This window comes from Narcine bancroftii, chromosome 6 (assembly GCF_036971445.1).
Source record: "Narcine bancroftii isolate sNarBan1 chromosome 6, sNarBan1.hap1, whole genome shotgun sequence".
NCBI lineage: Eukaryota > Metazoa > Chordata > Chondrichthyes > Torpediniformes > Narcinidae > Narcine > Narcine bancroftii.
This window is the reverse complement of record NC_091474.1, coordinates 8,347,613-8,419,701: the sequence shown is the minus strand read 5'-3', so window position 1 is coordinate 8,419,701 and position 72,089 is coordinate 8,347,613. Positions and strand designations below refer to the sequence as shown.

Below are 72,089 nucleotides of genomic sequence, written 5' to 3'. Positions count from 1 at the left end.
TATCTCCGTGCAGGAAATAGAGAAACTATTAGAGTTCTCAGTTGGAAAAATCAGAATTCCCTGTTAGCTCAGCACTTGCTGGCATTACCTGATTCATTTAACCGTTGCAGCAATGGATAAATAAATAATTCATAAGAAAAAAATAAGATTGTAAAGAAATTATGCATTTTCCATTATTTTGGTTTTAAAATTTTGAATGAATATATTTACGAAAGCATAATCAATCTTCGTAAATTCGACTAAGACACATTTAGACCTTCTTTATATTGTTTTGTGTATTTTAGTTTTATGAATGCAGTATTAAAAAATAAGAAATTAATATCATTGTTACATTTCTCAGAGGTTTAAGGAATCTTTTAAGCCTTGGGAAAAGTTATTGAATGTTATTTAGTAGCAAAATATAGATTGCTTCATTTCAGACAGTAATCCAAATTTAAATAAATTATTCCATCATTTGATAGTTTTGATTAAACTTTTGAATGTTGGTTATCCTGTACAACATCCATAATATGTCTAATTCCACATGTGCAATTGTCGCATTCTGGCTCTTGGTTCTCTAGAATTAATAACCACAGACTCTTTTTTTTTTCCCCCACAAAATTATGTTTCCATCCTCATCCCATAATGTAACTTTATTTACAATTGCCAAATGTCATCGTGCAAAAGAGATAGTCCGTGTCGAAGGAGCAATGGGATTTATGTTGCTAGAAGCAGTTTTACTTTTAGGAATACGTAAACAGAATGAAATAAAATTAGATTGGCCATGGTGCCAGGTGGACTGGCCTTCCCTCACTTTCCATGGGCTCATTGTAAGACAGAGGTCAGAGAGTGTCAGGATGAGTTAAACAGCCGTGATGTTCAAAATGGGATAAGAAGCTTATGTCACCTTTCACTGGAAAGATTAAAACAATACAAATGGTGACATAAGCTCTTATTCTTCAAGACCATTCAATTGAGAAAGCATGCAGATTAAGACTGAAAAATAATGCTAATTTCCAGTGTCTGCTTAAAAATCTTTAAAATCTAGATTTTTTAAAAGTCATAATTGGATATTTTGTATAAATATTTATATTAATGGATAATCTCTTAATTTGATGTAGTTTGTTTCATCACAAATATCTATATGTTCTTACATGAACAGGCACTCAAAGGTAACAAATATTAAATATTCAAAATAACATAAATATTACCAGATATCATAAAGGAAAAAAATGATAAGACTTTGGAGAGAAATTGTTCCCTCAAACAGATACAGCATGGATACTAGAAAGGCAGGTTATGTTCAACTAAATTACTCGAGTGGATAGAGGAGAACAGATGGATGTGGTATCCTTAAATTTCCAGAGGTATTCAATAACTTGCCACACAAAAAAAATCTTCTGCATAAACAAGAATGCAGAGTATTGAGCATAATGTTGTGGGATGGATATTTGTTCACTAAATAGAAGACAGAGATTTGGGATAAATGGGCATTTCCCTGGTTGGCCATCAATGCGAAGTGGAGAGCATTGCAATTTATTGCTGGGCCCACAATTGTACCCAATATGCATAAATGATGAGTAGGCAACAAGGGTAGCATATCTACATTTGCAGATGGCATTAAACTGTCACACAAGTCTAGAGATATAGGTAAGTTGAGTGGACAAGGGTCTGGCAGATGATGTACAATGGTAATACATGTGATGTCATTTATTTCAGAAAGAAATTTCGTAGAACAGACTAATATTTGAATGATGAAAAGGTCCAGCAAGATGTTGTGCAGGTGCTTCAGGCCATGAAGAAGTTACATGGAATGTTGAACTACATTGCTAAAGGGATTGAATTTAAGAGTGGAAGGTCCTTCTCCAACTATAAAGGGGACTGGTGAGACCATCCCCGTGTGCAGCTCTAGACTCCTTATTTGAGAAGAGATATATTTGCTTTGGAAGCAAATACAGAGGAGATTCACCAGGTTGATTCAGGAAATGAAGGGATTAGTGCAAGATGATAGATTGAGTAGCCTGGGTCTTTACTCATTGGAGTTGAAGAGGATGAGGGGGATCTCATTGAGATATACAACATATATGAAAGGAATAATAATTTAGAAGCAGAGAGGTAGTTTCCACTGGCAGGAGAGACTAGATCTAGTGAACCTTGCCTCAGGAGTTGATTTAAGTCAGAGAAAAGTTACTTCTTCTCTCAGGGGAGGTGAATCTGTAGTATTCTCTACCTAAGGAACAGTAGATGTTTAAAGAATAGGGAATTTAAGGGTTATGGGGGGAAAAGGCAGGTAAATAGATCGGAGTCCACAGCCAGATCAGCCATAATCTTATTAAATGGTAGAGCAAGGAACAGATAGGACTCCTGCTCCTATTTCTAATATTCTTAAATAACTTACCTTAAATTTAAAATAGAATCACTATAAACAGTTTTGAAAAGGCTTCAAAAGTAACAAATTAAGGTGACATTAGTTAACGGCAAATCCGTTTTGCATAGTTTAAATTGAATCCAAATTCTCAAAGTATGCTTAATAACAAAATTATCAATTAATTTGGAGGCAGAAAAAGGTAATGGTGCTCCAAGTATCAAAATAAGAGAGTATTTTTAGTTGAGTTGTTTTAAATTAATCCAATTTGAAGTGTCCATACTGTCCTTATCTTTTCTTTCTTCTTCTTTGGCCTCTGTTGGTCATGGTTGACCATGGGTTCTGCACCTCTGGTAGTAACTGTGGAGTGGCCTCTCCAGGGTGCAAGCCAGGGCAGAGTTAATATGGAGATCCATCTGTTGCTCATGCAGTAGGACCCCCACCCACCCCCTCCATGCTAATGACAGGTCCAAAGGAACAACAAAAGTTGATACAGTTTGGTGCCAGCAGCATCTCAGGAATTGCCGTGGCTGGTGCTGGGTATAGCAGTCAGCCACCTTCAGGCTTTACTCCCAAAATCTTTCCCATGAGCGGGTATAGCCACAAGGCAGTGGAGGTTTGAAACTGGAGTTTTCCATTTCCTAGATAAGTTAGCATCCATGGTTAACAAGCCCCATCTGCCCAGAGCAATTGGTTTCACGGCACCAGTGGCCTGTCTTTGCCTCTTCTCCTGTCAGTGAGAACAAGTCCACTGGGCATAAGAACTATGCTACACGTGATGGCCAGGAGTTAGACTTGGTTGTCACAGGCTGTTTGAGACACACACCACGAAGAGCATTTATGCAGCAGTGGGAGCTCATCCCAATTACCACCCTTTGGCTAAGACAACCTATAGAGCTCTGTCCTCATAATGAACCCAAATTAAAAGGTACATCTAATATTAGTTGCCCACTAATAAAATCTAAAATTAGGTAAAGCCAAACCACCTTTCTTTTTAAAATTTTGAAGGAAGATGAGAAAATAATTGAATCAAGTGAATCAAAAAAGGTTTTGGGAACAAAATGGGAACAGCTTCAATTTGGTTTCAATTTTTTGGGGAAATTTTTATTTTTGAAGTTTTTAAAGTCATACATTCATCCATATTTGGAATCTATGATTTATATGATTATTCTGTACAATGAATTTTAAATATGAATTTGGTTTTAATTTAGAAAATCTTTTGGATAACAGATTTTTACTTGCTAGCTCTATACTATTTAATTCTTTTTTCCCCACCTTCAGTGCAAGATTCTGCTTTTTGTGAATGGCTTAAATTGGCTATCCAATCTTTTCAAGATTTATTTATTGATAATAATTTAGCTACATTTGAACAACTATCTCTTAAATTTAAATTACTCAAATATAATTTTTCTTAGATACCTACAAATTAGGAGGTTCTTTTTTACATCTGTAGTGTTGACACTTCCTCAGGATCTTGTTATGTATAATTGAGATGATCTATAATTTTAAACTGAATCAAAATAAACTGATATCAGCTAAATATGATTTATTATTAAAGTCTAGGGATAATTCCCTAGATAAGATTAAAAAATTATGGGAGCAAGATCTTCAACTTCCAGTTTGGATACTACATAGGATTCAATCTTATATTCAGTAAATTCATCTTCTTTATGTGCCCGATATTTGCTTTTACAATTTAAGGTAATACATCAAGCTTACTTTTCTAAAGTTCAATTGACTAAATTTTGCTCTATCATTTCCTCAAAATGTGACAGGTGTAAGACTGAAGAAGGTACTGTGTTACATGTTTTAGTCTTGTTCCTTTCTTTCCATTTTTTGGGAGGAAATCTTTTGTACTTTATCTTTAGTTCTCAGTGTGAATCTGATACCTAATCCTATAATTGCCCTTTTTGGTTCAGCAAAGACAATTGATTTGAATTTAACTCTGTCTCAATCCCATATAGTCTCTTTTGCCTCCATAATTGTTAGATGTTCAATACTGATGAGATGGAAAGAAGCTGTCCCTCCTACTCATACTCAATAACTATCTGATATGATGGCATGCCTACTTTAGAAAAAAAAATCAGATGTCTTCTACTATAATGGATTTACATTTTTTAAGTTTATGGGGTCCTTTTATTCACTATTTTCCTAAATTTAGAAGATAATTTGGATCTTGCTTTGTGAGTTTTTGGTTTCTTTTAATGGCAGTGAAATTATGTGTACTGACCAGATAACTTCAGATGGGAAGGGGGTAGAATTTGTAGTATAGTCTAATATCTATTTTTTTTAAATCTTTTTCAATTAGCCATAGGTTGTCACTGTTTAAGTGTTTACCACTTTTTTTCTGTTTGACTGTTATATTATTTATGTAGTTTTATTTTCCTTGTATAATAGTTCCTTTTTTCTTATTTTTTTAGATATTACTGTTGATTAATGGCTTTTACTTGTGTACTATTTCTGTAAAATTCAATAAAAAATTGAAAAAGCTTTGCACAGTTTAGAACTTTTTCTTCAAAAACCAAATGTTTGAATACCAAAAAAGATTAATTACTTTGATTCACTTTATTCTGCTTGTATCACATGTGAAAAGATTTATTCAAACCAAGATGATTTACTTTCTTTTGTTAAAAATTTGATTGAGCTACAATGTAGGAACCTTCTCTCCATAAATAAACCTTGCAGAAGAGAAGTTCTCCATGTTACTAGCAACTTGAGGTGCCAAAGCATACAAGACAAAAATAAGACTTGCTGGATCCAACCAGTAAGAGCAGGGATTTAATTTTGAGACTCTATAAAGCACCGGTGAGACCTCACTGTGAGCACTGTGTACAGTTTTGTGTGCTTTATTTGAGAAATGATGCTGGCATTGAAGAGGGTTCAAAGATTTATTGGAATGATATGAGGAATGAAGGGGTTGTAAGGAATGATTGTTGGCTCTTGGACTGTACTTGAAGTACAAAAGGATGAGGGGGGAACCTCTTAGAGGCATTTTGAATGCTGAAAGCCCTGGACAGATTAGATATGGCAAGGATGTATCCCATGGTAGGGGATTCTAGGACAAGGGGGCATAACTTCAGTGTAAAAAGATATCAATTTAAAACAGAGACACAAAAATTTCTTTCATGGAATTTGTTGTCACAGGCTGCTGTGGAAGCAAGGTCATTGGGTGTATTTAAGGCAGAGTTTGAGAGGTAATTGATTAGTCAGGGCAGCAAGGGTTATGGGGAGAAAGCCAGGGAGTGGGGCTGAGTGGGAGGATGGATCAGCCCATGATCAGAATGGAAGGGTAGACTCGATGGGCCAATAGACCTACTTCTGCTCCTATATCTTGTGAAACCAGATCACAGGACGCTTGAAGTGTTAAACAAATTAAATATTATGACACCCTTGACCCCAGTTCCATCAATCAGCAGTAAAAAATTAAGTTGGATTTAGCACCCAGATGAAACCACTGAGCAATATGTGGCAAATTTAAGATCAATTGCTGAACACTGAAATGGTTTCAAATCAAATTGCTGGATCACATTACTGATGAATCAAAAATTCATGCTCAAAAGAGGCTTCTTGATGAGTAGAAACTGAATTTCAAGCAAGCATTTGGTATTGAAACAGAGACAGCAGAGTCAAGCAAGCAGAGGATTTACAAGCTTCACCCAGCAAGTACTCGTGGTGAGAATATGTTAACACATAGCTCCTTCAGTAAAGAGAGCACAACTACCTGAAGGAGATTTTGCAGAACATGGCATTAAGATATATCTCAAAGAAAGACTTATGCCCAAAACATCAGTTGTATATCTTTACCTCCTATGGATGTTGCCAGCCCTGCTGAATTCCTCCAGGATTTTTGTGATTTGATTAAGTTAATGAGGACAGTCAACTAGTTCTGCCAGGTCCGATCTTCAGCCAGCTACTGGCAAGATTTACTTGCTCCACAGATGATGCCTGATCTTCTAGGATTTCCAATTTCCAGAAAAATGCATCTCAGAGTTCCAATGTGATCTTTTCCTTAGTTTCTCATGCATTGACTGGGACTTCCATACTGTAAAAGAGCTGGATGGCTTGAACTTTGTCAAATGTGTTCAGGAAAGTTACTAAATCTATATATATGTGTATATATATATATATATATATATATATATATATACACACACACCACACACACGTATTCTCTCTTTGGCTTGGCTTCGCAGACGAAGATTTATGGAGGGGTAAATGTCCACGTCAGCTGCAGGCTCGTTTGTGGCTGACAAGTCCAATGCGGGACAGGCAGACACGTTGCAGCGGAAAATTGGTTGGTTGGGGTTGGGTGTTGGGTTTTTCCTCCTTTGCCTTTTGTCAGTGAGGTGGGCTCTGCGGTCTTCTTCAAAGGAGGTTACTGCCCACCGAACTGTGAGGCCCCAAGATGCACGGTTTGAGGCGATATCAGCCCACTGGTAGTGGTCAATGTGGCAGGCACCAAGAGATTTCTTTAGGCAGTCCTTGTACTTCTTTGGTGCAACTCTGTCACGGTGGCCAGTGGAGAACTCGCCATATAACACGATCTTGGGAAGGTGATGGTCTTCCATTCTGGAGACGTGACCTACCCAGCGCAGTTGGATCTTCAGCAGCATGGATTCGATGCTGTCGGCCTCTGCCATCTCGAGTACTTCGATGTTAGGGATGAAGTCGCTCCAATGAATGTTGAGGATGGAGCGGAGACAACGCTGGTGGAAGCGTTCTAGGAGCCGTAGGTGATGCCGGTAGAGGACCAATGATTTGGAGCTGAACAGGAGTGTGGGTATGACAACGGCTCTGTATACGCTTATCTTTGTGAGGTTTTTCAGTTGGTTGTTTTTCCAGACTCTTTTGTGTAGTCTTCCAAAGGCGCTATTTGCCTTGGCGAATCTGTTGTCTATCTCGTTGTTGATCCTTGCATCCGATGAAATGGTCCAGCCGAGATAGGTAAACTGGTTGACCGTTTTGAGTTTTGTGTGCCCGATGGAGATGTGGGGGGGCTGGTAGTCATGGTGGGGAGCTGGCTGATGGAGGACCTCAGTTTTCTTCAGGCTGACTTCCAGGCCAAACATTTTGGCAGTTTCCGCAAAACAGGTCGTCAAGCGCTGAAGAGCTGGCTCTGAATGGGCAACTAAAGCGGCATCATCTGCAAAGAGTAGTTCACGGACAAGTTGCTCTTGTGTCTTTTTGTGAGCTTGCAGGCGCCTCAGATTGAAGAGACTGCCATCCGTGGGGTACCGGATGTAAACAGCGTCTTCATTGTTGAGTTCTTTCATGGCTTGGTTCAGCATCATGCTGAAGAAGATTGAAAAGAGGGTTGGTGCGAGAATGCAGCCTTGCTTCACGCCATTGTTAATGGAGAAGGGTTCAGAGAGCTCATTGCTGTATCTGACCTGACCTTGTTGATTTTTGTGCAGTTGGATAACCATGTATTTGCCAAAGCCCTTTCCTGCTCACGGTGTCGAAGGCTTTGGTGAGGTCAACAAAGGTGATGTAGAGTCCTTTGTTTTGTTCTCTGCACTTTTCTTGGAGCTGTCTGAGGGCAAAGACCATGTCAGTAGTTCCTCTGTTTGCGCGAAAGCCGTACTGTGATTCTGGGAGAACATTCTTGGCGACACTAGGTATTATTCTATTTAGGAAAATCCGAGCGAAGATTTTGCCTGCAATGGAGAGCAGCGTGATTCCCCTGTAGTTTGAGCAGTCTGATTTCTCGCCTTTGTTTTTGTACAGGGTGATGATGATGGCATCACGAAGGTCCTGAGGCAGCTTTCCTTGGTCCCAGCAGAGCTTGAAAAACTCATGCAGTTTGGCATGCAGAGTTTTGCCGCCAGCCTTCCAGACCTCTGGGGAGATTCCATCCATACCTGCTGCTTTGCCACTTTTCAGTTGTTCAATTGCCTTATATGTCTCTTCCCGGGTGAGGACCTCATCCAGCTCTAGCCTTAGGGGCTGTTGAGGGAGCTGGAGCAGGGCGGATTCTTGGACTGAGCGGTTGGCACTGAAAAGAGATTGGAAGTGTTCTGACCATCGTTTGAGGATGGAGGTCTTGTCGCTGAGGAGGACTTTGCCATCTGAGCTGCGCAGCGGGCTTTGGACTTGGGCTGAGGGGCCGTACACAGCCTTTAGAGCCTCGTAAAAACCCCTGAAGTCACCAATGTCCGCGCTGAGATGGGTTCGTTTGGCGAGGCTAGTCCACCACTCATTTTGGATCTCCCGGAGTTTGTGCTGAAGATGGACAGCTTTGTAAGGTGAGTCTGGTGGGCAGCTCGCTTCTTTGCCAGCAGCTCCTGGATTTCCTGGTTGTTTTTGTCGAACCAGTCCTTGTTTTTCCTGGAGGAGAAGCCCAGTACCTCTTCAGTGGATTGCAGTATGGTAGTCTTCAGCTGATCCCAGAGGGTTTCAGGGGACGAGTCTCTAGCTGGTACACATATATATATGTGTGCATATATATATATGTACCAGCTAGAGAGGATGCCATACAGGATCTCCCTTAGGGAAAAAGGCAGGACAGCTGATTGAAGTATGTGTGGGGGAATATTTTGTGTCCAATGCATTAGTTTTAAGTTAATTATGGAGAAGGATAGGTCTGGGGCCTTAGGTTGAGATTCTAAATTGGAGAAAGCTCAATTTTGAACAAATGAAAAAGGATCTCGAATTCGTGGATTGGGTTAAGTTGTTTTCAGGCGACACTGCAATGTAAGTTCTCTTCATGTGTTTTGCCATTTAACTTGAATTTAAAATTCAAGTGTACATTCTAACTAAACTAATAAAATATAAGCAAAGAAAACAGTGACCTCTGCTGCTCTGTTCTCTGACCAGGCAACAACAGTTCCGCATGTTCTCCAATTCCAAGAAATTAATTAGGCAGTAAAATGCCAGAAGTAGTTCAGGGCTTGTTTCAAGGCTAATTCTTTGTCTCAGCATTTAGAGTTTCGCAGAAAGTCTGAAAAGACCTGTCATTTTCACCCTGAAAACCTCAGAGTTCTGGGGGAAAAAAAAGGCATCACCCAAGAATAAGGAAGATTTGAACTGAATGGTTGAGACAAATCAAGCCAGAAAGAGTAATAGACTGAAAAAAAATTGTATTAAGAGAGGAAAAAAAATAAGCAAATTTGTTTTTAAAATAAGTTTACTCTATGCATAAATAAGGCCCAATACTTTTGATTGTTCCAGAGAAACTAAATGGCTTTGCATCACACCATTAAATAGTTAGTTATGACACCTAACTCTGTGGCCTGATTAATATCCAAATATGCAAATGATTACAATTATCTGAGGAGAAGATGTGCAGGCTTATTAACTGTGCAGAAATAAAACTTTTAGCTCCAGGAGCAGAATCGGATCACACAATTAAAATGCAAGGTTGAAAACAGGAAATTCTTTGTACAGGGATTTTTCAGTCAGCTTCCAAGAATAAATCATTTTAGGGATAATAATATTCCATAAAGCAGGAATCAACTCAATGGATTCTCATCCAAAGTTATTTTGTGATCTATCTTGGAGATTAATATCTTGTCCCGCTTTCCTGACTTTGGGTTCAGAGGATCAAGCGCCCTCTAGTGACGTCAGCTAAGTAAAGCTTAGCTTTATTATGTTTTCAGGTAATAATATCACAGTAATTTCCAAATTAATATCAACATTCACTTCAAGTACAATTTAATTTGAAAATGTTGGACAATAGATTTTTGGGAAAGAGCACAAGGAAAATGAGGAGTAGAATGCCAATCAACTCTTTGAACCTGCCATGCTGTATAATAAAATCTAATGTTTCCTCAGCAAAACATTTTTGGCTTTTGCCTGTAACAATTAACTTACTTGTTGTTGTTGTTGTTCGTCCTTCGTAGTCAAAGGTGACCATGGCTTCAAAATCAAATTGGTGATTGGTGGCTGTGGGTCCGAAGGTGACTGGTGAGGCCAATTGGGGCCCTGAAGCCTCGCCCACATGTGGGTGGGTGCTGTCATGGCAGTGAATGCTGCTCTGGCCTTGTGCACGCTTTTGTTGTGCCTTGATGATGCTCCTGACTTCAGCTGCACGGGCTCCTGTGGTGATCTTGCTGCGTCAAGCTGGACAGTCAAGGGCCTCCTATGTGTTGATGTCGACACCCAAGGCTTTGAGGGATGCTTTGAGGCAGTCTTTGTAACATTTCTTCTGTCCTCCAACTGAACGCTTGCCCTGACACAGTTCTCCATACAGCAGCTACTTAGGCAATCGGTCGTCTGGCATTCTGACCACACGTCCAGCCCACCTGGCTTGGGCTTTCAGCAGGTGGATGCAGATGCTGCAGACCTCACCTTGTTCCAGGATTTCCGTGTCGGGGACTTTGTCCTGCCACCTGATGTGGAGGAATCTGCGGAGACAGCTCAGGTGAAAGTAGTTGAGCTGTTTGGTGTGTCTGCTATAGACAGATGACTTTTCCATTAGGCAGCTTCATCTACAAACAAGTAACCTACAATTTACACTGGACAACAGTTTTTTTCAAAAGGTCGATTTCCAGAAAATAAAATGGGGATTATGATAGATAACTTCAAGATGAATACAAATATAATTTCATATTTTCTGTACCACAAAGGAAGTTGGAGAAACATTAAATGAACTTTTATTGAATTTAGCATGTTTAATCACATAATGACGCTGTCACATTGCATTAGTTCAACTGACCTAAAAATGTTTTGCCACTGACTTTCATTTGTACCCTTTATCTGATGCCTCTCATGCCAGTGCCCAATGATAGTCGGCCAGTATTGATGGATTCCAGTTGCCCTGATACCGCTTTTCCATGGTTGCAATGTCCTGGTGAAACTTTCACCATGTTCATCACTGACTGTAGCAAGATCAGCAGGAAGACGTCCAAGTGCGAATGCAGAAAATGAATTTTCAATGACATGAGGCACTTAATGCTTTTTTTTTTTTTTTTAAACGCTTGAAGTAGACAAAATATGACTGGAAATCACCAAAATATAAAACACAGTACATGATAGGAACATTTTAAGTTGATTTTTGTGATCAAACTACATAAAATACACCAAAAGGTTTTCAGGAAGCAAAATCTTAGTTGTCCAGTGTAATCAAGTATTGGTTGAAATTTGATCACTGCCTTTCTATATTGATATTAATGATTCCTGTTTTGTCAATGACATAAATGTTTCAGATACAAAATATGGAAGAACTAAAATGCATGAGAGTGTCACTTAACACCACTCAGAACTGGAATGCCAAGCATTGAAGTTTACTTTTACTCTGTCCACACAAGACTGAAGCAAGTGTCCAAGTTGATTGTCTAATGAGTGCAGGGCCGGTGCTACCATTGGCCAACTAGACATTGGTCACAGACCTCATAGGGGTGCTGTTGAAGAGACCAAATTGTGCCCCACCGTTCAGGTAGGCCGAGGGGAGGGTTTAGAGTCGGCGTTGGGAGCTCCAGTGTGTGCCTTTAGGCTGACTGCCGAGGGAAGGGTTCAGAGTTGGCTTCAGGAGCCCCAGTGTGCGCTGGAGGCCAACTGCCGAGGGGAGGGTTTGGAGTCGGGAGCTCCGGAGATCTGGTGTCCACCTAAAGGCCGACTGCCAAGGGGAGTCTTATGTAAGACTGAATGTGTATTTGGTTGTTTGAATAAGTGAGTTATTTACATTTATCAAGAAAAGTTGGTTGTCCATGACCAGCCCTTTTTTTTTTAGAGGATCATAATTCATGAGAAGAGGTACCAAGCAGATTTGAGACCAAGATGGCCCAGGGTAATTTGTTATGGATAGCTCAGGACTTTTTGACCCCCTTCATCCAAGTCCTGGGTGATGCTCTATTCTTCAGCAAATCTATCATGAATTGAGGACTCAGACACTTTAATCTTCCCAGTACTCATTTATTACACACAAGCACGATGGGATGTCCATCAACCCTCTTTGGGGATCCAGGAGCTCCCCAAACAATACAAATGCATAGGTTTACATTTTACGATCTCAAAACAGTGACCTCCTTGGCAGAAAGCATGATCCCATCAGCATTAAGTTATGCAAAGTCCATCTGTGATGTGCCATATAATGGACCAATCACACAGACCTGTCCCCCTAATTCTTGTAAATCACATGACTCTAGAGAAACACGAAACTGTTAGATTGCTGCTTCTAGGCAACCCATATTCTGGAGTCTCTGTTGTCCTTGGTCAGGGTGAATGGAATTTCAATTTCAGCTGTTGTTGCCAAGCAACACCCATCCTAGGCTCCCTCCTTAGTTATTTGCAACTGTCCCAACATGAGGTTTAACTAAGTTGTATTTATGTATTAATATTTTGGTTAATTAATGTGTTTATGTATTTGAAGTATCAATTAACACCAATGTAAACTAGAAAGATCCTTACCTCTACATGAGCTTTTAGCACCAGCCAAATGAGATTGGGTTGGAAAATATTGAATGGCCTAGATGATGTACTGACCCATAGATGCATCTGTGAATTTTCCCCATAGGTCTTCAGTTTTTATATCGCAGACCAGCAGTGATAGAATTTCACTGAGACAGTGTTATTTATAAAACAATATATTTATTAATAATTATTAATAATAGGATCCTACCCAAACACAGTAGTTATATGATGTAATGTCCTATTATGCTTGGATAAAATTAGATGCAACATTAAAGATATAAAATTTCAATTTGTAAAGATGTTGGGCTCACTCATAGAATATTATCATGATTGGAAGATTTAAGAATTTTGAATGTTCTGGAGATTCTCTGTCCAATGTCTAAAGGTTGCTGTCCAATCCACAATTTCCCTTTTATTATATACATAAATGCAACCTTGATTAGACGGAGGGGGTAGATTAGATTTAGTTTTTAAGTTTTTTATTGTTTGTGTTTTTTTCTTTTTATCAATTTTTTATTTGGATTAACTTGGTAAATATGGATTTAACATGGTTATCTTAGATTAATTCAATAACTTATTTCTCATGTGACTCAATGAACTGTCTAATGGAGTTCCATCCATTTTTTTGTACTTGTATGTATGTGAGATGACTTGTTATGTGTTTTCCTTAATTTTATATGCAAGTTTACACGTTAACCTCAATATTTAAAAAAGATAAGAAAGGATCTATGAACATTTGGAGTACAGTCTACTCAAGGATAGTCAGCATGGCTTTGTAAAGGGAAGGTCGTGCCTCATGGATATAATTGAGTTTATTCGTGAAGGTAACAAAAGAAATTGATAAGGGTAAGGCAGTAGATCTGGTCTACACGTATTTTAGCAAGTCATTTGACAAGGTCCCCCATGAGAGACTCATCCAGAAAGTCATGAGGCATGGGATAAGTGGAACTTTGGCTGTGTGGATATAAAATTGGCTTGTAGGAAGAAAGCAGAGAGTAGTAGTAGAAGGAAAGTATTCTGCCTGGACATTGGTGACTAGTGGAGTGCCAAAGGGATCTGTTTTGTGACTCCCCTGCTCTTTGTGATTTTTATAAATGATCTGGACGAAGAGGCGGAAGGATGGGTCATTAAGTTTGCAGATGACACGAAGTTGGAGAAATTGTGGATGGAGCTGAAAGATACTGAAAATTACAAGATGATATAGACAGGATGCAGAGTTGAGCAGAAAAGTAGCAGATGGATTTCAATCTGGATAAGTGTGAGGAGATGCATTTTGGAAGGACTAACTAGAAGGCTGATTAATGGTGTTAATGGTAGGTTGCTTAAGAGTGCAGATGAACAAAGGGACCTTGAGACGCAAATCCATACATCCCTCAAGGTCGCCACACAGGTTGATACGATAGTTAAGAAGGACTATGGGAAGCTGGGAATCATTATTAGAAGGATTTAGTTCAGGAGTAGAGAGGTCATATTAAAACACTACAAATCTTTAAGACAACACTTAGAGTATTGTGTTCAGTTCTGGTCTCCTCACTATAGCAAGGATGTGGAAGCTATGGAGAAGGTGCAGAGGAGATTTACCAGGATGTTGTCTGGATTGGGGAACAAATCTTATGAGGCAAGGTTAGCATGGAGTGTAGAAGGATGAGATGATAGAGGTCTGCAAAATTATGAGAGCCATAGATAGGGTGGACACCTGTTTCCCAGGGCAGGATCAGCAAACACCAGAGGAGATGTGTACAAAGGTAAAGGAGGGAAGTTTAGGAGCGATATCAGGGGTAAGTTTTTTTTTTGTTTTTTTTTATACACAGAGAGTTGTGGTACCCTGGAATGCCTTGCTGGGGATGGTGGTAGAAGCTGAAACATTGGGGGCATTTAAGAGACTCTTAGTCAGACACATGGATGAAAGAAAAATAGAGGGTTATGGGATAGGGAGGGTTCAACACATTTTTAGCAAGGAATATACATGTCAACATAACATCAAGGGCTGAAGGGCCTGTACTGTGTTATATTGTTCTACGTTCTAAAACTGTGAAATTTCACAATCTTATATTTATATTACTGGTGTCTCTAGAAAACGTTTTAATTGATTTTTTTTTTAAAGTTTTATCTACCACAGAATGCTTTTGTAGGAACCAGAAATGAAAAACCAAATGTGTATGATCCAGTGATCATTGGGAGATCAGAGGTGGAGAGGATGAGCAAATTTAAGTTCTTGGGAGTCACTATCTCGGAGGATCTTTCCTGGACCCAACACACCAATAGTAGCGTGAAGAAAGCACATCAACACCTCTACTTTCTCAGGATTTTGTTGGGGTTTGGTGTGACATCGGAAACCCTGGCAAATTTCTACAGATGTGTTGTGGAAAGTGTGCTGAGTGGCTGCATCATGGACTGATATGGGATCACAAAAACCCCTGAGCATAAAGCCTTGCAAAAAGTAGTGGACACAGGCAAACCACCTCCCACTATCGAGAATATCTATGGGGAACGTTGCCGTCAGAGAGCAGCAGCAATCATCAAAAATCTACACCACCCAGTTCATACCAACTCACCGACAGAAGATCTGATCCCGGGGGGGCGTGGCAAGATGGCGTAAAAATCAGACATGTAATTCCTGCCCTCTCTGGTCAGATTTTTAAATGCCCATTTTTTAACCCTTTATTTTTAATTTTAAAACTTTAATTTTTAGTTTGATATTTTGGTGAGCTATTATGGCTACTAATGTTAAAAAAAACTAAGTCTTAGTTACAAAAGAAAATACAGTTTCGAAGTGCAGAAGAATTGGGGCCTAAACAACCTGGAACAGCCTCGGATCCGTTTTCAGCGATCCCCAAGCTTCAACAATCGCCGGTGGGGACAAAACCTAAGGTAACAGTCTCAAGATGGCACTGGTTCGACCTGTTCTGCGGAGGAAGGAGCGCGCTCCCAAGAAATCGGGCACGACTCTGGAGGCCTGCTACAAAGAACTTTCCCGTTGGAAGAGACGGGAGCGCAGAGGAAGAAGATCCTGACGGCAGACACGCAGTCTGCAGCCACTATGCGCTTGGGTGGCGCTGTCAACTACGGAGAATTTAATAATTTTATTAAAAAATGGTCTGCGGGGGGACGACAACGACGACCCCCTGAGGAAGTCGGGGAGTCGTCGTTGGGTGTCCAAACCCGCAGCAAAACAATCAGAATGCTACCTTTTGAAGAGCAACAAGAAGAGGACTTACCTTATTCTGCCATTGTACAGGAAATGGAAGAAGAGCTGGAAGAAAGTGAGTTACAAATCATGGAACCGGATCCTGCATTCCAAACTGCACTTCAGCCTGTTTATATGATGCTTGAAGGTATTGCTTCTTATCTGAATGTTATTACTGGTCAATTGAATCAGGTGGTTCAAATGAATACTGATATAATTTCAGACTTAAATGTGGTTAAGGCAGAAGTTAAAGAAAATCGGGAAAACTTCAAAAAATTTGAAGCTTCTTTTTCTGAATGTAAACAACAGGTACAATCCAATACAGAAACAATAGTGAAGGTGGAAAAATCAGTTAAAGATTTAGGAGCTCGGGAAAAAGAGTTAACAAGAAAAATGGACTATTTGGAAAATCAAAGCAGAAGGAATAATGTGAAAATTGTGGGTTTGCCAGAAGGTATAGAAGGTCAAGATCCCGTTAAATATTTTACAAATTGGTTCCCCAAATGTTGGGGGAAGAGTCCTTTCCTGATGGATTGGTATTGGAAAGAGCACATAGGGCTTTAAGAAGACCACCTTTATCCGGTCAGCCACCAAGAGCTGTGATAGTTCGTTGTTTGAATTGTTTGGACAGAGACAATCCTTCGACTTGCAGTTCAAAATGCAAGACAAAGGCAAGCTCCAATGATGGTTCAGAATAGTAGAGTTTTCTTCTATCCTGATTTGAGTCAAGATATCATCAGATGCCGACGTGAATTTAATCCAGTTAAAGATGTTTTATGGCGTAAAGGTTACAAATTTGCTTTTTGTTACCCTAATGTGTTGAAAGTGTTTTATGGAAACTATCAGTTTCAATTCTTTGAGAGTGAGCATGAGGCAATGGTTTTTGCTAATTCGTTACTAGATGTCAGAGGACAAAGAAAGAGTCCACCATTATCTCCTAAAAGAAAACCTGATGGACTTGGAAATGGGCAAAATGGCAGAAATGGAAAGGATGGGAATGGGAAGAATCGGAATGGAAAGGGTTCATCTACTCTTGAAATTAGTTTACCATCTGGACTGGAATCTTAATGCAGATTTTTTTTTGAAATTTTTTTGTAATATGTTAATATTTCTGACTGGCTGGCTGGGGAGGAGGGGATTGCACTAACTTCTTTGTTAGCCATCAGTCACTAGTGGGTTATCCACACCCAGTTTTTTTAGGGAGTTACTACCTTTTGGTAGTTGTTGTTTTTTTTTATTAACGAATACTATTTCTATTTGGAGGGCCTATATATTTTATTTGAGAAAAATTTTTCTTTTTTTTCTTTGTTATTATTAATTTGTGACTATTTTTGGTATTTAGTAATTGTATTAGATATGTCAAATTTGAAATTTGCCACCTTTAATGTTCAAGGATTAAATAATCTGATGAAGTGTAAGCGAGTTTTGGCTTACATTAAGAAGATGAAGATTGATATTGCTTTTTTACAGGAGATGCATTTGAATGAAAAAGAAAGTGTAAAATTGAAGAGGGATTGGGTTGGATGTTTTTTTTTCTTCATTTAATTCTAAAGCTAAGGGAGTAGCAATTTTGATACATAAAAACTTATCTTTTGAATTACAATCAATGGAAATGAATGCAGGACGTATTCTTAAGTTGAATTGTAAGATTTTTAATGAATTTTGGACTTTACTTAATATTTATGCACCGCATGTGGATGATGAATTATTTATTTCGGATGCATTTCTGCTTTTGGACAAGCTAATGAAAATGTTTTGGTTGGAGGAGATTTTAATTGTGTTTTGGAACCTTTACTAGATAAATTTCCAAAAAAAATGTTAAAAAATCTAAAATGGCAATTCAAATTCAAGCTTTGATGAAAGATTTTAATTTAGTGGACATCTGGCGACGTCTTAACCCAACAGAGAAGGATTTTTCTTTTTATTCATTTAGACATGAATCTTTTTCTAGAATTGATTTTTTTTTAGTATCGGCACATTTACAGGGGAAAATACTGCAAGCAGAATATAAAAATCGTGTAATTTCAGATCATTCTTTGTTGTATTTTACTTATGAAAGTTCTGAAAAAGTTCGTGCAGCTTCTCGTTGGAGATTTAATACGATGTTAAAAAAAGCGGAATTTATTGAATTTGTTAAGAAACAAATTAATCTTTTTTGGAAGAAAATGTTAATTCTGTTCAGAGTAAATTTATATTGTGGGATGCTATGAAAGCTTACTTGAGAGGTCAAATAATTAGTTATACTTCTAAGGTTAAAAAGAACTATTTGACCAAGAGTGTTGAATTAGAGAAACAGATTGATCAATTAGAAAAGGAATTTCAGAGAGATGTGACAGAAAATCAGAAGATAGAGTTGTCTAGATTGAAATTGAAATATAATACATTGCAATCTTATCAATTTGAATGTTTGATTAATAGATCTAAACAACAGTATTACAAATGGGGTGAGAAAGCACATAAGGTACTTGCATGGCAGTTAAAGAAAGAACAGGTATCAAGGGTTATTAATGCAGTTAGACGGAATTTGACTATTACTTACAAACCTCATGAGATTAATGATGAGTTTTATTCATTTTATAGGAAATTATATACTTCTGAGGACAAACAGGAGGATGGTTCGATTGACTCTTTTTTATCGGTGTTGAAATTACCAGTATTAGGAGAAGAAGACATATTGCAGTGGATGTTGATTATCAATCTTTATATAAATTAAATTATGTACCATTAACGAATAAGATTAAAGCAGATTTGATTAAGCGGAAGGATCTTCCTATAAATTTAATTGGAAGAGTAAATATAATTAAAATGAATATTTTTCCATGTATACAATATTTGTTTCAATCAATTCCGTGCTTACTTAATAAGATTTTTTTAGAGATTTAAATAAAATGGTTAGGGAATTTTTATGGAAGGGTAAATTTCCGAGAGTATCTTTGAATAAGCTAACCTGGAAATATGCATTGGGGGATTATGCTTACCACATTTTCAAAATTATTATGAGGCAGCTCAATTTAAATTTATTAGTTTATTAATGGACTTGGAACGCCCCCCTAGTTGGGCTAAAATTGAGATGGCAAATATTTCTGAATTTGAAACACATCAATTTTTGTTTCGGTGGAATTTAAATTTATTACAACAATATAATGTGCCTATATTAAAACATTTAATGAAGTTATGGATGAGGAAAAATAGAATGATAGGTTCTAAGGGTAAATTACTGACTTTAACACCATTATATAATAACCAACTTATTCTTTTTTCAATATATAATCAATGCTTATTACATTGGAAATCTAAAGGTATAAAAAACTTGTGGGATTGTTTGAAAGAAGGTCAATTTTTATCTTTTAATCAAATGAGGGAAGATTTTTGTATTAATGAGAATTCTTTATTTGTTTATTATCAACCGATGCCTGGAAAAACAAATATTTGGTAGAAACATGATTTTACCTGATTTGACTAAATTTGAATATTTTCTTGTGACTGCACCAAAGAAGGGATACATTTCATTGATGTACCAAATATTACAGGGAAGTATGGAAAAAAAGGGATGGAATAGATCTAAGATTAAATGGGAAAAGCTTATTAACTTTACTTTTTCTGAGGATGACTGGTTAGATATTTGTCATGATTGTGTTACTAGATTGATAAATGTTCGTTATGCATTGGTTAATTATAATTTTTTTACATCAATTGTATTTAACACCGGAAAAGTTAAAGAAATATGGTTTTAGTGAATCAGATTCTTGTTTTAGGTGCGGTAATTCGATTGGAACTTTTTTTTCATGCTTTTTGGTTATGTGTACATATACAATCTTTTTGGAAAGCAATTCAATTGTTTTTGGAACATTTGTATAAGATTAAAATACTTTTAGATCCAACAATATTTTTGTTGGGTAAGTTGAAGCCTTTGAAAGATTTGGGATTAAATAGATTTCAGATTGCTTTTGTATATTTAGCTTTATCTGTAGCGAAAAAATGTATAGCAAGTACATGGAAAAATGCTAATGTGATTGATATTAATAGATGGCTTAATGAGATGAAAACTTGTTTGGTCATGGAAAAAAATTACATATGTTTTACATGATAATTTTTTTTCTTAATAAGTGGTCTTTATATTTAGAATATTTACATTTAGATTTATCTTGATTAGATTTTAGTAAATATATTTTGGTTTTCTTTTTTCTTTCCTGGCTGAGAGAGGGGAGGGGGGGGGGTTCTTTTCTTTTTTTTCTCTTTTTTTTATTTACAAAGGAAAAAAAATGATCATTCACAATATGTATTTTTCTTATTGTATGTAATAACTTTGATGAACGAATAAATAAAGTTATAAAAAAAAGATGATCAGATCCCACAATCAGAATGCATATTTCCCATTCCAATCATTTTTGTCATTCAAAGTTGTATCTTTGATCAATAAACTGTGACAGAAATGTTTGTATTCTATATAGATATGATTTGGGGAGATAAAGTGTGGCTTTTTTTAGTGTAGGTCACATACAAACATTTAAACGGATCTCATTTAAAATACTCAAGCTAGATATGCTGTCTCTGAGAGCCTTTCCAAAAACTTTAAGGACTTCACTAACGGATTGCGGTTTTGAAAAGGAACAGATGAAAGAACTTGTCGGACCAGCAGGCTATCTAAGTGCTGCTTGCTGTTCTAAGAGGATCATGTGGTTTTGCAAGCAGAGAGAGAAAAAGAGGCTTTTCTCAGAGAGACAGAGAGAATTTATTTCTGCAGTTCTACAGTCAGCAGCAACAGCTGGGACTGGAACAGGACAAGCTGGCAAGCTTGTGGAAACCCCATTTGGAAGACGGGTTGTGAGTGCTTAGTTCAGCCTAGTCAAAGCCCTTGTGTTTCATGCAAGAGGAGAGGACTGGCTGCCCAATGTTTCATTTGAAATAAGGGAAACAAAAAGGAACTCTGTGGTGACCTGAAAGAAAGAGGTTATCATCTGGAAAACCTTGATGGGGCAAGTTTCTTCAGCAAGACACTGACGTGGCTGATCAAAAGGGATTACAAATGGGGTCCAGGAACAACAAATCTCTCTGAAAACCAAGAACTTTCCTGAGCGGTAACTATTTACCTTTCAAGCACCAAAGGCTGATGAACTTCATAAATGTTAAATTCTGTGTCCAATATAAGAATTGTCTGGAACCAGTGAACCTGGAGGAATGAGATGTGAGATTGTACTGTGAATCAAAGAACTTTTCTAAACTTACACACACATTACATACACATGCTCTTAGAATTAGAAGGGGGTTAAGTTAGGTTTAAGTTAATAGTGATAAGTTAAAGTGTTTTCATGTTTAAAGATAATTAAAAGCAACTTCTGTTTAAGTAACCATTAGTCTTGTTGAATATCTATTGCTGCTGGGTTTTGGGGCCCTCAGGGCTCGTAACAAAACTGCAACATTGGTTTATTTTTTAATTTTGTTACTCTCTGTAATGTTATCAAATGCTCGATTATAAATATTAATTTTTGCTCCAAATTGCAATCATTAGAGAAGAGAAATGCAGGTCTTTAAAATAATCACTGAAAGACATGCTTTTCCATAATTATTATTGAGTTAATTTCAAGATGATTATAGCTAGGGGAACATTGAAGTGTAATGATTTAATTGGAAGTGTGGCAGTCTGGATTCTCTGTGTGGAGCACAATATTAATGTCTGGATTTATTATGTTAGAGGGCAAACATAATTCCCTCCTGACAATAGAACTGATTTAATTAGTAACCTGATCTGGTTTATTAGAGAAGACGATTACCTTGATTCTCTCCCCTAAAATTGTACCAAATGAAGCTGGAAACATTTTTAGAACTTTTTACAAGTGTTCACCAAACAAAGTTGTGGTAATCCACTGTATGCATATATTTATCTGTTTGGGCACACCCATTGGCTCCTCCCACAGACTCCTGAATAAAGGTGACTGTTCCACAGCCCTCTCCAACATTCAGGACAGTTGAGCAGCATGGACGTGCCTTCATTCTATAGCGAATAAAAGCCTATCAGTTTGTTCAACTTCAGTCTATTGGAGTCAGTGATGGTGCATTGCAAGTCATTACTGGTGCTGGGAAGAACAGTATTCTAATTAAATGATCTACAATTGTTTGGAAGCCATCGGCTTCCACTACCTTGTTTAGGCCAGGAAAGGATGGTAGATTTCCCTCACTAATGAGTGTTAATAAGCCAAATGGTCCTTTCAAGGATATTTGATGTTACCATTCACTAATATGCCTTTCTCTTGTCCTGATTTAAATTCTCCAGCCGTTATGCTGGGATTTGAACTGACCAGTGGAGTCAATTGACCAGTCCAGTAACTGAACAACTCTTGCAACTGTGTTTTACAAAGTCCTATGGCTTTTTGGTTACTTTAATTAACACAACCTTTATTTTTCATAACTTAAATCTGATTGTATGAGCTTCTATATTTTTAGTCTCGCAGCAATACCTTCAGGAAAGCAGCTGATTGTCCCTGCATTATGGGGGCTGAAGTTTATGTTGGGATGGCACATTACGGAGCATAATAAGAATTGGCTGAAAAAAAATATAATTCCCTGCATTTGCACTTGGACGTCTTCCCTGGTGATCTTGGTGCAGTCAGTGATGAACATGGTGAAAGGTTTCACCAGGGCACTGCGACCATGGAAAAGCAATATCAGGGCAACTGGAATCTATCAATGCTGGCCAACTATTGTTGGACACCGACATGAGGGGCATCGAATCCTGAGTACAAATGAAAATCAGCGGCAAAATACTTTGAGGTCAGCTGAACTAATGCAATGTGTCAGCATCATTATGCAATTAATTATCTTTGTGTTCAGCTTGAAGTTGTCTGTCATAATGCCCATTTTTTTTTTAAAACCCAGGAAGCAAACCTTTGAAAAAAAATTATTGTTCAGTGTATGTTGTTCAACATCAATGTTAACAATTCTTTTCACCTTGATGTCACAAGGTAGTTGGTTGTCTAACATTTAGATAGATAAATTTAAAATTCTAAAAATTTATATTTCCCTTTATACCAATCCTTTCTGACTCAGTGGCATTATAAGCCTCTTTGTAAATTGGAAATGAGGTGGTAGTTCGGTACAAGCTAGTGAAAATCTGTTTGCCCACCGGTGTTTGGTGCAGATATCCGAGGTGTAGATTTTGAGAAAATTAAATGAAAGAAATAAGTTAAATTCAGAATGAAGTAAGAGAACTCTGAGAGCAGCCACAAAGATTTTATTTTACCGGTTCAGGCAGAGGATGAAAAGAAAGTTAAGGAGGATAAATAGTTGAGTCATTGCAAATAAACTCAATCCAGACAAAATATTCAGCAACTTCTGAATCCTTCCCATTTCAAAAAGATCTTACAGATTTGAAAAAGGGATTATTAGCATAATAAGAATTAAAGATTAAAGCTTTGAAGAAAAATGAAAATGGGAACATGAATGCATGAAGAAGCTTTAAAACAAGAAGTGAAATCAATCCTTCGTTGATCTGTGAAAATTTGATGACACAAGGCTATAGCGGAGATGAGTGAGAATAGGTGTCCTGTGAAATTGTTTCAGGTGGCTTCTAAATGTTTGATATCTATGTGACTAAGGCAAGTACCCTAGCATTCTCATATACATAATAGGGTAGACATCATTCTATGTGAGTGGTTAATCCATTCACTCTTCAAGCAGTGGTTTATAATAAGATAATATGTACTTCCCCATTGATTTGTAACATTTTTACCAATATTAATATTTATCTCATCAGTAGATTTAAAAAGTAAAACATATTCCATATCAACAAATAATAGCTATTCACTTCTGAATGAACTAGCAAAGATAAATAACAAATTTTCAATACCTATACATTTTAATACACACCAATATAAAGCAGGGGTTGTACAGAGCAAAAATATTCAAACTTTATTGCCATTATGTAGAAAATAAACATTGTTCAAAACTTTTCAACTTTGTCCAGAGATTTTCTTTTTGAATTTTACGTACTCCTGACTTTAGAACCAATATTTAAGAACCTTATAATTACAATGCAACAAAGTTGAAAACTATTGTTAAATTAAATATTAAATTTCAGATTCTGAATATCGAAACCTTTATGAAAGCAGTTGCAGATATAAATTACGTGATTTTATGTAGTGATTAAATAAGTGTTTAAAAATTTCAACCTCCCAATGATTGCATCTGTTACTGACAATAGTTAAGACCAAAATAAGGACTTTTAAAAAAAACATTGCTTTAACTGATCACATAACTGATGCTGAAGTAAAAACACAAAATGCTGGAGAAGCTCAGCAGGTCAAACAGTGTCCTTTATGTAGCAAAGGTAAAAATAGACCCAATGTTTCAGGTTTGAGCCCTTCATCACGGTATGGAAGATGCTGGCAGGAGGTGGGGGGGGGTGCGGGATGAGAGAGGGGTAGCAAGGGCAAGAGATGAGAGGTGGAGAAAGGAGAGAGGGGATATAATGGAGAGGCAGCATCTACCACGCTGCTGGACTCCTGTTTGGAGGATACACTACCTGCCAATCAAGGTCAAAGGCTTACCACAAGCCATCAAGGTGACCCTTGCAATTGGCCCACCTAAATCATCAGGCGCTGCAGTCCAGGCAGCCTGCTCAGACTCAGTCCTGACCTTCACCCAATTGGCCCAAGTGAATTACCTCGGGCAAACCCCCTGAATGACTTTGAGCCATTGGCCACAGCAGCCAACAGGGCCCAGCCTGCCCCGAGTGATTGCACCCCCCCCCCCCCCCCCTAGTACTGCCTGCAGAACTATAAAGGACCATGTGCCCCTTTGATCTGCCTCTTTGGACTCCCCGTGGCATGTAAGCACTAGGTTGGGGTGTCCCGAGGTCAGGTAGCAAGAGCCGTGTCCGTACAGTTCAAGGGGTGGGGGCATGTAGTATCACCTTGATCCTGACTGTTGAATGTGTATGTTCATGTCGGTGTTCAGTCTTCTGCCAGTTCCTCCCTCGTTATCTGAAGTGTACCCCTTGCTTTATTGTGTAGAGGTTTGCCTAGCATATTGACCCTGTTATTCCGTTTACATCCCCGAAATAAAAGTGTGCTTTGTACCTCAACTTGGTCTGGTTCTTAACCTGTGGTACCCACATGAACCCGAACAACAGGGGACAACAGCAATGAGGGGGAGGAGGGACGGCTGGGTGGGTAAGAGGGAAGGGAGGGAAGAAATGGCGTGCAGGTTGGCAGTGTAAATATATTACATGTAAACGCCAGTAAAAATTTGGCTGGATAATTGAACGCAGCTTAGTTTAAGCCATTCATCATAACCAATAAACAACCCAATATACAGATTTGTAATAGGATTGCATAAAGATATGCAACAAGGTGGATGCTTTTAATGAAAATAAACAACACAATCGGACTTCAGAGACTGGGTTTAGAAATTTGGTCTGAGCTGTGGAACTAAGCAAACCATAAAAAGATGAACCATGTATTTTAGACTGGAATGTTAAATGTATATCTGTTATGTAACAACTCTTGATCTGATATTAGTTACTGATATTAAATTAAATATGCAAACTGAAAAGAATCCACTCAGTATTCAGTTAATGAATGGCTGATAAAGTTAAATATTTTTTTATTTGAACGTTGATTCTAAAGATACACGTCATTAAAATTAACGTCCTTTTTTCAGTTTAAAAAAAAATCAGAAAAATAACATTTAAGAGCACTTTCTTTCCTTGATCTGGAAGATCATTTGTGAGTCACTCTTCAGCATTTAGTCATTGGTTTAAATGTCTACTCGTGTTGCCTGACCAAAGAAGAGAAAGACCAAAAGGCCAAAAGTATTGATTATGCTCATGAAGTTGAAAACAGATGCCCACGATCCTGATGTCTCTATGAGGTAACTTGTAAGGTACACAAAGGCAACTCCTACAATGAAGGAAAGTAAAATTAATATTCCTGGGGTCCAGTGGTAGCAATGTCAAGTAGCCCTACTCAATAAAAGATTCTGTTCAACTGCTCTGCAATCTTTACATCAATGGGTTGTGATTTTTAAAATGCAAACAAATGTACTACTCATTGTCAACAAATAGAAGCAGGATGAGACCATCAAGCATGCTTCTTCATTCAATGACACCCAACTGATCTACCTCTGGCTCCTACTCCTCACCTTGCCAGTTTCTCACAGCCCTCAATTTTCCGATGTTTCCAATAGAAAAACTGTCCACCTTTTTAAATAGTTGCAGCAACTAGTCTCCACAACCCTCCATAGTCACAACCTCTAGAGCAACTCTTCTTTCTTTGGCTTGGCTTCGCGGACGAAGATTTATGGAGGGGGTAAAAAGTCCACGTCAGCTGCAGGCTCGTTTGTGGCTGACAAGTCCGATGCGGGACAGGCAGACACGGTTGCAGCGGTTGCAGGGGAAAATTGGTGGGTTGGGGTTGGGTGTTGGGTTTTTCCTCCTTTGCCTTTTGTCAGTGAGGTGGGGTGGGTATTGTTCTGCTATAGTGGCTTTGGGACTATGCAAAGTTTATGGCCCTCCCGGTTTATTCTGTCCTTCTCTCCTATGGAATACATAATAAAAAATTTTAAAAGTTATGTTATGTGAGGTGAAAAGAAAACGAGGCTTTTACTCTGAGCATAACAACTGTGGCTTGTGATTCCGGAACAAACAGGCAAATATGAAATCATTTTTATTGAAAAGAACTCCATTTGAAACATGAATTCTGCTTTTCTCTCTTCTCAAATAGTACTTGACCTGCTGAACACGTCCAATGGTCTCGCCTCCAATGGTTAAACATTTCACGGAATCAAATCTATCACGTGATACATCCCGCAGAAATTGCGCCAGGCTACAACTTTTGGTGAAAACTGTCAGGTAAATATTCCAGAGGAGCACAAAACAGCCCAGAAATGATCATTTTTGTATTTTTTTCTATTAACTGTATTTTAAATTGCCAGTGGTCAAAATAAGTCATACTTTGTATGAAAACTAATTCTAGGTATCCATCTATTTGTGGACGAGCCCAGATAAAGGATTCATAGCTACGATGGGCTCATCCATATGATGACAATTAGGAGGTGTTTATAAATTTTTTTTAGTGACCTTGTAAACCTTGAAGTTCTTCAATATGACTATTGTTTTTTAAAAAGTTGGACCACACTATTCATGATACAGAGGGATATAATGGCAAGATGGAAGTAATTAGCACCAGAACTTGGTGTGGATAGAAACTGTCATATGAAAACAGCACATTGGGGTGAATTCCTTTCAGCCTTGTAGATTCTATGTAATCAATCAGAGAATGGACAAAACCATGCTCATCTGATAAGTTCTTGATTAGTAAAGGAGTGAAAGATTATAAGAAGGCAGGAGAATGGGGTTGAAAGGAAAAATACCAGCCATGATATGAACAGCAGAGCAGATTTAAAGGGCCTAATTCATCTCCTTGGTCTTATAGTTGGCTGCAGTTCAGATTCCAAAACTATTGTGAAAAGTGAATCAAGATAATACATAATACAGCTCTTATCTGAATATATTTTTGTTAGCAACTTAAATATAAACATTGTGTACATTTGAAACATGAGGTGCCAAGCCAATTACAAAATAAAATCCATACAAACCAAACAATGCTCCCCCGGTATTCATAATACCTAAGTAATCGGAAAATGAAAAAGATAAAAATTCATACATCTTGTGTTCACTTTTCAATAAATGCAATTATCAAAGGTTCACGAAGTAACTAAACATTTTATATACATTTTCTCATTCAACAATAGAAATTTATAGTGTACAGTGGAGATAAGGATAGAAGCCACGTTTTACATCAGTTATTATAACCATTTGGTATGTGTTTTCAAAAAAAAAAATTAACATATTGCAGAAGAGTAAACTGGATGATTGAAATGTGTAAGATGGACACAAGTTTTAGAGCCAAAAGCCTGGAATCAAATCCAATTAGTGAAGTCATAAAGATGTTGAATGCCTTTTTAGTCTTGTTTGCGCTCTCTCTCTCTCTCCCCTGTGAAGGGCCTTATATAAACACCTTTTATATGGTGCTTTAATGTCATAAGTGGATAATGTTATGATAGGCTCCCCTACCAGTTGCAGGCAATCAAACTTATGCATTAGCTCTGAAGAAAGAGGTGCAGGGTACTGGTTAACCACACTTTGTGAGTGCGGTTGAATGTAAAGTAACACAAACTATTTCCCATATGAGTTCAGAGTTTGGAATTGTGGCAGGTGTCTAAACAAACAAAGCAATTCTCTTACAGCAATGGCTAATTGAGCAATCCACCTAACTACTCCCAGCATGTAGCACTGATCTTGAAAATAAATGCACAAACCTATACTAATAAAATATTCAAGATTATGTATCTTATCATTTGTTGATAAGTCCTATCTTAGCTCTAATATTTCTGCCAACTATGGCCTAATAAAAAGTTTATTTTAACTGTAAAGAAAAATATATTTCTACTTGCTCCTTACCAAATAGTGATCCAGCACACGATGGGGCTAAATCTTGAACATTTACAGAAACGCCACTATTGAAACAAACAGTAAGTATTTTAAACTTTTTGCACATTCATTTTTTTCTGGATTTCCATTAGTTCTGTGCAACATTAAAACAGTTCCGATAAATACAACTTGCAAGGCCATATATGCAATTTCATAGATTGATTTAGTATTTCTTACTGAAGGACAACTGAAAAGTTTAATTTTTCAATGAGTACAAGTTGATCAGTCAAAGATAACAATGTGCGGTTTGCACAACCTTATTGTGCCTAAAACCGCTATACAAATATTGGAAATGGAAAAAAAAACAGTCAAGATCTGCAAATTTAACAATAAATCTCAGTTTACCTGTGGCTGAAGGTCTGAAGTCCTAAACCAGCTGTCAGAAACAATAAGGCTTGGTAAGAATTGCCCGAGTAACTCAATAATTTGATAAAAATACTGGATAATCCCATGGCAATCACCTGTACAAAACAAAGATTTGTATTGACTCCTTTTTTTCTTATGCAGCTGAATTCTTTGCAAAACGCCTTATATAAAAGGTTTTCAGCTCTTATACCTGCATTAACTTGCGCACTTTAGCAGTATCAAACCCTGAAATATTCAATAAAAAGAAATATTATTATCATTAGTATGGACAAGCCATTGTACAGATTTCTCACCCACACAAATATTTTGATAGAACAAAGTAATTGTTTAGCGAACTTCAGTAAAGGAATAAATTATTTTGATTTCATGCATCAGTTTTATTTTTGTACTTGCAGAATTACACTTTTACTGATGTATATCTAAATCGCCCAATGTACTTGGGAAAAGAACATTTTGCCACAAACAATTTCAACATTTGCAAATGTAGATAATGATGGAAGCCATATTTTTAAAATTTTTAAAAATTTCTTGCATTATGAATCGTATCAATAACAACATTCACAAATGATCATCACTAATATTTTCTCTTCCCCCCCCTTAACCCTCTCCCCCTCCCTACCCCCTTCCAAACCAAATAAATAATAAAGCAAAGAAATAACAAAAAGCAAAGAAGTTGTATCATCCACTTTCACATATTTAAGAGAAGAGATGGAGGTCTGTGGTCGGCATTCTCTAACAAATTTTATGTATGGTTCCCAAATTTGTTCGAATAATGTACACTTGTCTTTCAGATTGTATGTGATTTTTTTTCTAGTGGAATACACTTGTTCATTTCAGTATACCACTGTTGTATTTTAAGGCTTGTTTCCATTTTCCAGGTTGTCATAATACTTTTTTTTGCTACTGCAAGCGCTTTCATAATAAATCTTATTTGGGCTCTGTCTAATTTTAGTCCTAATTTTTTGTCTCTTATATTATTTAACAAAATTTTTTTTGGATCTTTTGGTATATTATTTTTTGTGATTTTGTTTAATATTAGGTTTAGATCTTCCCAGAAAGTTTTTACTTTTGAACATGTCCAAATTACATGTAATGTTGTTCCAGTCTCTTGTTTACAGCGAAAGCATCTCTCCGATGCTGTTGGGTACCACTCTTTTAATTTCTGAGGAGTTATATATAATCTATGTAGCCAGTTATATTGTATCATACGTAATCTAGTATTTATCATGTTTCTCACTGTTCCAAAACATAACTCCTCCCAGGTTTCATTCTTTATCTCTATGTTTAAATCTTTTTCCCAACTTTGTTTCGGTTTATACTTTATTTCATCCTCTTCCTTACATTGCAATTTGATGTATACGTTGACAATAATTTTTTAAACTCTCATTGTGTCTGTGATTAAATATTCATAGCTGCTACTTTCTGGTAATCTCAAGCTATTTCCCAGTTTATGTTTTAAATAAGTTTTCAACTGGTAATATGTAAACATTGTACCTTGTGTTATTCCATATTTATCTTTTAATTGCTCAAATGTTAATAAATTATTTCCCAAAATGAAATCTTCTATCCCATTCCTTGAAAAATAAATGATCTATTGTAAAGGGATTTAATGTGTTTTGTGTTGATAACATTTTCAGTATTTGATCATTTATCTTTTTTCTTCCAGGTGTATTCTTTTCCATAATTTAAGTGTGATGTAGTACTGGTGAATGTTGTATTGCACCAATTTTTCATCCCTAGATAAATGAAATGGAGTTACAAACAAAGTCGTGGGGGGGGGGGGGGGCCCTACAGCTACCAAACTTCAAAAATTACACAGGGCAGCGTAGTTAAGGTACTTATCAGATTTTTATCAGGGAGGAGAAAAACCGGACTGGACTAAGATAGAATTAGACAAATTGGGAGAAAATATCCCGGAACATATATTTTATAAATGGGAAGCCATATTTTTTTGACAAGTTGGAATGAATCTGTGCTATTCCTCAGAATAAGTAACATATTTGCTTATTAAGTTTTGCTTCTTAAGTTTGTATTTTAGAGTAATTTTAAAATGTTTACATTTCATTAAAATGCACCATTAATAATTTTGGAGATGTAAAAGGAATTTTTCACTTAGGATAATAGAGGTGGAATTTTGCAATCCTCCTTGTGTGTCAAATTGTTCCCTCTTGTCAAATGGCTTGAGATGTTTCAGGAATTTAAAGAGTGTAAATTGTTCTGCTACATTATCTGCAGTGGACCTCATTTTTTTTAACTATTGTGATGGTGTGTCTGAGAGGACTAGGAATGTGGAAAGAGTTAAAGGATAGCTGTCAGGTTCAGGTTGGAAATGCAAATGCAGCAGGGCTGTGTGCTGGGAAATTTACTCACAGGTGGAAGGAAAACTATTTTAATCCATTGTACTATAGTCGTAGATCTGTAGAGGGAATTTAATTTTTTTAAAAATTTAGACATCCAGCACAGTAACAGGTCTTTTCGGCCTAAGAGCCCGTGTTGCCCAATTATTTCCAATTGACCTACAACCCTCGGAAAGTTTTAAATGATGGGAGGAAATTGGAACACCTGAAGAAAACTTATGCAGACATGCAAAGGACGTGCAAACTCCTTACAGACAGCGTGAGATTCGAACCCTGGTCAAGATCAATGGCACTGTAACAGTGTTACACCACCCTATCTCTGCTTCTGGTGGTATATTACCCACTGGTAATTGCAAAAAATGACTGAACCGGTCAGCAAGCTGTTGATTTAAATCCATTAATTTAAAGTTAGGCCCAAGGCCTATATTTTTATATTGGAAGATCACTCTCTACCATCTAATATTTGATTTATACTATCGTATATTGACATATCGTATCATGTGTCAACGTGAGTTAGTTTCTCACCACGTCTGATCAGATAATCGGTCAGTGAGCCACCAAGTAATGAGAAAGGAACAGCAACAGCCCATGGGACTGAATTGGAAATCCAACCCTGAAAGAGAGAAGAGGAAGACAGCTCTTAGTAGTTAAACTTCTTTCATTCTTCAAATTAAACTGACGAATTTTAGCTGGAGCCTTCGATATAGTATTTGAACACCCAGGATACTAATCAAAATAAAATCTCCAGTTGATTCAACAGCTAAACTCTTCATATATGAGCTTTATCAATTATTAAAAAAGGTAGAAGACAAACTAGATAAAATTAATGATCCTCTCTGGATTTAAAAAGTTGACCAATGTCAGGCATATTCTCAATGAGAGTTTGAAGTTGAAAGAGCTCAGTGAAGGATAATTTTCCAGCACTAGAAACCATTTTTGAAAACAAATGTACACCACAGGTAACATTTGCATTCTCACAATCAATGCATTAACAGCCATATAGAATTAGATCAGACAGGAGATTTAAATTTGATTTATAAGAGAGTAGGTTGTTTGTTTCCTTGTGCCCATTCCATTATTACATAATATAATGACTGGTCTTTTTCCCTTAATATCCAAAAATCTATCAATTCATCAAAAAAAATTAAAAATAATATGCAAATTTGTCTTGGACTTGAATGATGCAGTCAAGATTAGAATTGTTAAATTATGAGATTGTGCGTGTATTAATTGTGGCCTTTCTATTTTGCCCCTGTTTTCCCCATCATTCTCTGCAAACCATGGAATATTCTCCAACTGAGACAAATCCTCATGTGATAGTACAGATCTATCACCAATGTACATAGTGTATATAGTTACTGTATCTAGACTGTGCTTACAGCGATTGGCTGAGAGCTAAGCCACACCTATTGTTTGGGCCTTAAAGGGTTGTGTCCCTAGCCAGGTCGGATCATTCCGGACTGGTCGGCCACCTGTGAAGAGCTCCGGTCTTTTGCTAATAAAAGCCTTGGTTTGGATCAACAAGTCTTTGGTTCTTTCGACGAGCTCTACACCTCACCACTAAAACTATGGTAAACCAATGCTCAGAAGCAACCGACGTATAATCCCCCAGAGCTTTACCTTTTCCATGGAGCAACTAATCATGATGTAGATTCACAAGGAGTAGGCCATGCCACCTGCTCCTTCATGATCTGGCTGTGGACTCAGCACCATTTACCCACCCATTCCCCACAACCTCTAATTCCCCTAATCTTAAAAAAAACCTATCTGCATTTCAAATACATTCAATGAAGCATTGATTCACTGGACAGAGCAATTCCTCCTCATCTATGAATTAAATCTATTCACCTAAATTTTGAGATTGTTACTTCATTCTAGTCTCACCTGCCAGCAGAAACAACTTCCCTGCTTTTATTTAATCTATTCATTTCATAATTTTATGTTTCTATGAGATTTCCACCCATATCCCACCCTTCTAAACGCCAATGAATATAATTCACATCTCATCATCATGTCTTGGATTCACAGTTTCTACATACCAACGAATAGAAAGAAGCACAGCATTTGCTAAAATAACCACAACTAAATCAATCCACATTGTAAAAAATATTGGATTACGATTCACAGGTTAATTTATTTTAATTTTAAATTAGAGACACAGCACGATAACAAGCCCTTCCAGCCCACAAACACGTGCTACCCAAATACTCCAATTAACCTCTGAACCCGGTATGTTTTGAAGGGTGGGAGGAAACCAGAGCACCTGGAGAAAACACATGCAGATACGGGGAGAATGTACAAGCTCCTTACAGACAGCACTGATTCGAAACCGGGTCACTGTATTAACGATGCGCTATCTGTCACAGCAACGGTGCCACCCTTAGACTCAACACACCTTGGACTCAGGAAACAAATCATGAAAGAAGGTTGGCATCCACGACAAAAGGCAGAAGAAAGTTCCACCCAAGCAAACGTGGGCAATAATGACGGCCCTGTGAAAGGAGAAAACAAAAAATCAAAAGAATTACATATTGTAATACAAATAATGAAAAGTAGCACCAATGAAGTGGAACACAACCAAGAGTGTGGTGACAACTGATACTCAGTAAAAAGGATTTCATTAAGCATATTAAGGAATCTCTCCAGACAATGTAGTAACAGCAGAGTATTTCCAGTAAGAATAGATAAGAAAAGAATGATTTCCATTTAAACATAGCAAAGACTTGTTCGACATTAGCGATATTAAACATTAAACCAACTTGTTTAAATTCCAATTGGGGGGAAAAGTCAAGTTTGAAGTAATTAAAGAGGTAACAAAGTAAAGACCCTACATGTGTAACGAGCAGAGAGCTTCAAGTCAAAGCATAATGCGGACATGTGAGAAACAAAATTCTAGAGATGTGGAAGAGACCACTGATTACTTTGTTGGAGATGGACAAACATCTGGTTGAGAAGCATTGCATGATTACAAGAAAGATTTGAGATAATAAACTGTTACCTGACTACATTATCCTTGGAGGTTAACTGATCAGGGATTGAAAATTTCATGCATATAGATATTTTCTCACAATTTACCGGACCATCTTAGGCAATAAGGGAAACTTGCACAGAGGCTTCTTTGGGGGAATTAAAAATTGGATTTGATAGATTAACACATAGGATCTATTATTCAGTAGAGCCTGATTGAACTTCAAGTACTTTTTCATGTATGGAAATCAAGACAGCACACTCACAATCAACTTATTGAAGTCTTGGGAAGGAAGCTACTGATAACACAACTAGATTAATTAGTAGCCTGGGTTAGAAGGTATGAAGGTTATTACAGTATGTATAGCGTACTATCCACAGTATAATTTAGACCTTTGGTCACAGAATTTTACAGCATGGAAACAGGCCATTTGGCACAAGTTGTCTATGCCAACTAAGTTCCTATCCACATACCTGCCTGTCTGTCTTTTAATGTTAAAATGGTCGCCATCCCCGCCATTTTCTCTGCCAGCACATGCCATAAAGCCACCACTCTGGGTGAAAAGGAGCATCTCAGATCCCTCTCACCTTAAATCTAGGTTGTGAAGCATGTAAGTCTGTAGATGCTGTGGTTCACAGAGCCACTCTCTCCCCCGATCAATTCTCACCCTTGCCCTCCTTCCTCCTGTCTATGCCCAATTAGCAGTTTGGTCTGTGGATCAGTGCTCCTCCCCTTGCTCTTTCTTTCCTTCTCCCCAGTCATTTAATCCAGGCACCTGTCTACTTTTTACTCATACCTTTAGGAAGGGCTCAGGCTTGAAATGTCGGTTGTACAGTATATCTTGACCTCCTGTGGAAGCAGTGAGACCAGCTGAATTCCTCTAGCATTTCAGTGCGTTTACACTTTAAATATGTCCTCTTTAGGTTCGGATTTCTCAGGTCCCAGGGAAAGTCTACAATTACCTACATTATGCCCCTTGTGATTTTATAAACCTCTTTTAGGGCTCCCTCAGCTTCATGCTCCTGGGATGAAACTCACAGCCTATCCAGCCTCTTCTTAAAATTCCAGCCTGTCATTCTCAGTAACATTCCCGTGAATCCTTTCTGTGCTCTTACTCACCTTATGACATCTTTTCTGTAGCCAGGTGACCAGACTGTAAACTTAATAGGTTTCATAAATGACAACTAATCAGCATTCACACTCAGCAGTTGTTCACTTCTGTTCACCAGCGATAAACGTGATCATTGGTCACCAATTCACTATAAGTCAGGTGTGCACAGAAAGAAAAACTAGCAGCCAATATAAAGTTAACGCAGGTTAGCCCATCTCCCACATTGGTACACCTACAAACAAAATTAACATCACGATATCACTGTTAATTCAATACTCCATACTGCAACTTTAATCTAGATTCTTTGTAAATGATCTTTCAGACTCCATGGTGCTTGATAATGGTTAGATTTTATGCCCTTTCTAATTATTCCCCTGTGGCATGAATTGGTAGATCACTATTTCAACCTACTAGACTTACTTTTGGATCAGTGGTTCTCAACCTTTTTCTTTCCACTCATAACCACTTTAAGTAATCCCTATGTCATAGGTTCTCTGTGATTTCTTAAGGTGGTATGTCAGTGGAAAGAAAAAGGTTGAAAACCACTGTACTTAATTGACTCGTTTCGCGCACGGTTTCCACAACTCCGAAGGAAATGGGCCAATGACAATTTTTCCCCAAAGCAAAAATATTTCAGTAACAATCAGGTCTAGAGCAGTGGGTCTCAACCTTTCTTTCCCCCCCACTTACGTACCACTTTAACTAATCCCTTACTAATCACAGAGCACCAATGGCATAAGGATTATTTAAGTGAGTGGAAAGAAAAAGTTTGAAAACCCATTGCTCAAGATCATTGATTTGAATTTCTCTCTAGATGTTGAATGATCGACAAGCTATTTCCATCATTTTCTATTTTGATTTCAAACTTCCCTAGTGTGTTTTGCACTCTGCCACAATGTACTGATTATAAATGTTACATTTAATCAAAGTATAGTTCTCAAAAGCAAGTAGAGAAGGTAAATTTTTCTACCATGTATATTTCCCCACATTAATAAATGCAGATTTTATGCTGCATTTGCAAGTTACTGCAATTAAAAAATAACAATACTACTCACCTTTGGAGCACTTCCCAACATAATCTTGTCACTTCATAGCAGGAAAATTAATGTGTCCATATCTTATTTAACTTGCCAGATTTATTTCGACAAAATATCCATAGGCAGATAATATGACAATCAATATGTATAAACTTGTTGCACAAGTTATAGGGTAGGTTAAAACTTGACATGAGAAAATTGCAACAGCACACAATCTTCTTTAATACTTCAGTCAAGGCAGAAATGCTGACTCTCTGAAGTGATCTGTTGCAGAGGATGTGTTGAATCAAGGTTTTAACACCATTCAGCCTTTTAGGTGGGCAGAGTTCCTATGACACTACTTGAAGAGTAGGAGAAAACTCCTGGTGTTCTCGAGCAATGAACAAACAACACAAGATTCTCTCTCTCTCTTTCTTTCTTAATCCTTCTAGAAAGAAATACTGCAGTTACTTACCAGACAGAAGCACTTCGAAACAATTTTCTCCATGGAACTTTATCATTCTTTGAATTCACTAGACAGTTGCCCAAACTTTCCAAAGATATTATCTGGTCTATGTGACATAAATTGTTACCAATGTCATAAAGATATAAATATAATTGGATAAAGGAATATCAAATCTCACTGAAGAGATCATTAGAAAGAGAGCTTTCATAAATAATGAATGTTTGCTTACCTTCTGATTTAAGGAAATATCGCCACATGCAATAGGCCCACAATATGGAGGGGAGACCAGAGAAGTAGAAAACACTTTCCCAGCCATATCTCTGCAATAACTCTGATCCTACAGCTCCAATTAATAATATTCTGTCAAAATAAAAATGTTTTAGTCTGCATTCCAATGCATTAACAATCAATCATAGACCATATACAAAGATCAGTTCTATTGTCGCAGACTATATCCCATTAAATAGACCATGCAATGCAGCAACTCAATGATACTTTGTGAATAATTACCAAAATTGTGTTATTTTCACAGATTTATTTTCCAATTCTTGCACTTCAATGTAAAATACAGTTTTCATGCAATTCAATGTGGTACTGAAATTACTATGACCTGCATTTTTATAGTGCCTTTAAGGTTGTTAAAACATTCCTCAAGCATAAAAAATCAAACATTTTCTGTATTACAGGAGACACTAAGACATGTGAGACTCCATGGTTAAAGGCTGAGCTGATGGTACAGAGGAGAGGGAAGTGCCATCTGACCAAGAGACCAGAATTGGAGGAATAAAGAATTCTCAGAAGCTTGTACGGCTTAAGGAGGTTACAGAAATAAAGTGGGAGAGAAACAAACCCATGAATTGATTTAAGCAAGAGAATGAATTTAGACTGGTAAAATGAGAGACAAAATTGGTCAGTGAATACAAATGTGATGGATGTGTAAGACTTGGAATAAGTTAGGAAACAGGTTTTGGATGAGTTTGTTTATGAAAGATGAAAAGCCAGTTGCAATAGCACTGGAACAGTCAAATCTGCATGTGATGAGGGAAAAGGGTCGACATCTGTTGGATATCTCCTCACATCCTCACTCAACTTCTGCACTGAATAGTTTCACCAAGTGATCTTGGCTGTTATTCAAAGTGCAGTACAAACCATGCCGCACTGACAGAGGTCGCATCCCTTGGATAAGGCATTAAACTCAGGACAAGGACATTCATTAGATATATATATAAAAGACCCAATTGCACTGATTCAATTAAGATTAAACCATTCCACAAACATCCTGAAAAATATTCTGAATGAATTATTACCAAAGTGTGTGTGTGTGTGTGTGTGTGTGTGTGTGTGTGTGTGTGTGTGTGTGTGTGTGTGTGTGTGTGTGTGTGTGTGTGTGTGTGTGTGTGTGTGCGCACATATACATGTCTCTTATAAATAAATTGCTATATTCCAAAGAAGGAAAATTATGAAATTAAAATCCATAGAATAAACAAAGGCACATGGACAGAAGTAAACAGAATCTGACAGGAGTGTATTCCTGGGTGTGCAGCTCCATTATTTACCTGAGGATGCCCAATGAATTAAAAACTTTGACCAACTTGTGCATTAATCTAGTGCCAGAAAAACCAACTTTACTATCAGAATAAATTCAGTGTGACATTTAGTTTTCCACAGCAATATAGTTTGCCTAGGTGAGACTGCTAATACGCATAAGATTACAGTATCATGGTGCTGATATGATGTGTGAAGTCAAGGTAGGGCTAAGCAATTTAAAAAAACTTCTAGCCCGTAGGAAATTTCTGAAAACTAGATTCAACGAAACTCAAGTGTTACATTCCTGGAACATGCATAAAAAAATAAGCTAAACATAATGCAAAAAAGAATAATTATGGACACACACACAAGTTTGCCAATAAAAAGTTAGAAGCCAAGACAAAGGCTTTACTCTTTGGAGCAGTGAAGGATGAGAGGTGACAATAGAAGTATATAGGATTACGAGGGGCATACGGTGAACAGCCAGCACCCTTCTCCTGGGGCAACAACAGAGGAGAAGTGAAGGAAAGTTTACGGGAGATTTCAGTGTTAACTATTTTTTTTTTTTAAACACAGTGAGTGATGGGTGCCTGGAAGGCACTGTCGGTAGTGGTGATGAATGTTGCTATAATAGAAGCATTTAAAAGAGGCTTAGATAGGTACATAGATGTAAGTAAAATAGAGGATTGCAGGTGTATGATAGGGAAGGATTAGCTTGTGGTGGATAAGTTAGCGCAAGTCAGCACAACATGGTAAGCTAAAGGGTCTGCTCTGTGGTATAATGTTCTACGTTCTAAAAAAAATGCCAGAGCAAAGTACAGAGTACCTATGGATAGATGTTAAAATTCTCAAAGATACACTACACTTAAAATCACCAATGCCTGAAGAGGGCGCACAAAATCAGTGAACCGGTGTGGACTTGAAAGGCCAACATGGCCTGTTTCCGCTCCGTAAATGGTTATATGGTTTATATGGTTAATTTCAAGTAAATGTTTAATACACAGCACTTGTTATTTTTCCAAATGTTAGTGAAAATTTTTTGACTTGTGCTCTCATTTTCTGGAAATACCCAGAGTACTGTCACCCATTAATACAAGTGGGTATTTTTACCTTGATCTCAACTTCTTGCCATTAACTTACCCGACATGAGCACCAGTGCAAACAGTACTGGAAGTAAACGCTCGATCACTTTCTCGCACTTTATTGGAGAATAAACTTGTTAGCGATGGATAAAATACACCTAGAATAGTCACAAAAAAAGTTCTAATCATTGCAATTGCAACTTTTAGAGCTTCTACAAGCATATATAAAAAAAGAATAGAGTAACAAAGGCAAATTTAATCTTCCATAGAGATTAGGAATTTATAATGGATATTACAAAAAGAGAATTAACATTTACTTATTTTCGCTGTCACAGAATACACCAAAATTATTAGAAATATTCAACAACTAAGAGCCTTGCAGGAAGGATAAACTGAAATAAATAAGTATTTATCAAAAAATAATACTAGAGAAGTTAATGAACTTGAAACCAAAAATTCCCAATGACCTGATGATTGAAATCCCAGAGATGGCCAGAAAGATAATGGGGACTTTGGGTATCATCTTCCAAAATTCCATAGAGTCTGGAATTGTTCCTGCGGATTAGAGGATTGCAAATGTGACCCTACTCTTTAAGAAAGGAAGAAGAGAGAAAGCAGGGAAATATTAATCTGCAAGTCCAATGTCTGATGTCAGTAGTAGGGAATCTATAATACAATAATAGGACACCTTTTCAGAACAGATACAATAAAAAAAAGTAATATTGGTCTAGGTCAGCACAGAGAAAGGAAAAGAAAACCATGCTTGATTAATCTGCCAGAGTTCATTGATAGACCAATAATATGTCTTGGGTCTGGCACAAGATTTTTGATTTTTTTTTTGCTTTAGTATTCACTCAGGAAACAGGCACAGAGTCATGGGAAGTAAGGGAGGTCATGAATCCTACACAAATTAAAGGCTTGCTGTCTTTAAGCAAATAAGGATGGATAAATTCCCAGGGCCTGACAAGATATTCCCTCGGACCTTGAGGGAGGCTCGTGCAGAAATTGCAGGGACTCTGGCAGAAGTATTTAAAATATCCTTAGCCACGGGTGTGATGCTAGCTTACGTTGTTCTGTTTTTAAAAAAGGCTCCAAAAGCAACCCTAGAAATTATAGACCAGTGAACCTGTTATCAGTAGTAGGCAAATTATTGAAAGGTGTTCTAAGCGATCGGATTTCCAATTATTTGTATAGCCAGAAATTGATTAGGGATAGTCAACATGGCTTTAGCAGTGATGGGTCATGTTTATCCAATGTTATAGAGATTTTCGAGCAGGTTACCAGGAAAGTTGATGAAGGAAAAGCTATGGATGTTGTCTATATGGACTTTAGTAAGGCCTTTGACAAGGTCCAACATGGGAGGTTAGTCAGGAACATTCAGACGTTAGGTATTCATGGTGAAGTAGTGAATTGGATTTGACAATGACTGGATGGGAGAAGCTAGCTAGGTCTCCTGCTTCTCAGGAGACCTATGACTAGTGGTGTGCCTCAGAGATCAGTGCTGGGTCCATTGTTGTTTTTCATCTATATCAATGATCTGGATGATAATGTGGTTAATTGGATCAGCAAGTTTGCAGATGACACTAAAATTGGAGGCTTTGTAGACAGCAAAGAAGGTTTTCAAAGCTTGCACAGGGATCTGGACCAGCTGGAAAAATGGACTGAAAAATGGCTGGTGGAATTAAATGCAGACAAGTTTGAGGTGCTGCATTTTGGAAAGATGAACCAAGCAAGGAATAACCAAGAAAGGACTTGGTAAATGGTAGGGCAATGAGGAGTGAGGTAGAACAGAGGGATCTGGAAATACAGCTACATAATTATCTGAAAGAGGCATCAAGAGGATAGAGTTATAAAGAGTTTTTAGCATATTAGCCTTCATAATCAAAGTACTGAGTATAGGAGTTGGGATGTTATGGTAAAGTTGTGTAACACACTGGTGAGGCCAAATTTGGAGTATTGTGTACAGTTTTGGTCACCTAACTACAGGAAAGATATCAATAAGATTGCAGAGAAGATTTATTAGGATGTTGCCCAGACTTCAGGAATAAGCGAAAGGTTAAACTGGTGAGGTCTTTATTCCCTGGAGTGTACAAGAATGAGGGGAGATTTGATATAGGTATTTAAAATTATGAGGGGGATAGATAGAATAAATGTAGATAGGATTTTTCCACTGAGGGTAGGTGAAATACAAACCAGAGGACACGGGTTAAAAGTGAAAGGGGAAAAGTTTTGGGGAAATGTGAGGGGAAACTTATTCACCCAGAAAGTGATGGGGGTGGTGAATACGGGCTCAATTTTTGTCATTTAAGAAGAATTTGGACAGGAACATGGACGGGAGAGAAATGGAGGGCTATGGTAGGGGTGTAGGTCAGTGGGACAGCATGGGACAGCATGGTTTAGAAGGACCGAAGGGCCTGCTTCTGTGCTGTTATATTCTATGGTTCAAAGAAGAAAAATGACCCTTTTTTTCAGAAATAGATACAGGTGCACGTGATTCATTCTGGTTTTTGAGTCAAAATCATTAGCTGAACTGAAAGCCGCCATGGTGCGCATCCTCACCATTCAGAAATGTGATCGAGCTTCATGTTAAATTCTAATTCAGTGTTAAAGACGGGCTTAATTTTAACATTTAAGTAGAATTTGGACAGGTACTTGGATGCAAGAGGTATGGAGGGCTATGGACTGGGTGCAGGTCAGTGGGACTAAGGAAAAAATGGTTTGTCACAGACTAGAATGGCCGATAGGACTTGTTTCTGTACTGTAGTTTTCTATGGTTCCATCAGGTCCCTCATAAGAAGTTGGTCAACACATGAATTTGGGATCAATATACTGACTTGGATTGAGCATTGATCATTGGATGGAAAGCACCGGATGGCAGCAAATGGATCTTTCCCAATTTGGCAGGCTGTGATGAGTGGGATATCTCGAGGGGTGGATGCTTGGACCCTAGTCTTTCCCAATCTATACAATTGAATTCATCAAGGAAAAGAAAGGTCACATTTCCAAGTTTAAAAATGACACTAAAATAAGTGAAATTGAGAATATGGAAAGAAGTGTGAATCTGTGGAATGCTCTGCCACAGAGGGTGGTAGAGGCGGATTCGCTGACTATGTTCAAAAGAGAGTTAGATAAGACTCTTATGGGTAACGGAGTTAAGGGTTATGGGGATAAGGCTGGAAAGGGGTACTGATGGTAATGATCAGCCATGATCTAAAATGGCGGTGCTGGCCCGACGGGCCAAATGGCCTACTCCAGCTCCTATTGTCTATTATCTATTGTCTATAAGTGTAGACATCTGTTATGGGGAAATATAGACAGCTGAGTGAGTGGGAAAGAAATGGCAGATGGACCATAATGAGGAAAAAAAGTGGTGCCTACCATAGTGTGCAAAACATAAAGCAGAATATTTGTCTTAAATGACGAAAGATTAGAAAGTTTTGATATTTAAAGAGACCCAAGTTTACTTCATTAGAAAGCCTCTACACACACCAAGAATCTGCAAGGTAAATAATTTCCAAATTCTAATTATACAAGAATTTGAACACAAGTGAGAAGGATTTGTTCTAATTGTATTGGGCTTAATAGAGAGTACTGTGTATAGTTTGGTCTCCTTACCCAGAGATGTACTTGTTGCAGAGAGAATTCAGGAATGGTGGGTTTGATGAAATTGAGCCAGCTAGACATGTTCAAAACAATCAGAGATCTCGTTGAAACAATGTTCTGAAACGACTTGCTAAACTGAGTTCAGGGTTCAAGTTTCCCCGGCTGAGGAATTGTGAAACGCAGAGGGTCATAGTTGAAGATTAAGGAATACAGTATATCCACTTGGGATGAGATGAGGAAAAAAATTATTTACTCCAACTATAGTAAATCCTTGGAAGTCTCTGCCCTGGAGAGCGATGAAGATTTAAAGCAGATACATTTCTAAATATGAAGGGCATCAAGAGTTATGAAGAAAGGAATGTGGCACGAGGTATGGTGACATGATCTTGATGAATGGCACTCAAAAGGTCAGAAGGCCTCCCTTACATAAGAAATAGACCTAATGTCTTTTGTTAATGACCTTACAACCTTAAAAATAAGCAAGTTTTAAAATGCAGGTAAGGGTGGAGGAAAAGAGGGAACAGGGCTATGTGAAATGAAAAAATCTAGCAGGAGACGCAGTGATAATGCAAGACATTGTTCGCTAATTAAAGGTCTGCTGGATAAAATATAAATGTAGAATTATTATCTGTAATTGTAGAGGTGAAAGTTGAAATCAGATTTTGTCTGGAAGGCAATGATGTGCTTGGTTGGAAGTTAAGTGGCCAGCCATTCCTTGAACTTCAACTGAATACCATTGAAGGCCGAGAACAGTGAGGTCACAGCGGGAGTTACCAGTGACTCGCTATTGAGTGCTCAATCCTGCTGGCAATTGAACACCCACACTGGGTGAGGAAAGAGTTAAGTTGAAAGGTCAACAAAGCCATTATTTTCCCCAAGGCCACTTGCAGATAAATCGAGTTGTTAATTAATCAAGAGCACACACAATGTATAGACATTCCACAAATCATGATCAACTCTCGAACTATGATATGATAAAGGATAGAAAAAAAAAATTAAACATGCAAGGAAAATTAGTTCAAAATATCTAAGGAGTTAGAGAGCACAAATGATCTCGATACTTCCAAGGGACAAACGCTTGCAGTTTGCCTTACCTCACGGAGAAAGAGAAGAACACGGATGAGACTTAGCAATTGAAACTGGCAATAATGTATTTGTGCTTTTGTAATTATTGCTCTGGAACACGAGTGTTTTTTTTCCCCCCTAAAGACTTTTAATGAACCAGATAACCTCTTTACAAAAGTGGAAAAATTTTGGAAAGATTTGAGCATATTATTAGGACAAATTATGAAGCTAAAAATACAAAAAGACCGGAGAATATTTATGCTTGGTGATATATATGAAGCAGATATAAAGTTGAAGTTAGATAAATATCAAGTACAAATATTGAGAATAGCAATAGCGGTAGCAAAAAAAAAATGTGAGGCAGTAACGTGGAAAACAGAAAATTTTATAATGATGGGGAGATGGAACACTGAAATAGTAAATTGTACCATTATAAAAAATAGTTAAGGAATCAGATTGGGAACTTTTATAAGATTTGGGAACCATATATGGAATTTGTTAACAAAAGTCCATCCACATCACCAACTCCTCTCAATTAATAATTAGAGGATACAAAATTATGTTAGGAAAATATGAATATAGGTGTTCTTTTTTGGAGGTGGGGAGGGGGCTGGGGGAGAAAAATACAATTTTTTTTGTATCATCTTGCATTGAATAGTTATATATAATTGAATAATCATTTGTCATTGATACAAGTGATAAATAAAATTTTCTGAAAAAAAAAAGGAGCAGAAATAGGCTATTCAGAACATCGAGCCTGCCCCATCTGTCCCAACATGAGCGGACCCATTTTCCCACTCAGCCCCACTGTCCGGCCTTCACTCCATAACCTTTGATGTCCTGGCTAATCAAGAACCTATCAATCTCTGCCTTAAATACACCCAATGACTTGCCCTCTACAACCACCTGTGGCCACAAATTCCATAGATATACCAATCTGGTTTAAGAAATTCCTCTGCATCTCTCTTCTAAGCAAACAGCCTTCAATCCTGAAGTTGTGCCCTCTTGTCCTAGACTCTCCCACTATGGGAAACAACCTTTATACATCTACTCTGTCCATGCCTTTCAACATTCAATGAGATCCCCCCCCCCCCCATTCTCATAATTCAAATGAGTACAGGCCAAGAGGCATCAAACGCTCCCCTTATAACTCTTTCATTCCTGAAATCATCCTTGCGAACCTCCTCTGAAACCCTCTGCAACATCAACACATCCTTCCTTAAATGAGGAGTAAATAATCCTAGGTTTAGGTGCTGTTTGTGCAAAATGGGCAAGTGTGGGGTTCTTCCAGGTGCACCAGTTTCCACCCATATCCTAAACTCATGGTAGTTAAGAGGATAAATGACTAGTTTACATTATTTCTCATGTCGTCAGGCGGCATGAGTATCAGCATTCGCTGATTGGGTATATGAAAAAGAAGGGGTTAAGGGGATGAAAATGGGACTGATGGTTTACTGTGAGAGCCAGCACATATTCAAGTAGACTGAATGGCTCCTACCATATTGTAAGGAAATAGGAGAATGTTTTCTTTTCCATTTTAGTATACTGGATTTGAATGTTTTTAAAAAAAAAACTTATTGATGGTCTGCTATTGTATTTATCCCATACCTCTGGAACTTTGATTTTTAAAGCCTTTTCTACACTCCCATCTATCTATTCCAGCTCAAATCGCACATCTCATCTAAGCAGTGCACAACCTTCTAGTGGAATACTACTGTCAGGATCCCAAGTGCCACTGCTCTTCTTTCCGATATTGTTCTGAATCCTTTTTCGAGTTCAGGTTTTAAAAAAATAATTTTAAATGCTTTACACTGAAAAGGCAAAAACTAAGGAAGTCGCCTGCATTTCTGAATTGTGGCTGTTGATCCACAAATACATAAAACTTGGGACAACAAACTTTTTCCAAAAGGTTTGCTTCTTGAAAAAAAAATGGGATGATAATGGACAACTTCAAGCTGAACAGAGATAATTTCAGATTTGCTGAATCATGTAGGAAGTTGGAGAAACTTTTATTGAATTTAGCATGCTTAATCATGTAATGATGCTGATACATTGCTTGTGTTCAATTGATCTAAAAATATTCATAAAATACACCCAAAAGTGTTCATGAAGCAAGACCTTTGGTGTCCAGTGTAATATGAAGTGTAGGAAAAAAAAAAACAAGTGGTAATCTGTTCTAATATACTTTAAATTTAATGACACAGATTTGGTGATTTGTTCACAGGAATGGCAATCACTAATCCATAAAATACACCCAAAAGTGTTCATGAAGCAAGACCTTTGGTGTCCAGTGTAATATGAAGTGTAGGAAAAAAAAAACAAGTGGTAATCTGTTCTAATATACTTTAAATTTAATGACACAGATTTGGTGATTTGTTCACAGGAATGGCAATCACTGCTGATCTCAACGACCTGCATGGGAAACGTTAAAACGATATTACTTTCAAAAGTGATTTGAAATTAGGCTACACCTAATGAAAATGACAAAATCAGCACGGCTAAAGAATTCTCACAGTGAACAGATCAAGAAAGAAAAACAAGCATTTTAAAAAAAACCTTTCTTACAACTAGCAAAATAAAGGCCTGAACATATGTGTGCAACTAAGAAGATGGAATGTAATGAAACAATAAACATTAAATGAGATATTTCATAGCAAAATGGAGAAAATTATATATTTAAATAATTAATTTTCAGGACCAAAGGCAAAGTTTAGTCTATTCAGGCCTAAAATCTCAAGCTCACATCATTTTGAATGTTTGCTTTAAAATAAGATTATTATGTAAAATTTGAAATCAGATTTATATAAACTTTACAACAGCATGTCAGGTCAGAACTGGAAGATGGACAAATGAGTGGCTGGGGAAGGCGTGAATAGTACAAGTTGAATGGGTTGCACCTGAACTGGAGGGGAACCAATATCTTGGCATGGAGGCTTGTTAATGCTGTGGGCAGTGGGGGTAAACTGGATAAGCAGCTGGAGGGGGGGGGGAGGCATGGAGAGTGGGAACCAATGTAGTTGGCGCACAAAGGGAAAGCTGATAGTTTGTGTGGAAGAATAGGCTATAAGGCAGAATTACAGCCATTGGGATGAGTTACAATGCAACAGGGACAAAGAGTCAAGCCAAGTAACAAATACAGAGCTAAAGGTTTTATAATTAAATGCACGCAGCATAAGAAATAAAGTGGATGATTGTGAGGTACAGCTACAGGTTGGCAGGTATGATGTTGTGGCCATCACTGGTGTCATGGATAAAGAATGGATGACATTGGGAGCTGAATGTCCAAGGATACACAGTGTGTCGAAAGGATAGGCAGGTCAGCAGAGGAAGTAGTGTGGCTCTGCTGGTAAAGAATAAAATGAAGTCATTGGAAAGAGCTGACATATGATCAGGAGTTATAGAATCATTGTCGGTTGAGTCAAGAAATAGCAAGGGTAAAAGGACTCTGTTGACAGTTATATAAAGACCTCTAACCAGTACCTAGGATGTGGACAACAAATTACATCAGCAAATAAAAAATACATGTCAGAAGGGCAATGTTATAGTAATCATGGGGGGATTTTAACATGCAAGTAGATTGGGAAAACAGATTGGGACTGAATCTCAAGAGAGAGAATTTGTAGAATGCCGACGAGATGGCTTTTTTAGAGCAGCTTGTTATTTAACCCACTTGGGGATTGGCTGAATTGAATTGGGTGTTGTGTAATGCACCAGAGGTGATTAGAGGTTAGAGTAAAGGAACCATTTGGGGGCAGTGATCACAATATGATTAAGTGCCATTAGAGATTTAACAAGGAGAAACTAAAGTCAGATGTATTGGTATTTCATTGGAGAAAAGGGAATTGCAGAGAAGTGGCATGAGAGAGGAACTGGCCAGATTGGAAGGGGGCACCAGTAGGGAAGACAGCAGAGTAGCAATGGATAGAGTTTCTGAAAGTATGGGGAAGATGCAGAACAAATACATTAAAAAGAAGTAACACTCGAATGGAAAAATGTCACAAATGTGGCGGCAGAAGAAGTCAAAGCCACTTGTTAAAAGCAAGAGAGAAGCTATACAAGGAAACAAAAATTAGTGGAAAGATAGAGGATTGGGAGGTTTTTTAAAAAAAAAATCTTGCAGAATGTAACTAAAAACTCATAAGGAAGGAAAATATAAAGTAGGATATCATAGGGGATACAAAAAGCTTCCTCAAGTATATAAAGAGTAAAAGGTAAGAGTAGGCATAGAACCACTAGAAAATGAAGCTGGAGAAATAATAATGAGATATGGAGATAGCAGAGGAACTAAATGAGTATTTTGCATCAGTCTTCACTGTAGAAGACATTAGCGACGGGCCAGATGTCGAAAGGTTTCAGGGAAGGGAAAAGAGTACATTTACTATTTCAAGGGAGAAGGCATCCAGAAACCTGAGTGGTCTGAGGGTGGATAGGTCTCATGGTTCCGAAAGAAGTAGCAGGAGAGATTGTGGAGGCATTGGTAATGACCTTTCAGGAATCAACAGATTCTGGCATGGTCCCAGAGGACTGGAAAAATCACAAATGTCACCCCATTATTCAAGAATGGAGGGAGGCAGGAAATTATAGACCAGTTACCCTGATGTCAGTTGTTGGGAAGATGTTGGAGTCGATTGTGGTAGATGATGTTATGGTGTACTTTGAGGCACTGACAAGATAGGGCAAAGCTAGCATGGTTTCCTTAAGAGAAAATTTGTTATACATATAGTATAACAGGAAACATACTAGCATGGCTAAAGCACTGGCTTATTGGCAGGAAGCAGAGATTCAGAATACAGGGATCATATTCTGGTTGGCTCTCAGTTGCTAGTGGTGTTCCATAGGGATCAGTGTTGAGGCTACTTTTTTATGTTCTATATTAATGAGTTAAAATATGAAATGAATGGCTTTGTGACCAAGTTTGCAGATGATACGAAGGAAGGTGAAGAGCAGGTGGTGTTGAGGAAGCAGAGGGCTGCAGAAGAACTCGGGCAGATTAGGAAAATGGACAGAGAAGTGGCAAATAAAACACAATATCAGAAATTGTACAGTCATGGACTTAATGGTAGAAAAATAATAAACGGACAGGCTATTTTCTAAATGGGGAGAAAAATAAAAATTCCCAGATGCAAAGGGACCTGGGGGGGGGGGGGGGGCGGGGTCTTCGTTCAGGATAGCCTGAAGGTAAACATACATGCTGAGATGGTGGTGAAGAAGGCAAATGCAATGCTGGCACTCATTTCAAGAAGATTAAAATATAAGAGCAGGGATGTGATTTTGAGGCTTCAAAAGGAACTGGCGAGAGAGAACTCACTTCAGAGTATTTTGAGCAGTTTTGGGCTCCTCATTTCAGAAAGGATGTGCTGACGATGGAGAGTGTTCAGAGGAGTTTAACAAGGATGATTTTGGGAATGAAAGGGTTATCACATGAGGACATTTGAAAGCTCTTGGCCTGTACTCGTTTGAATTTAGTAGAACGAGGGGTGATCTCATTGAAACATTTTGTATGTTGAATGGCATGGTCAGAGTAGATGTATAAGGGTTGTTCCCCATGGTGGAAGAGTCTAGGGCAAGAGGGCATAACTTCAGAATTGAGGGGCGTTTTCTTAGAACAGAGATGCAGAGAAATTTATTTAGCTAAAGGGTGGTAGATCTTTGGAATGTGCTGCCACAGGCAGTTATGTAGGGCGTCATTGGATGTACTTAGGCAGAGATTGCTAAATTCTTGATTAGCCAGGGCATCAAAGGTTATGGGGAAAAGGCCGGGCGGTGGGGCTGTAGGAAAATGAATGGCGAAGAAGACACGATGGGCTGAATTTCTGCTCCGATGCCTTATGGAGAATTGGTGAGACCAACATCTACATTTTTATGTTTAATCTTCAGATGTGTACTGTAGATGACAAAAGTTGCTGGAGTAGTTTTCCAGGGAAGTGGCAATGATAATTTGTTGTTACAACCACTCTGGGAACAACATGAACAAAAACACCTCCCTTCTCCTTTCCACCAGTTTCATTACTCACCCTGTAACAGGCCCATAAGAAATCTGGATATTGTCAGAAGCACAAGTGGTGCAGAGCTCTTGTGCACAATGAGTGGAGTTAGGATGATTACTGATCCCCAAGCACAAGTTGATAGCATTAGAACTTTGTCTCCACCCAATCTAAAAGAAATGAATAATTCTGAGTACAAATAACCTAATAGATTTTAAAAAAAAATCACAGTTTCACCAAGAAAACAAATTACAATCAAATTAGTCGTATTTATCATCATGTAGTTATATATGTAACACATTGCTAAACAGATTATATCTAATTTATGGCAAAAATGCCTACCAATGGCATCCTTGCATATATAATTTGTTCTTTTTCATACTTGTGGAAAATTAAGGAATTGGGAATTAAAAATCAGAACGTAGTAAGTTTATTAGTGTTATTAATAAATGAAGGTCAATTATGATCTCATCATTTCCCAATATGCACTTATTGACATTTAAATACAGATTCACATTCATCCTTTACCAACAGTGTTGCAGAAGGGGATGTATATTCACTGCTCATGTCTATAACAGGGCCTGCTACAAGCTGTAAGTCTAAATTTAAAGGTAAAGAATAATGAATCCATTAAAAAATCAAAATAAAATTCATAGAATCAAAAATAAATGCATATAAATGTGCAAAACAAAAGATTGTTTTAACAATTAAAATAAAACCAGTGTCAATAAGAGGCCGTAACAGGAAGAGATTATTTTATTTTTGTTCTCTAAAAATTTTCACTGCATGCAAAATAAGTAGCTCAGGCCAAGCAGTTGTCAATTATATTTAGAAACAAGAGTCTGCTCATCAATAACCTATAGGCTCAGTAAGCTTTCCCTCTGCAATTCCAATCAAGATTGATGCATGGCTGCTACAGACATATTGCCTGGTAACAAGCCCCAGTGAAGCCACAGACAAAATCCCGCTCCCAGAAATGATAGCTAGCCATTTGACAGCTTTGGCTGAAGGACTTTTAAAACTCTTACATATCAATAATCAGAAGAATTTTTAAAAATAATCCAAGTATATTTAAATAAATAAAAAATGTAAAGTTACAGTAGAAGTCCAAAAATCCAGATTGCTCAGGGGTTGGTCGGTCCAGATTTTTGGATTTTCCAGATTCTCAGACAGTACTTTTAAAATTCAAATTTAAGAGAAATAAAGAGATGAACAGGTAAATGTTGATAGTTTATTCATGAGCAAATACCACATGCTTCACAAGCAGATATAAAGAAAAAGAAAAATACCACTGTGCATCTGTGGCGCGTACACATGCATGCACGCACACAAAATCCCGCTGAGTTTTAAAAGTTTGAGAGTTTTCGAAAAATCTGGATTCTTAGTTGATCTGGATTTCTGGCATCCTGATTTTTTGGAGTTGTACTGTATCTTAACTAGAAATTGATTAAAGAGTAAATGCCACTAATTTTATTTTTCAATCATCTTTAGACGTTTCATTCAACTCAATGGAGTCACTCTATTCTGATCCCAGTGCTGGCAACCACCTTCAGATCATTTCTGAATTTTTCATCCCCATGCTTAGGCTGAGATGTCACTGGCCAACAAAAAGGAAACAGCCAGTGATTCCCAATGGAATGATCAGTCATGGACTAGGAGCATGGTCGGCAGGCAGCAACCTCCTTTGAAGAAGACCGCAGAGCCCACCTCACTGACAAAAGACAAAGGAGGAAAAACCCAACACCCAACCCCAACCAACCAATTTTCCCTTGCAACCGCTGCAACCGTATCTGCCTGTCCCGCATCAGACTTGTCAGCCACAAACAAGCCTGCAGCTGACGTGGACATTACCCCTCCATAAATCTTCATCCGCAAAGCCAAGCCAAAGAAAAAAAAGAAAGAGTTGTCTGGACCATTCATCCAGGCACAATTTCAAATCAAACTAGAGCAATAGGGAAATTTAAATTCAGTTCATTAAACACTCTCCATTTTGACATAAAGCTTGTGTCAATAAAAGTGATCTTGAATCTATCGGATTGTAACGTGATTCATTAATTCACTATTCCTCCCCAATTGGCCTAAACGCAACTCCAGACCAATAGTAATTTGATGGGTCTCTTTAAATGCCTCCTGAAATGGCTCAAAGACCTGGACTTACCAGGTTAGGAATAGACCTTAACAGTGACACCTAAAGGCTGTGACTGAATAAACAAGAAACATGCAATTTGGCCAATTACCTTTTGCAAAATTGCAGTACATGTAACATCGTGTTATACATGCGACTCCCCCAAGTTATGGAGTTTTGGGTAGCAGAAATTCCACGTTACAGAATTCTCAAATCACTTCCCAAAGTTTTGAAATGGAGAATAACATTTGCTCTCATTGAATTTATGTGAAAAAATAAATAAACACGATTTTTCTTAGAACAATTCTTTCTTGATGGCATGGCTTTATAACATGGAAAATTGTGAAATGGAACTTTTTCTAGGAATGCAACCTTCCTCCCACTCCCCCAGCATTGGAGTTATTGAACGTAACTACTCAAGTGTGCACAATTCAACATTTCTTTCTCACCTGTCACTGATGTAACCACCCATGATTTGTGTCATGCAGTAGCCCCAGAAGAAACTACCGAGTACAATGCCAGACTGTTTCTTGTCCCAGTTGAATTGTTCTGCCATGACCGATACACAGATGGGAAGTGTTACTCTGGCGCAGTACACCAGGCATGTGCCCAAGAACAAAAAGGGAATCCATGACTTGGCTTCTAACCTGTAGGAAAAAAGACGTACAGTAAAATCCCCATTATCTAGAATTCAAGCAACTGCCAACTGGCACAAAAAAAGGAAATAAATTTTTAAAATTGAAATAAATAGAAAGAAATAAAATTTGAAATAAAAGTTTAAAATAGTAAAAGTAAATGCTCTCTGAAATAAAACATAAACCTTTGGAGAAGATGGGAGCAAAGATTCACCCATCGGAATGTCTTAATCGTGCTTTGCTCATAGTAGCATTGGATCCCTGCTTAGTAAGAGGTTCCATCTCTGCTTAGTGAGAGTCCTTATCTTTATTAGTATAAAGGCTTTTAAACTGAGCAGGGTATTAATTATGATTTTGTCAGCGTAGTGGTTAACGTAATGCTGTTACAGCGCCAGCGACCCGGGTTTTAATTTAAATTTAGTAAGTGAACTTTACACAATTTAGACTGTAGTACTGTTTTTTCCCCAAATTACATTTTGCACTGTCTTTTGTCTTTTAAACAATTTATTCTTAATGCAAATGTATTAGTTAGGCATTGTAAAAGTGAGTGTCAAACAAATGAAAAATTCACATATCTGGCATCTACCCATCCCCATAGGTGCCAGACACCAGGGGTTTTACTGTACAGTGTTGCCACTATAGAGGCAAACAAAATTACTGAGAGCGTAATTGTGCAATCTATATGAATTTTTTTTCCAATTCACAACACTCACTTGAAGAATTGCTGCTAAATACTGAAAATTAAACTAATGTTATTCATTAGTGTAGTGGAAATATAGGAACATTACTTATGGAAAATGTTCCATTCTGTGATCTATTTTCCCTAGTCCCTGTAACTATCAAAGAGAGTCCCATTTAGCTCATTTGTTAATTTGCTTTACAGGTGAGCCAGCATTTAATTAACCACAGCTAATTATTGATGAGCTGGCTTCTTAAACTGTAATACAGAAATATGCTGGAGAAACCCTAGGAGGTCACTCAGCATCCATAGGAAGTAAAGGGTAACCAACATTTCAGGGATGCACCTTTATCAGGCATAAGCAAGATTAGGCATGTGCCCCAATGAAAAGGAGGGGGGAAGGAAGAGGAGGGAGGAAAGACAGGAGGAGCATAGGCCTAAAGGTGAGAGGTCAAAGATGGATTATAGGTGAGAAGGTAGAAGAGAAAATAGCCAAGAAGTGATAGAGTGATAGAGTCGCGGGTAGCTGATAGGATCCCAGTATCTGCACACTTTCCGGTTTGAAATGTGCAGTGGCTGAGAAGTGGATATATCCATTGAATTTCACATTGTGATCAGAAGGAAATGTAATAAACATCATTCCATTAAAATTCTAAAGAATGAGCTCAAAGAATGGGGAGAATACACAAGCTCCTGACAGATAGCACCAGATTCGAACCCGTGTTGCTGGTGGTGTGACGGTGTTGCGCTAACTGTGATATTACACACAAACAGTAGTGAATTAGTTTACAAGTATTATCAGAGCAAGTTTAGTGAAATGGTATTTAACAGTGGTGAAATCGATGTTCCCAACGGTTCTAGTCTTACCAATATTTTCCACCCAACATGAATTGATTGCATTAATATGAAAATGAAAGTAGCATAACAGAGGGAGGTGGCAGTGGGGGAGTGGGTTGTATTTTTGGCCATCTGTGGCAAAGCAGATCTTAATAATCACAATGAAATTTTTGAAATTGTAGAATTGAATATATTGTGTGCAAATGAGAGGTGATAGTGTTAAATACATGAGCCACAACTGCAGACTTTGATCCTCTCTTTCCAAAATCTCCCTTAACATCCCCCATTTAAGCCTGCTTCTCTGAATTACAAGGGGACAATCGCTTGTGGGCCACAGCATGTTAGGCCAGAAGCCAGGTGGGCCTTAGACAATAAAAGATTGAGAACCTCTACGCGAAGCGATAAGATTACGGTGCTTGCACGCTGCTGAGTGTGAATAGTTTGAGATGTAACAGGAAGTGGACTGAGGGAGCAATGAAAAGAAAAATCCCGCAGAGACAGTGGAATGAGATTTTTTTTTGTGAAGAGGCTAAACTGTAATGTAGACTGATTTATAAACCTAATTTTAGTTTATTTTAATTTTAGAAAGCAAAATTTGTGATTCCAGGACTTACAAAAGGAAGTTTTGTCACATGTTGACACTTCTTGCCCATTCCTGAAGAGCAGGTTAGATCACATTATTAAGCAATTAAGTAAAAATGCAGCAAAGGGAGTCATGAAGAAGTAATCTCACCTATGCTCGTAAAAATGGAGTTTAACCTTACCCCTTGATGAAGCTAATGTGGATTTGACTCTATTTAAGTCTCCCAAAGTCTGCACTACAAAACCAGCCTGATCAGATCAATCAGTCTACATGTAGGGTGAAACAGAAAAGTCTGCAGATGCTGTGATTGTAGTAAAGACACAAAAAAATGCTGGAGAAACTCAGCAGGTCACGCAGCATCCATTGGAGTTAAAGATATTTAATCAATGTTTCAGGCCTCAGCCCTTCTTCAAGGTATCAAAGCCTTTGAAGAAGGGCTCAGGGTCAAAATATTGGTTAAATATCTTAACTCTTATGGATGTTGTGTGACCTGCTGAGTTTCTCCAGCAGTTTTAGGTTTATAAATCAGTGTACATTACAGTTTAGCCTCTTCACAAAAAAAAATCTCATTCCACTGTCTCTGCGGGATTTTTCTTTTCATTGCTCCCTCAGTCCACTTCCTGTTACATCTCAAACTATTCACACTCAGCAGCGTGCAAGCACCGTAATCTTATCGCTTCGCGTAGAGGTTCTCAATCTTTTATTGTCTAAGGCCCACCTGGCTTCTGGCCTAACATGCTGTGGCCCACAGGCGATAATGATTGAGCAACATTTTCAAGTCAAAGGCAGCTCTGTAAGAAACTAATCTTTACCTAACTTAAAGTATTTTATTTAACATTTTAAAGAACCCAAACAGTGCAAGCATACATCAAAACTCCCAATCAAAATCAAAGCCTAAGCCACTTTAATGAACCCCTTTTCCTGAAGTTTCTTCACCAGTTTCTATCTACATCCTTTGCCCCGTGGCAGATAATGCACAGCTGAGATCTGAATCTGTTTTGGGTGGAGGTCTGATCGGAACTGTGACCGAGTGCTGAGCGCCAAACCACTCATATTGAAAGCCAGACGACCCCATTGGCCTCGGTGGGGTCATACTCACCCTGACCTCAGTGGGTTGGCCCACTGCCCACTGGTTGGGTACCACTGAATCTTAGAGTAAGGGCCATTCTCCTGAATTTAATACCAGTGGCTTAAAATTGTATCAGTTCACTTACCCAACAGAACTGAAGAAATCTCAACCTTTTTCTTTCGACCCACACCCCACTTGATGCTCTGTGATTAGTCAGGGTGGAATGTGAGTGGGAAGGGAATCACTGCTCTAGACCCAATTATTACTGCAATATTTTGCTTGAGAAAAATGGTCCAAACCGTGCACTGGGGGCAATTAAAACAGCGCCTTTCAAACTTTTCTTTGCACCCGCATCTTTTCTTTGGCTTGGCTTCGCGGACGAAGATTTATGGAGGGGGTAAAAAGTCCACGTCAGCTGCAGACTCGTTTGTGGCTGACAAGTCCGATGCGGGACAGGCAGACACGATTGCAGCGGTTGCAGGGGAAAATTGGTGGGTTGGGGATGGGTGTTGGGTTTTTCCTCCTTTGCCTTTTGTCAGTGAGGTGGGCTCTGCGGTCTTCTTCAAAGGAGGTTGCTGCCCGCCAAACTGTGAGGCGCCAAGATGCACGGTTTGAGGCGATATCAGCCCACTGGCGGTGGTCAATGTGGCAGGCACCAAGAGATTTCTTTAGGCAGTCCTTGTACCTTTAAGGAAGCCCTAGGGCTTCCTTAAAGTGGTATGTGGGTGGAAAGATAAAAGGCTGAGAAGCACTGATTTTTATTTAGAAACTTGTGTTTCTAAATAGCTGCTGTTCAGTCTGTTCTCTTGCCCTTTATGCCATTCATACTGCTTCGGAGGTCAAACCTCGCAATGGGAACGATTCCTTAGAGCTGCTGCCGGCCGAGATTCGGTGTTCAACCTGCGGCAAGACCCGACTTACTTGGACCACTGCGTCCCTTTGGGGCGAGTTCTGCTCATCAACTCCGCTTGCGAGTCGCCAGGGTGGTTGAAGTCCACGCTGATGGTCTCATCGCCATCGTACACAACAAACGCCATCAACTGAACGTAGCAAACAACAATAAGACATAACCAGTCGTTTCCCTCCCCCCAAAAGGCAACTATTCAGTGAGCGGGAATATACAAATGCGGGTCAACTCAGATTAAACGGAACCAAGCCTTGCTTAGTTCCTCCTCCGTTGGTCCGACGTGTCACTTCCAGCTGAGGAAACCAAGTGGAAGAACCCCCCCCCCCCCCCCCACACCCCACCCAGAGCTCATGAGAGCCACATTGAGGGGCGCACCTCTTGGCACTGGGTCGCTGTCCGCAGCCCGTCCACCCCGCACTCACCCGTCAGCCGCGCCCGGCTGATGTAACATTGGGAGCATGCCGGCAGCGCAGCTTTACGGGCAGGGAGGGGGCGAAAGGGCTCGGCACCAAAGCTCGGGCCGCGAAGTTTGCAGGAGTTTTCACCCTGGGTCGTGGCCTCAATGTCTTTAGGAAAAATGGATCCAGCTGTCATTTCTAAATTTCCTGCTATGCGGGGGGAAGTTCCTGTCACATGAAAAGGTGGCTCTTTAGAAATAATTCTGCAGTCCAAAGATCTACGCGCAAAAAAAATGGGAAACCAATGCTCTTCCACGCTTCTGGGTTGGGTTTTTGTTTTTTTTTTTGGGGGGGGGGGCTTCAGATCCCAGCATCTGCACCTTTTCAGTGCTTTCAAGAACTTGACCATGCACTGCGCCCCCAAACCAATTGGAGGGTACAAGTGTCGACCATTCTGCCATCTGAGGGCATTCACACCTCTGATGCCCTGATAGTAGCGGGTTAACTACCAGCCGGGCCCTAGGCTGGACTCCCCACCCCTTAGCGCCCTACCCTCCGTTGGATAGAATAAAGTGAAACCGTTCCATTTATTAGCCTTTGGGCGTGGTGCCCTCATATATTGTACATTTGTCCACCGGGGATGTGCTGTGAAGACACCAGCTGGTGTTTGGTTGGAGAAAGTGGAGGGAAAAACTTCATTGAAAGCATACAAAACTCTACCTTACGGAAGTGGCCTGCTTGCCCCGAATAATTTGAAAAATCTGTGAGTTGCAAAAGGATAAATAAAATGAGTTCATTAAAAACAAAGTCTCGATACAAAATAGCACAGGAAGGAGTCTTTCTTTTTAAAGTCAACCTCCCCCGAGTGACGCTGCGTGAGCCGAGCTCTGCTGCGGGAGGCAGACCTCCGACTCGTGCGCACAGACAAGCGTGAGCATTGATTGACAGGTAGTATGGGGACCGGCGGAGCCAAATTGATAGATGGGACCGAGACTCCACTGGCGATTGACAGGTGAATGCAGTACTTCCGTGAGTCTTGATTGATGGGTGGACCCAAGGCTAACGGGAGCCCATAGTGACATTGGTGGATTAGTGGTTGTGACAGGCCCTTCTGGGCCCCTAGGCTTCAGCCTGCTCAGCCTAATGGTTAATCCGCCACTATCCCCTGACTGTAGTCCATGTCCTTCTACAGACAGACTACTTTAAAGATATTCCTAAGCTACCATCACCACGTTCTATGCAACTCCAAAGGATAAAACACCTTCAGCCGTTGCTACACCAAAATCAAGGGTGTCACGGTTGGAGTGTCTGTGTGGGTTTTCTCCAGGGACTCCAATTCCCCCTCCCCCTTCAAAAAAAATACTGGGATTTAAGTTAATGGGGTGTAAATTGGGTGGCTCAGACTCAATTTAAGGCTGAATTAGCCTGTAAAAAGTGCTCTATGAATAAATAAAAATTAAATAAATCCACTCCATTCTGAGGCAACACTTTGAAAACCTCCCCAATTGGTTTTAAAAGTGTTGTTCTTGCATGCAGAAAGAAATTGCAGAGCACTGTACCCGCAAGTCCGTACAGAAATGAAGCTCTGCAGATGCAGTGATTGAAGTAAAAACACAACACACTTCAAAGAACTCGTCATGTCAAACAGCATACTTTATACAGCAAAGCTAAAAAAAATCCTAACCAACTTTTATGGCCTGAGGCCTTTATAAAGGTATAAGTAAAATGTAGACATGAACTGCTATAAAATGGGGGTGGGGGAGGAGCAGCCAGGCCAGGATCTTGTTCGAGCCACTGAATTCCTTCAGCAGGTTCACTGACCATAGAAATCTCACTGGCTCTACACACCTGAACAGCAAAGATGCTATTCATCAACAGCATCATTCCCTCAAAATTGATTAGCCTGGGTCTCAATACCCCACTGCGTAATTAGATCCTGGATTTCCTCACCTCAGGGGGAGGAGCACAGGCCCACAGGCAAGAGATGGATAAAGGAGGGAGGGCTCAACAGAAAACAGAGGGGAAGGGGATAGCTCTGAATTGAGAGGAAATTGAGAGGGTGTGGACAGCTGGAGGAAAGGAGACAGAGGGATGGGGAAGAGAGGGAGAATGGGGAGTAGGCTAGCATAAACTGGAGAAGTCTATGTTAATGTCATCCATTTGGAGAGTGCCCAGATGAAATATTAGATGTTGCACTTCCAATTTATGGGTGGCCTTGATTTGACAGTACATGAATGAAACTACAAAAGTATGCAGACAATGTGAGTGTATTTTTGACCATTGGTGTGGGCCTGGGATGTAGAATTGAAATGGTTGGCCACTGGGAGATCCGTGTCATGATGTGGACAGAGTGAAGCTGCTCAGCGAAGCGATCTCCCAGTCTGCCTCCAGTTGCTTTGATGTAAATAAGGTCACAACAGGAGCACTGCATGCAGTAGATGACTCCCACAGATTCACAAGTGAAGTGTTGCTTCACTTGGAAGGTCTGTTGGTGGCCCTAAATAGTGGTGAGGGAGGAGGTATGGGCACAAGTGTGGCAGTTCCTGCGGTCACAGGGGACTTAAAATTGACAATTGTAAATAATTTTTTTTTTAAAAAACAGTCAAGACAGGTCAGCTATTGCATTGCAGCAGTGTTAGGTGCTCCATTTAGAATTTTGGTGACCACAACTACATTAATAATTGACAGCTTGAGAAATCTCAGTTTGTTTCTCAAGCTGTCGATGTTAATTAGATTCCAAGATTCATACATTATGTGGTATTAGGAGGGGGGTATGATTCGATTAACTAGCATGGAATTGGTAAACTGAAATGAAGGTGGACAAAAGATCCAGAAGATGGTGCTAGAGGAGCTTCTGCTTTTGTGTTATGGGCAAGAGATTGCAGATGATGGGAATCTGAAGCTAAACATATCTGCTGAAGGAACTCAATAGGTCAACCAGCATCAGTGGGGGCTCTTGTTTGACCCAGTGAATTATTGCAGCAGGTGGTATTTAGCACAAAACTATTGCAGCTTTTGTGTAATGAGATAGACTGCTGGGAATGTCCAAGTTGGAGGTCATCTTCAAAATCAACAGGTTAATGCATCCCTCCATCCTCAAGCAATACATAAAAATACTGGAGAAACTTGGCAGATATATGAAGCAAATGGTAACCAATGTTTCAGGCCTACTATTTATTTCCCTTACCATCAACACACAATGACTACAATCTATAAAAGGAAGATTGAAATCATCTAGATTGATTTCACCTCCTACTTGCAGGAGGAGTCTTCAGAATGAGCATGAGCTGCAGACACATGAGAACATTATCTTCTGCAGGTTCCCTTCCAAGTTGCACACCAGTCTAAACTGGAAATATTTCTGCTATATTTCATCATTATTGGGTCAAAGTCTTGGTATTCCTTACAGAATAGTCTTCAGCAGGATGGAAACATTCTAGGTGATGGTTCATCAGTACGATCTTTCACAAGCATAGGAATGAACAATAAATAATGCCCAGATTTTGGTAATTTAAAAAAAAAATCCCCTTGCTCAAGTCGTTTCATTTGATTGTGCAAAGTGCTGAATCACAGGCAACAGCTTTCCATGTTTAAGTAAGGATTTCTTGAAAACGCCATGCTTCGAAAAGTTTCAAGGCAATTGTCAAAACTACCATTGTGGCATTCAAACCAATGTCTTCTTGAAGATGCAAAAAAAATTAATGGGAAATAAGTAGTTGTAATGTTTTATTTTAATGGCAAAAACAATGCTGCTATCAGGTCACATCCCTTTTCTTCTATCATCTTTTTTTTTTGCTCTCATTATTAATGATTATTTTTGTTTTGCATCCTACCATGTCTCCAAGTTTCGGTTGATTTACTTCCCTCATGAACAGAAGCGTTATGGACCATGGTATTCAAATATTTAATACCAATCTCTAATGTTGAAATTGATTCTATATTTCAACTACTGATAATAAATAAGAGGATTCAGGAGGCAGAGCTTTGGAGATAGAGGTGGCTGAGTAATGGGGAACTACTAAAAATGTAATCAGGAGATTACCAGGACATCATGGATTTGGGTGTAGGTTAAATTAGAAATTGAGAGACTTGCATTCTAATATGGGAAGGTGAAGGCAAAAGGTTCCTGGAAGATATAAACACTGGCTGAAATCAGGTGGGGGGGGAATTTGTGGGATGTTGCAAATTCTGCACAAATAAGTATTAAAGTCTGTGGTTACTGGAGTCAAGTGTACCAGCAATACACAAATTTGCTGGAGAAACTCAGCATCCTCCACCACCCTCCCCTGCATCATTTCTCAGCTTTTTTTTTCTAGTTTACCCTCTCACCTGTATCTATCGATCCACTTTTACCTGTTAACCTGTTCTCCTCCCTCTGCCCTTTCCTTCACCCTCCCCCCATTCTTTTTATTCAGTAACCTGTTGGTTGGTCTTTGTTTATACCTGACAAAAGGTTCTGGTCTGAAACATTAGTTACCCTTTACTTGCTATGGATGCTGCTTGACTAGCTGAGCTTGTTTCTATTTGCAAGCTGTTGGTGTTTTGCACAAATAAAAATTAGGTTGAGTCTGGATTAGGAGTACAGGTCATAGCAAGAAACAAAATGGACCAACAGCCTATAAATAAAATGAGCTGCAGGGAAATCACAACACTGGAACAATGAGGATTGTAAAATGTCAGAAAGCATCAGGCATGAATATTACTGTGTCAACAGCTACATATTGATCAGGAATATCAAGGCGACAATAAGATGTGGATAAGGGTTAGCACTGGAGCTAAAAGGCCGAGAGAAGAAGTGAAGAACATTATTTAAGAAAAGATTTACTTTTTTAAAATTCTGCTGACTGAGCCCAGCAGTCAGTAGCCCCACCTTGTGGTGTACCTTCACTTGGTGGTACACAGATTTTACATCACCATCTTCAGGTGTAACTAACCAACATTCTTTCATTAAAGTTATATCCCTCTCGTAAACCTGTTTGTTTAATATTGGTTTCATAAATGTATTGCTAATAGCTAAGGAAAAAGTCATAAGATAAATGGTTCTGATGTTATATTTCCTAATCCAAACAGTTGCAGGGTGCTCCAAATGGCTTTTTATAAACCCAAAGACCCATTGCTTCTTTAGACTAAAACCTCCAGCAAAATTAATTTTAGGAACATGGTATGTAACTAAAATGGATTAAAGATCCCAAATAAATAGGTTTTCAATTTTCACTTAAATAACTTTATTAAAAATTAACATTCAGAAATCAACCATTAAACTTCAAAATACTGCCATTTCAATATTGTTAAAGCATATTTAAAATGAATATTTATTACATTTGGGAAATAGAACAAAGTGATTTGAAGTGGAAAATATACTAGGAGTCTTCAGAAATACAACTCCAACATTCAAATTTTGTCAGATTTGTAGTTAGAATTTAGACATTTAATTGAAACTTTTTGGTTACAAGTTCTACTGCAAAAAGATTTGATAATGTAATATTTGATTCCTTTTCCAGTTACTAAATCGTCAGCATTTTATGAACATACTCTAACCAGATTTAATTTGTGCTTCTGACACGTTAATCCATTTGGCTTTGCTGCATTGGAAATATTCCTTTCATCAATTGAAAACAAACATTTTCTCTTTTCTAGGGGAGGGGAGTCTTTAACCTGAATTATTACCTCAGTTTCTCTTTCCAAGATTAGGCATGGCACAGCCTCACAGCATAAGAGGTGCTGGCACTGTACATCCTGACTGCAAGTGTAGAATTTGTATATTCTTCCAGTTTATTTAATTTCCTACCACAAACAAAAGATGTGCATGTTAATTTTCTTCATGAAAGGATAAAGTGGTAGAATTGGGAGGCAGGATATTGGTGGGTGGGGGAGGTGATGGGTGGGGGAAAAGGTGTTGGAGAATAATCAGATTTGCAAGAGAACAAAATATGGAATTAATGCAAGATTCATGTAAATGGTCTGCAAGGACCAGTGAGCCGAGGGGCCTCCTTCTGAGTTGCATCTCTCAACATTTCCTGGCCTGCTGTTTCCAGCATTTTGGTTTTATTTTAGATTTCCATCATCTGCAGTTTAAAAAAAAACACATTTTCGGATCCTGAAAGTTGATTTGCCTGTGAGATCTATTTTCACTTAACAAATTAATTCCCTTTACATACAGCATTTAGTCATCCATTCTGTATATGAAAGATACATCACGTCAATTCACTTGGGACATTTCCAAATAACAACTTCTCAGTTCATTTAAGATCATGTTCAAAATCAGTTTTGTTAAAATGGATTTGTGGTACAAGATGTCCTTAAATCTAAACAGAGAAATTTTCTATAGCCTGTTCAGTGAAAGCTTGAGAATGTCTAGAGGAACCCAGAACAGCATTTAACATGTAAATCTTCTGCATTGATGGACCTGTATCTAATTGCTTTAAGTAAACATCTCAGGCCAGATTTTTTTTTGTCCAGGTATTTATGGATTTGGGAGTTTTTTTTTTTAAATGCTCTTCAGTCTTCCTGTCAAGGATTTCTCACTCTTCTGTATACTGTTTTGCACCTAAAATAAATTGCAATATCCAGTATTTTGGCCATTTCAATTGTCTCAAATCATACTAATATAACATACTAAAATACCAATTTGAAAAGTCACTAGTTTTACTTCAAAACTTGTTGGACCAATTTTCTTTAGAAGACATTTAAAGTTGGTGCCTAGAAGCAATGCTACAAATATTTATTAAAATGTCTAATATCCACTTAAATGCCCTCTATTCAGAATTAATAATCATGAAGTTGAATATGCATTGTCAACTTCATTTAAGCTTTCTGTGTGTCACCCATGGGAATCAATTAAAGTTTCTGGAAAAGAACCATCTACAGTGCCAGAAGCTTGACTGCTCTAACATTGCAGGTGGATTCAAAGAATGGGTCCGCCAGGGCTTTGGACAGACTAAGGAATTAGGCTCATGTACAGTGTCCTCAGAAAGTGCATCTCTACTATAGTGTGCAAGGAAAACTTGCAATGGATTGATAAGGAAATTATAATGCTATGTGGCATCAGGAGCTTAATCAAGAATTTATTTACATACTAATCACATCAGAATAGTAGTAAATCATTATAATTATGGGTCAGTTAAACATAAATGTTTTATTTTTGTTTTGTATCCAAATGGAAGATTATGAAATTCAAAAGAGTGTATATTAGATAATTTATTTACTAATATATTTATGAATTTTGTCACCAAAATAAACATGACTCCCCCCCCCCAAAAAAAATTAGCTCACCAGTTATTTCTAAGGATGTTGTTTCCAATTTGTTAAAATATTCTACAGTGGTTTTCAATCTGCCCCTCTAAACTCACATTCCACTTTAAGCAATCCCTATGCCATAAGTGCTCTGTGAATGGTAAGGGATTGCTTAAGATGGAATGTGAGTTGAGAACTACTTCTCTAAGACCCAATAGTTACTGAAATATTTTGCTTGAGAAAAATTGTCATTGGCCAATTTCCTTTGGAGTTATGAAACTGTGAGCACTTATGGCAGGGATTGCTTAAGGTGGAACGTGGAGGGGAGGCAGTTTGAAAATCACTGTTCTACAACAAAGAATTATAACAATACATTTTAAGCTGCTCTCCAAACTTACACATAATACTAAATTCATCCATCCAGATTCCTTTTTGTACATAAAATGTACATTTCGTACACGCTATTCATCTCACCATTGAATCCAAAGCTTTTTGCCTCAAAGAAAAAAAATTAATAAACAAGGTTCCAATGTTACATGTAGCAAGAATGTTGAATATATGAAAAGGCTGCATAGTGGTATGGAAAAGACGTGTTAGTAAATTCAAGATGATGGTTCTACGAATGGTTTTATGGATAAATGATTAAGAGATTTAAATAATGTTCATCAACCTTGCATTTCAAAAGATGGGGACGGACTTCATCAGTGGAAAGAACACAATTCATCATACTCCGGTCAATACAGTTGTTTAGAAATAAAATGCTAGATTCCTTACAATATTCCACTCAAAATATATCTATTCAAAGAGTAACTCGCCATTTATTGATATTTACTCATGCTTAGACTTTTTGTAATTTTAGAATTTGTATTTCTATAAAATAGTTTCTATATATAGAAGTTCCTTTTGAATAAAAGCTATTGGATACACTGATAGATAATTGTGGAGTGAGAAGATGGACAACTGAGGTCAAAACTGTCTACTGGATTTTGCTTGTCTTATATATGGAAAAAAATCCCAAAAGATTTGCTGTATAGAATGAGTCAACATAATGACAAAAATATGAGAACCATATGCATGATTATACTATTTGCTGGATGCAAAAAGAATTTGGACCTAACAAGATTTTCTATTTTTCTTTAATTGAAGACTCAATATCTGCCATTAGGTATTCGGAAAACTGGTTTACTATAATAGGGTAACAATTACACATTTGGCAGCCCTTTCGAGGGCAAAGGAAATGGCAGAATCTGTAGGGTGAAGGTAGAGTACACAAACTAAACAAAAAGTCTAATAACTGTTCTGAAAAAGATTTTCAATAAAACTCAAACATTTCAACATTTGAATCATACATGCTATTAGTGATGCCAAATGTGAATAATATGATATAGCACTTTCTTAATGTTCTTTTAAATTTATCCAAACGCAAACTACCATGAAACCTTGAAAAAAAATGGGGAGGTGGGGAGGAAATAAATGCTCACATTTATTTTTATACAATATTTTCATTTTACTTGGACCAGCATATGTTTGATTTGTTATTCAGTTTAAATTAATTTTTAAAAAAAATTCCACCTGGGGAATATTTACAGATTACATTACGAAATTTTCTTCTAAGCTAATAATAAAAAAAGTTCTGGAAAATTAAACAAGTACATTAAACTCTGTTTAAAAGATGTAAGCGTCTGTATTGAACTACAAAACTAAGTAGATGTCAATGAATTTCATTTATGGATCTTCAAAGTATTTGCTGATATATGCAATGATAAATTAACATTAAATAAAACACATCTCGACACACTTTATGCACAAATGAAAATGTTTAAAAGCACATTAAATGAATTTAAAAGTGTAAAGCACTTCTGTATTGGGAGACCATTATACGATTATTTTCATTATGTACAAACATCATTTCTAAGTGAGTCATTCCCATAAAATATACAAAATTGAGATTAAATACTATAACATAGCCTCATGGATTTTTGTTCAGTATAAGGCTACTTAATGAGAATTAAAAAACGTGAACTTTTTCCTCAAGGGAATTTCTTTTAATGAGACTGAAAAAAGATAAATAATTATTTTCTACTAATTACATTCTTAGTATCCATACTGCATCCACAATTGGCTCCACACAAGTTTAACAGCAGTCAGTAGGATACTATGTTAACAGCAACATTCCTGTTGATATTCATTAGAAAGTACAAGATTAATCTTGTCTCTAAATTGGCTAATTAGAGAAAAGACAGGTTTAGTAAAGTTGTTCTGCAAAAATATAAACATACAGTTAAGAACCATCAGCAAATGAAACAAAAAAATTGCAAATAGAAACTTTGTACAGCAGCCAAAAGTAAATACCAAATAATCTAGTTTCAGTCCAACATGCGAAGTTGGTAAAGTTATGTTACCATTAAAAAAACAAACTTTTAAGACTGGGGTGAATCTTTCAATCCCTTGACCATTCAGCAACCATTTGGTGGTGTTCCTCGACGGACTGCACTTGTAATGCTTTGAACATCATCCCAGCCTTAAATGTAATTATTCTTAACCATGGAGTTGTATTCACATGTTCTGTCATTAGTGACTGTTTAGTCTTTCTGATTCACTGTAAGCAATTAACCTACAGGAAGACACTCCATGACCCTATTCAATCCCATCATCCAGTCTTTATTTGGGTTCCTCAATTGTTCCCTTACTGAGGTCTGTCATCTTAGGATATTTAACTTTCTTATGGTCCAACTCATTCTGTGCCCATAATAGAAGCTTTAGCAGTTTGGCTAGCTTGGGTGTTGATTCACGATTTTCATAATCCAAAACAGCTTGATTCACTTCGCTCCAAACCTGAATAAAAAAAAAATCCAGTATTATATTTATTTATACATGCTTCCAGGCTCTATATGGAGAGCATGGATTTTATTTTTAGAAATTATTAGTGTGAATGAAATAATGTGTGGATTCTGTCAACGAGCAGACATATTGAGCTTCTAAATGATTCATTAACAATCATAAAAATGTGCCACGTCTGAAATGGAAATCCAAGGAAAACAATAAAAATCCATTGATATGGTAAAAATATTTCCTCATTAAATACAAATTTCTCCCTCTGATAACGCAGGCCACAAAAATCAATGAAAAACCACGAAGAAGAAAACTCACCTACCCCAATCTGAATGTACCAGCTCAATGAAAGAGGTCTACATAAAGATGCACTCTCCTTTTGCCTTCAGCCCTGTTATCCCTTATTGTACAGAGATACTATTGCCCTTTCAAAACTAGTAATCTGCTAACACCATCCTTTCAGGCAATGCAGTTCATTTCACAATAGCCCTGCTGAATTGAAAAAAAAAAATTCCACCTGCATTTTAAAAAAAAAGATCTGTACCCCTTGATTACAGACCATCTTGCTAATGAAGGGAGCAAGAGATGGTACACATGTAATCATCATCTATCCATATTGTATGCATTATGGATCTTAGAGTAGGGAAACAAGTTAAACTTGACATCTTTGTTCTTATTAAATTGTATAAATCCTAAGTTATCAATTGCTGGGTAGTTTTTGCTTTGGAATAGTGCATGTTTAAATAGGACAAATTAAAAAAAAACATAAACATACAACAAAACTCTAAGGTTTGTGAACTAGATACAAGAATTGGTTGCCAAGTTCCAAGAACTTGCAAATAATGAACTCATAGTCTGAGGATATGGAAGTTAATCAATGGAAAGTTAATATTATTTCTGGATAAGATGGTCTTTCTCTTGGCTAAAAATGATCAGTTCAATAAATTGTGTAAAATTAATGAAAATAATAGTTGCAGGTTCAAAAAAATATTCTAAAGCAAGTTGGGAAATGTAACTGAAAAGAAATGGACTGGAATTGCTAACACATAGGAAAATAAAGTTGGCAACCACAGGAAGTGATGGCAGAAATCTTGAAATTGAGTCAAAAAAGAAATAGAACAGATATCCAGGTTTGAATAAACAAGGTTTGCTGAGATAGAAATGGAATGAAAGAAATGTATTAATTCATGGGATGTCAACATTACTGGCAAGGCCAACATCCATTATTCGCTCCAACTGGTCTCGGAAATGCACAGCTTCCCACATAATTTCAGAAGAAAATTACAAAGCAACTACATTTATACCCACAATAATCAGAAATAAACCAGGAAACCAGACCTTTTTTGCTAAAATCTGCCAGGCTCATACTGATGGAGTGGTATATATTAAGTTCACATTAACTTAACTATTTAAATTCCAATACATGGCTGGATCATCAATCCAGTCATTGGTTAATTTTGTAACTTAGTCCCAAAAAACCTGGAGATGTCATTTGTTACTTTTTTTAAAAGAAAGGAACTTGGGCTCCCCTAGGGCCATCAGTCACTTGCAGCCAGGAAAATTAGCAGGAGAATTAAAAAAAAACTTAACTTGCAACTGGATTCTTGACTTTCGCATCGGAAGACCAGTCAGTATGAATTGGAAACTGTCTCCTCCTCACTGACCATCAACATAGACACACCTCAAGGATGTGCATTTAGCCCACTGCTCTACAAACTATACACCCATGACTGTGTGGCCAGGCAAAATTCCAATGCTATCTACAAATTTGCCGATGGCACCATGGTTGTTGGCATGATCACAAACGGCAATGAGGAAGCATACAGATCAGCTTAATCAGCTCAACGTTAGCAAAACCAAGATGATTGTGGACTTAAGGAGGAAGTCAGGAAAGCATGAGCCAATCCTCATTGAGGGCTCAGTAGTGGAGAGGGTCAAGAACTTCAAATTCCTGGGTGTCAATATCTCTGAAGATCTGTCCTAGAGCATCCATGTCAATGCAATCACAAAGAAGACTCACCAATGGCTATACTTTGAGGAGATTCGGTATGTCACCAAAGACTCTTGTAAACCTCTATAGGTGTACTGTTAACATGACCTGCGACATTACAGGCACCAGTCTTCACTTCATCGAGGACATGTACAAGACATGCTATCTTAAGAAAGCAGCCTCTATCCTCATGGACCCCCACCATCCAGCCTACCATTGGAGAAAAAGGTACAGAAGGCTAAAGTTGAGCACTCAGCAGCACAAGGACAGTTTTTCCCATTGACGTCAGATTCCTGAATGATCAATGAACCAAAGACATTGCTTTACTTTGGCTTTTTGTGCACTATTTTTATTTATTTTATGAGGTGGTTTGTTTGTACTGTAATGTTGCCATAAAACAGTTAATTTTGTGACTTGTTCCTGACAATAAATTTGATTCTTTGTAAACATTGTATTTTAATTACCTCAAAACAGTTAAAGCCTCAATGTCCTCCCTAATCTTTGCTTTTCTTACTGAAAATGAGTTTATTGTCATTTACAATGTACATATGCACCAAAATTCTTGTCTTTTGCAGCTGAAAAAGTACTTCAAAAAAACACAAAAGAATGTTACATTAAATTGAAGAGAATAATACAAATGATTGATAAATAATAAATGTATAATGATGACAGTCCAAGAAATAAGTGGCATTACAATACAGCAGGCAATCCATGATTAGTGTAACAAGGGGAGGTTCAAGAGCCTGATAGCCAGTAACTGTACTTTTACCTAGCGGTGGTGGTCTTTCTATACCTTTTACCCAAAGGTAACACTGAGAAGTTGTGACCAGGGTGATGGGGTTATTTTATGATTTTTGGCTTCCTTCATGTCACATAGATGTATGCAACTGATGGGAGATCAGACCTGGTGATGGATCAGGCTACATTTACTGCATTCTGCAGCCTCCATGTTCCTGGGCACATGAAATGCAACCAGTTAATGTACTTTCCACTGTCCACCTGTAGAAGTTTGATAGAAGTATTTGACAACATTAGGGTTATCTTTTACATGATAGATGAATTAGGGGATATGGGGAGAAGGCAGGTAGGTGGAGTTAGGTCATAGATTAGATCAGCCATGATCGTATTGAATGGCTGAGCAGGCTCGATGGGCCATTTTTGGCCTACTCCTTTTCCTACTTCCTATGTTCCTAACATGCCAAATCTCCTCAGAATTCTTAGAAAGTACAATCCCCCATCATGCCCATCCCCAATCCTTCTGAAGACTTCATATCCAAAGTTTGAAATTTATCATCAGTTTTTTAAAACAACGTAGAAGGTACTGACGCTAACAGCCGTTTCACCCTTTCTTAGTCATAGATTAATGATGACTGCTAGGTATCCACTGTGGAGAAGCATTTCGTTAACCCTCCTTTAAATAAATAACCCAAGACAGAAAACATTAGCCATTTCAGATCAAGACCATGCATAAATGAGTTTATTGCTATCACTTTATTGGAAGGGAATTGTTGCTTCAAATAAAGTCTGTGAAATTCCCTTACAAATACTGGGAAACTCAAATTCCTTATACTGAATTGTATTTAGAAGGATTTAGAAAGAGAGAAAATTTGGGTCCATTTCTCTAACTGTAACTCTGCTTGTCCCTTTAACAAATATACTTGCACGATCCAATCAATGGGGATTGGTAGATGCCAGATGAATGAATTTTCCAGTTGCTTGAGATTGTAAGTTGCGTGATTGGCGAACTAACAGCGAGGCATGCCAATTCTAAACGCGGATATTTTACCTATTTACTTTCCACAATTTGCTTGGTGGTTGCTTGAATTCCAGATAACAGGGGTTTTACTGTGTAATAAGTGTAACCAAAATCAGGAAACCACGACAAGCTAATGCAAAGGCTATTAGAAACACATCAAAAATATATCACTGTTAATTATGATCACTCATATTTGGTGCAAGTCGAAGCATTTATTTTTGTTATTGATACAATAGACTTTTTTCCTTTAAAAACATGGCCCTTTCCCTGCTCTTTTTCCCCTTTCTCCATATCCAGAAGGTCAACTCGCAGACCTCAACATTTGAAAAAGGAGCCTGGCAAACACAATGGCACGGATTCACATAAGCAGGACAGAACAAGCTTTCAAACACAGGACTCCTCCAGAAGCCTTTGTCACTTAGAAAATTAACACCTTCAATTTCCCATTTATCTGCACTCAGGATCATCTATGGAAAATAAATGAAACACTTGTATAATTACAAGTATATACCATTACAAATAAAGTTACCTCACTCTTCACTTTCTTTCCCTGTGTTCTACAATCCCCATTCAGGTAGAGATTTGTATATCCTGCGTGAGGTCGAACCACAGCATAAAAGCAGATAAATATTAGCAGCACCTACTCTGCTATTGGACTCGACTGCAGAACTTGACTAGAAACAATGATTTGCACAGTATGTAGTCTTGACACTTACTGGCAATTACCAATCAGAACAGCTAGTAAATTCTAGCAAGTCAAGACTGACAATTTCCTATCGACTTATTTAAAATTATTAGCTGGCTTTCTTCAAAGCCTGGAAACAAATTTACATAAGAAATAATCTCAGTTTATTTAATGAGAAAAGAAACTTAAAAACTTTGATAAAATCCAATGATCAACTACTAAAAAATGTTACCTTTTGCCTTTGCATCATATTAAGCAGATCCCCAAATGGTGATTCCTCTGGATTATCAAAAGCTAATAAGGCCAGTGTACGTTCCATCTCAGTAAGACATTCTCGACTCTCTTCACCCTGCTCAGCAAGCTGAGTCTGAGCAAACTCCAGAGCTGCTTCTGTCTCACGTTGGCGAATCAGCTCAATCAAGTGCTGTTGCTGTGGAACCCAGATTA

At 38.0% G+C, this 72,089-nt stretch overlaps 2 protein-coding genes across 6 annotated transcripts in view; both read right to left on the bottom strand.

Annotated features, from left to right (window-relative positions):
- Positions 1 to 25,453: 25,453 nt before the first annotated feature.
- slc17a9b (solute carrier family 17 member 9b) lies at positions 25,454 to 57,375 on the bottom strand. Of its 3 annotated transcripts, none has more exons than XM_069883857.1 (14): positions 57,294 to 57,375; positions 56,763 to 56,881; positions 52,488 to 52,685; positions 49,944 to 50,083; positions 39,320 to 39,419; positions 36,882 to 37,012; positions 36,662 to 36,758; positions 33,487 to 33,583; positions 31,617 to 31,704; positions 28,925 to 28,959; positions 28,714 to 28,829; positions 28,339 to 28,394; positions 27,474 to 27,503; positions 25,454 to 25,777 (listed from the first exon to the last, which is right to left on the bottom strand). In XM_069883857.1, the coding sequence occupies exons 2-14, from the start codon at positions 56,876 to 56,878 to the stop codon at positions 25,635 to 25,637; spliced, it is 1,347 nt and encodes a 448-aa protein (XP_069739958.1). In that variant the 5' UTR covers positions 56,879 to 56,881; positions 57,294 to 57,375; the 3' UTR covers positions 25,454 to 25,634. The 3 variants fall into 3 exon arrangements, with proteins under 3 accessions (XP_069739958.1, XP_069739956.1, XP_069739957.1); XM_069883855.1 differs by lacking the exon at positions 57,294 to 57,375 and adding an exon at positions 57,124 to 57,284; XM_069883856.1 differs by lacking the exon at positions 57,294 to 57,375 and adding an exon at positions 57,171 to 57,278.
- Positions 57,376 to 63,530: 6,155 nt separating this feature from the next.
- Positions 63,531 to 72,089, bottom strand: part of LOC138735670 (glucose-induced degradation protein 8 homolog) — a 19,536-nt gene continuing 10,977 nt past the window's right edge. For all 3 annotated transcript variants that reach the window (XM_069883851.1, XM_069883853.1, XM_069883852.1), the window contains 2 exons: positions 71,875 to 72,072; positions 63,531 to 67,214 (listed from right to left, as the gene is read on the bottom strand). In XM_069883851.1, the coding sequence (XP_069739952.1) occupies positions 67,041 to 67,214; positions 71,875 to 72,072 (372 nt within the window). In that variant the 3' untranslated portion in view covers positions 63,531 to 67,040. The remainder of the gene's footprint in view (positions 67,215 to 71,874; positions 72,073 to 72,089) is intronic.

What these genes read in the sequence shown, in the direction of transcription:
- slc17a9b (XM_069883857.1), bottom strand. Translation starts at nt 56,878, where the DNA reads ATGGCGTTTGTTGTGTACGATGGCGATGAGACCATCAGCGTGGACTTC. An exon ending in TTTCGAAGTGCTTCTGTCTG is followed by an intron (nt 33,584 to 36,661) that starts GTAAGTAACTGC and finishes CTCCTTTCACAG; the next exon opens with GGCCGTCATTATTGCCCACG. An exon ending in AAGTGCGCAAGTTAATGCAG is followed by an intron (nt 28,830 to 28,924) that starts GTATAAGAGCTG and finishes TGTTTTGTACAG; the next exon opens with GTGATTGCCATGGGATTATC.